The sequence below is a fragment of the Choloepus didactylus genome, chromosome 14, assembly GCF_015220235.1.
Source record: "Choloepus didactylus isolate mChoDid1 chromosome 14, mChoDid1.pri, whole genome shotgun sequence".
NCBI lineage: Eukaryota > Metazoa > Chordata > Mammalia > Pilosa > Megalonychidae > Choloepus > Choloepus didactylus.
Genome location: NC_051320.1, coordinates 78,126,632 through 78,198,720, shown reverse-complemented (window position 1 = coordinate 78,198,720; position 72,089 = coordinate 78,126,632). Strand labels below are relative to the sequence as shown.

The following is a 72,089-nucleotide window of genomic DNA, read 5'->3' as shown; positions in this document are numbered from 1 at the left end:
GACCCATATATATCCAGTTTTTTGCCATGTGTGATTCAGGGCACAGGAAGAATATGTGATTTTTGGACGGGTTCTGAATGAGTATGGGTGCCAAGACTTGGATGGTACATTCCAGCTGCTGTCCCTTAGCAAGGCACATCTTGGAGCTCTCTGCTTAGAAGCAGGGAGCTCGGGGCCCAGGGCTAATTTGGCCCTGTTTCCCAAATGTGAAATTCTCCTACAGAAAGGAGAATTTCCTACATTCTGATGTCCTCTTATTTCAGGTTCTTCCTGCATTGGCTCTTCATCCTTTCTCTCCCCAAGCATTTCCTTGTTTTGCCCTCTTGAGAGTGCAGAAGCATTTCAGAAGGCACATTAGAGACTCCATCTTAGTCACGCTCCTGGGAAAGGCACCAGTGGGCTCAGGTATCTCCTTTCGAAACAGCACTCTTTCTGAATTAAAGCACCAGGGACTGCCATCCTTACAAGCCTGGCTCTACTCACTTGCCAAGATGCATGAGTCAAAATTTGGCAGCCTCTAGATTTAATGTTCCCCAAAGCCAAATCTCTTTAAGAGACACAGTGAAAAATGGGAACTTGGGTAATTTATCCCAAGTGCTTTTCTGAATAACCCTGAGAAAAAGTTGTTTTTTGCTTGTTTTCACTATTGTTTATGCTTTTGCTTTCACTTTTTTTCTTTTTAGAAGACTGGCGAGAAATGCTTTCTTAATATCCCTGATTGATTCTCACAGCTTCCTCTTTTATTTGTGCATTTTGCTTATTCTAATAGTACTGCATGCGATCAGTTCTATAAAAGGTGGTCAAGTATTCAATTAACATTGATTTTTTGCAGTTTAGAATCATTCATTAATTTGACTTGAATGGGTGAATCTCTCTAAATATTAAGTTTCGTTTAAAGTGCCTCCCTCATGAAAGAGAGTTTCTTTTATTCAACAGACTATAATGTAAATGGTTTTCTCAAGTTTTTATTGAGGGTTGAAATTCAGAGGTTTTGCTACTAGACAGAATTTGAATTCTAGGTGTGTGGCCTTTTAAAATTTACTCAACTTATATTTTGACCCAATTTCCTTACTTTGAAATGAATATAATAGCATCTATTTTACATAATATGTATACTTTAATATTTAAATGAGCTAATTTATTTAAATGATTAATAGAATAACTAGCACAAGATAGAGTTTTTAAAATGGAAGCAATTATTATTATTAGGAGGTTACAACAAAGAAAATACATCACCTGTATAACTTTACTATTGTAGTAACTTACTATTAAATGAATTAATACACACTTTTATGAGATTTTTAGGTGGCAGGAGAAACCATTTTTTTTGTTCTGATTGGGGGAAAATGTGATTGCTCTGTTCCCATTTTGCTTGACAAAGTGTTGATTTTATGCCTAAGGGTTTGGCTAACAAAGGCCTGTCTCCTATGTAATAAGTCAAGTTTTATTGGAACACAGCCACACCCATTCATTTAGATCATGTATTTTCAGTGAGGCAATATCATCCCATAGAGGTGAAAATTGATTCTTAGGTGGGCGAAAAAATCTTAGATAGTCCAATGGTTTGTGATCTTTCAAAGGCCCACAGTATATAAACAGATAAATATTATTTCAGTGGTATTAGAATTTCATGTGCCCCTCTAAATAAGAAGATTGCCTGCCCATGTTCTTCAGCCACACATAAAAAGAGGAAACAGGTGTTGGAAAGAGTGTAAAATGCTAAGTGAAAGCCCAGCATTTAGTCCTCTGAAGCAGCCTGGGCAAAATGTGTGTGACTTGAGCCAGAGAAAAATTAGGTTAATGAGTTAGACTGTCAGGACATCTTGACTTTAAGATAATCATGAGGGAAAAATTATAACTCACCTCTCTGCTGGCTCATTCTGCCCTGGTCACACTGTCTTTTTTAATGCTTCTTGAAATTGTCAAGCTCAGCCTCACCTTACTCACTGTTCCCTTTGTACAGAATAAACTTGTCCTAGGTAGTTGCAGAGATTATGCTTTTACCTCACTCATGTCTCTTTCAAATACCGTCTATTCAAAGACATCTTTCCTGCTCATTTTTTTCTAATTCACCCATCAGTAAGTACTTGTGTATGCAGTTATGTGTATTCTATATGTATATGTAAACACATATATTTATATGTAGAAGTATGTATATGTGTATATATACATAGGTAAATATGTGTATGTGCTTTGAATAATATGCGTAATGTGTGTAAGGTACATGTATGAGTGCGTGTGTGCGTGTGCGTGCGTATGAATCAGGATTGGTTCTTACATAAATAGTAAGGATCTGGAGAAAAGTAAACACCTGCATATTAGGAATTGGTCACTTCAAAAATTCCTCTAACATCAACCTTAAACCAATGGTTAATAAAGTTCATTAATATTCTGTTATATTAAAGAAATGTATTTTGGATAAATAAGGTGGGAAAGTCATATATTTATTCACTAGAGACCTGAAGATAGACAAAGGCTAACTCGTTTAAAATCAGTGCATGACCACATTCTACTACAGGACACGTGTACATGTTATTTATTTCTCACCACAGTCCTGTGAGTTGATGTAATTACAGTTGGGTTAAAATAACTTGCCCATGGTCATGTAGCAAACAGAGAACATGAAGTTCTGACCTGTGACTACCTGATGCTGAGTCTCACGCTTTTATTTAGTCTCTATACTTTACAATGCCCAAAGAGCACATATGTTATGAACTCTGCAGTCAGAGATGACAACTAGAAAAACAGCATGACTAACGGCAGACTTGGTTTTTAAATGAGTAAAGAAAATTCTGGTCAAAGCTAAATCTGCAAACAATAAATAGGAAGTGACATACGTGCCACAATAATCCATTGCATTCCTTAATATACCTCCAAGATTCCCTCGCATGGTTTTTGCCATAGGCATTAGGACCTTCTCTTCTAAGGGTCCTAATTTTTTAACCCACTTGTCCTTAAACTCTGATGATGTTGTTGAATACTCTATTGACTATTTTGTCAGTCAGAGTTCATCAAGAGAAGCAAAACCAGCGGCACTCATGCACACTCTCCCCCCAGCTCCTCTCCCCTCTCCCTCTCTCACACACATCCCTGAATTAGTGTTCCATTGAGTACCTGACTACATTAGCTTGGCCAAGTTAACGCATCAAAAGAGCTGTCACAATTGTAATCTTCAGTTATTATTTTCGTTCTTCTCTAGCTCTTTCTTTCCTTTTGTTTTCCTTCTCCCCCTTTCCTCTTTTCTCTCTTCCTTCATTCTCTCCATGGGAGTCATTACTTCTAGTCACACATTTTTCTGGATCTCCCCATTTTCTGGCCCTCTGGGGTTGTGTGGGATCCTGTGTCCAGTTCTAACCAGTGACTTGTGAGTGGACGTGAAGGGCTCCCCTGCTGAGAGATCACCCAGCACTCCTTTCACCTTCTGGTGTGTGGATGGCAGCGGTTGAGATGACGGCTGCTCTGTCAGCTGGGTGCTGAGTGACACTGTGGATGAGACCTTCAATGGACATGTTGCTTGAGAGAGAAAGAAGCTTTTGTGATTTTATGCCAAAATTATTCAGTTTCAGCAGCACATGCCAGCGCACCCTCACTGATTCCCTCCCTTGTAATTTTTCTCTTTTGGTTCCTGATCTTTTCCTTGTTGATGAAGGGACAAAAAGTAACAAATAATTGCAAATCAGTATAAAGAAATCAAAATACACCTCAGATTACCTGGAATCCCTTTATTCATACCATATATGCATGTTGTAGAGTGAGGGCTGAGGTGAGTTCTGTGTATTTGTTTTGGTGCTGTTGTTTTGGTGGTGGTTTTTTGGCCTCGTTAATTCTTTCTCATGCTTCAAAACTCAAGCCCAGGATTATTTCTTCTAAAAATATTTACATTTGTTGTTCCTAGGATGACCCCACTTTCCAGTTTGCCTAGGAGAGTCCTGTTTATGCCTGTTTTACCAGAATAATAACTAATGTACCAGTTTGGACCATAAATTTTATGGTCATCCAAATCATAGTAGAACCTATTGATAATTAAACAAGGATTATGTACTAGGTTCTATAATCTATTTTAAATGTTTCTTTAAAAATATCATATATTATTCATATTTTACAAGTGAAATAACCAAAGCTAATCGAAAATAATTAACCCCCCAAGGTTTTGCAAGTCATGTAAATCATGAGCTGGAATTCAAATCCAGGTTTGAATCATGCTAACAGTTTCCATTGTCCCAAGCTGCTACACCAAGAATCTTACCTGAATTTCAGATTCTTTTCTGCTAGTACCCTGTGCTTGTCTTTAACATATATATGACAATAGTAAAATATTTTTTTTCACTTTTTTGTCTCCCTTCCTATACTATCATAGCATCTCTATAGTCCCTAAGCAAAACTCTGGCATACACACACACACACACACACACACACACACACATATTTATGTATATGTACATATATGTATATTTATATATGCTTATATATTTATAATCATTAAATACGCAGTGAATGGCCTATGCTGTTGGTTTCAGAACACACATATGATCATGTTTGATACTGATAAAATATCATAATGAAGCCATTCTGCAGAACTTCAAAAACAACCTGTTACACATTCTTGATTTTTAAAAGTCCTTTGCATCAAAGTTTTTTGAATCTTAGAACATGTTGTAGTGTGTCAGGGCTGCTGTAACAAAGTACCAAGACTAGTTTTCCTAAACACGAATATATTGTCTCACAATTTTGGAAGCTAGCAGTACAAAATCAAGGTGTTGGCAGAACCACACTTTCTCTGATGTCTGCAGGAGTCTGGTGGTGGCTTGCTGGCCATCCATAACTCAGTCTCTGCTTCCTTCATGTGACTATCTATGTTCTTCTCTCTCCTGCTACTGTGTCCAGATTTCCAGTCACAGTAGATTATGGCCCATTCTGATTCAATTTGGCCTTACCTTAAGTGACATCTTCCAAGATCTGATTTACAAATGGGTTCCTGTCCACAGGACTGGGAGTTAGGACTTGAGCATGTCTTTGTGAGGGATACTGTTCAATCCATAACAGAATATCTTGAAAGAAACCAATTCATCAGTCCATGAACAGCATCTTTTGTAGCTTGTGCCCCATGTAGGGACTTGTTCTAAACACTTGATGGACACACACTTGACTTGTTATGGTCAAGATGGGAAGATAAGTTCTTCCCATTGACCAGTATGTCGAATTAATTCATAATAGCTTCCAGAAGAAAACAAGACTTCAGAGAACGGAGACGTTCCAGTGAACCCAAGTTTAAGTGCAGCTTAGCTGCACAACAGAGTACAACAAATAGAAATGGAGTGGGGGAGTGTGGGTATTGTGATCAGACAGAACTTCCCCCAATTCCTTTTATTAATTCCTTTCATTTTTAAGTGGGTTTGTTTTTTTCCACTTTCTGTGCATCTAGTTTATGTCAGATAAGGTTCTAACTTAGGATCCCTGCCCTCATGGAGTTTGTCATAGTAATAGTATTTTGGTGATTGAAGACAAATATTAAAAATAAAAGAATAAGTGTATGAGTACATGTTGCGATAGGTATTATGTAATAGGCTGCTGAGATGCTGAATAATTTTCCAACCTATTTTAGATGGGAAGACTGTGACCTGAACAAGGAGAAGAACCCTACTCTGTCAAAAGATGGGGAGCAAAGAACATCAAGTAGGGAACATCTGGTATCTGAAAAGCCAGCCTTAACCTTGGTAGTTAGATAATTTCTCAGGCTATAACCAACTTAAGAGAGAAAAGTTTTTACAAATAATTAACTAAAATATTAAGATATTTTAACTACTCTCTATTAGTCACTGTGACACCACACACAAGAAATTGAACAAATAACCTGAGTTTCCCATGTCATTTATCTCAGCTGACAGTGATTTGTAAGACCCAACAGGTTCTCCATCACTGCTAATGAAATAGGTTATCTAAATTTTATGGGTGATTGGAGTTTTGGGATAATCAAAGATGGGAAAGACATGAAAGGTTTAAAATGAAAGTTGTATTATTATTTGGGACAATAAATAGAACAAAGTGGGGGAAGAAAAAGCATCATGAAAATAAATGACCATTAAGAATTTCAAAGCTATTGTGGTTTGTAGGAATAATGTTAGAAAATGGAAACAGACATACTTGCAAATTTGCTGTTTCTCAGAGTTCATTTCTTATTGTACTTTAATAATATATCCCCATGGAATATCATTATTATTTCTCAGTAAGACTGTTGCAAATCCATTGTGTAATTTTGCTGTGACATTTAAACTCTCTCGGCCCTAGTTTCATTATGTGTAAAATGAGAAAGTTGGATGAAATGATCTCTAATGTCATAAACAATTAGGTCTCTCATTCTTTTAGCTCCCAGAGAGATATGTTATGCTGCAGTTTAATTTGTGAAGTAATTTGGCAGTTAATTCTCTTTGATTGATAATGTCTTACCATTGTTAGGGGAGTTAGAATAAAGATGGTAATCTTAAGTCATGGTTGCAAAATCAAAAATCTTTATGATAAAAGGCAATGATTTCTTCTCCTCCCAGCTCTCCTCTCTCTTTATTTTTCTTCTTCTTTTCTCTTTTTTTCGTCATTGTCTTCATCACTAATTACAAAGTTCCAATCTTAAATGTTTCATTAAATAGACAAAACTGTGTGTGTGTGTGTGTGTGTGTGTGTGTGTGTGTTCAGGGTATCTCCGTGCCCTCTGAAAATATATAATCCAAAGCCCAATACAAGACATACTTCACTGTCTTAAATATATATATATAGGCAGGTCTATATATGACTCTTCAACATGACTCATGAAATACCTGACTGGTTTTCTAATTCCACTTTACTTACTATTCACACCTCAGCTCAGATGTAGCTTCCAACCAAAGCCTTTTACCATTCTCCTCTACCATCTTTGTTAGATGCTCCTTTAGAGAACTCCACCTGAAAATTTGTAGCAGGTCAGAGTGAGACCTAATGGTTTATTCGCTTGACCAGATTTAGGGTAGCTTCCTAAGGAAGGAGGTGTGTGTACTCTTACCAAAACATCCTGGCCTTCTCTCACATTGCAAAGGAATAACCATACGTTTATATTGGTTTGTTGATGCCATGAGCTTTTTGTGTAACATTCCAAGAAGTGCAAGTCCAGCTCTGAACCAACAAATTTCTTGTTGTGAACTGTAATAAAGAAAAATGATTTCAGGTGTATATGAAGTCTATTTCTTCCGTAGATGGAATTTCTTTTGTTGTTTCCTATTCTTGGGATGTTTAATTGCGTTTAAATTTTTTGTCCCTCCAATTTTATGAGTTCAAAACTCAGCAAAACTGACTGAAAAACAACTTCAGATAAACACCCTGGCACTTTGAAGTAGAGGATTATCCACCATACAACATAATTTTCCATGCAGCTTGGTTTGGGACTGTTTGGGGTCTGCAAACAGACTTTCTACTTGATTAAAGAGATGAGATAACTTCTAGTATTCTTACAACAGAGATGTCTTTTTAAGCTCCTAACATTTGGAATTTGGGAGGATGGGAATAGACTACGATCCTACAACAAGCAACAAGATTTTGAGAGTATCTTAGGGCTCATAATGGAACGTAAAATCCTAGTCAGTGGTGGGTGGGTGGAGGGAGCAACTGGGTTTATAGTTTATCTTTCTGTATTGATATTAGATTCATCCCATTGTACTAATTAATATCTTTGTCAGGATAATTAGGCCTTATAGAATTAAGCATATATATATATATATATATATATATATATATATATATATATATATATATATATATACTCTCTGCATCCTATTGTTTATCTTCTCTCCATGTTGGGAGCCCTGGACTCAGAGGTGTGGAAAGGATGAAAGACTCCCCACTCTTTTTCTTCAGACATTTGCATGTATGTGCACACTGCTCTTTTGAGTGCAGTCTAGATGTTTTCAGGAGTCTTTCTGTCCCTGGAATCTAGATAATATTACTCTGACAGCCAGTTCAAAGCTATCTATGAAGTTTGTGGGGGGAACTTTAGCTACTTGTTCGTCTGTCCTCTGGTTTCCATTTTACAAGTGCTAAAACAACCTCTCAAAGAAGCTCTTGAGTTTTCTAAGTATTAAGAGGGTTTTACAACACAACAACACAAATAAATTTTACTTGCACATTAAGTTTAAAAGTATCTTCTGCCAGCTCATCAGAGGAAGATTTTTCACAGGTGCTTCTCCACAGGTGGTTTCTATAATTCTCTCTTTTTAATGCCCTTCATTTCTCCTCCTTCTTTCTCCCATGTTGACCCCAGAAACTTCCAGACTCTCACTTTTATTCAAAGCCATTCAGCTTTCTTTAGGACTGACACATTCCACACCGGACCCAATTTCTTATATCCAAATCCATCAAGGTGTAAGTAAAAATAAATGGCTTTCCTTTTACCAGGATCCACCTGCTTTAGAAAATAATGACACTTGCCAATGTAATTTTTTTTCAGTTGGACTAAGTTCCTATTACTCACTTATAAAATACAGACAATCATACTTACCTTCCTGCATTCTCAATAAATCAGATGAGACTATGTTTGAGTAAATTTCTGGAGGGAGGGGATGGATGTAACTCTGAAATACTGCAAGGATCCTGCTATGATTGAATCACCTTAAAGATTTTCCCTTGACATTGAGTTCAGAGAATTTTAAATTGAGCCCTCAGATCTTAGACATAATTTCTAGGAACCTGAAACCTCCAAATCAAGAATGGGCAATTATTTGTGAGCCCTACTTCATGATATTTCCTCTTCAGCCACAAAGGATAGACAAGACTTCTGCTGTACTGACAATGTCTCCTGCATATTTGCGGATGGAAAGCTAGTGTTTCACATCTTCGTAGCAGTTTTAACTATTGGCTCCTAAAGTCCTGTGAGAGTGCCTTGCCTGAAAGATGCTGTAAAAATACTGGATCAGAATCCACATTCTTCTCCTCTGCCTGCTAAAGCCTGGAAAGCATGCGGTCACATCGGGTTACCTGCCCTCCAGAAGGTAAATAACAATCCGGATGTGCCCATATCCCTGCAGAATGTGTGCTTTCTAGTCGGCTAATTCATGCCCAGTGTAGCTGAAAGGATCCCGCTATAGAGAGCTTCCTCTGCTCCGAGGCCCTCAGGCTGAGACGCCAGCCTAACATTTTGTTTTCTTTGTGTAAGCAAAATGAAAGCTTGCTGACTTAGATCAGACTGTGACAACTCTATTTCTGAAAGGATCTATTCATTACTCACTGAGCCGGTGTTAATGTGGAAATTTCTCAGGAAGTAAAGCCAGAAAGAAGCATTGGTTCTTTTCCTATACAGATTTGGAACTGGCACTAGGTATGTGACTGTGGTGAAGTCATTGAACTCTTTGGAGTCCCAATGGCCTTACTCTCGTTTTTAAATAAGAGCAAAATTGTTCGCCTAAGGAGTGTGGTATAGCTGGAAACATGCTTTGTAATGTATTACAACTATAGAAATGTAGATTGTATATTTGCTTACCCGAATTTTAAAAATAATGATAACAAAAACAATAATAATAATGTTTGTATGAATTAAAATAGCAAATTTGAGAAAAACAAGGTGCTTGAGAAAGAACTAAGCTCTGAATTTTTAAAAAAAATCATAATTCTTAAAAGGTGTGCTTCTATTCAAAAGACAAACACATATATTGCTTTCATCACTTGATTCCTATTTTAATTCTCTTCCTCCCACATCCATCCTAATAAGTTTTTAAACTTAATGCATGAATTATATTAACAATTAGATACTATTTTTGCTTATCGAATGGACAAAAATTTTAACAAGCAAAAATGTCCAATTTTGTTCAAAATCAAGCATTCTTAAACATGGCTGGCTATTAGGAGTGGGAACTGATGCAATCTACCTGCAAGCAGATTTGGCCCTATGGATTAATGCCTTGTAAAATTTGTACTTTTTGATATGAATAATGATACTTCTAGTACATTATTCAAAGGCCAAAAGTGAAGATCCTCTTAAAGTTTAGCCAAGAGGAGAGTGATCACAGCAGTATTTAGAAAAATAAAGAGAGAGAAACTACCAAAATATTGAGAAATTTAATGTTGGATAAGTAATATATATAGTAGCATGCAAAATAACCAATAATGATGACTTGAGACAGAAATTTATGAGAGAGAAAAATAGGGTGAACTAGAAAATTTTCAGGTGGTCAAAGAGAAGCCTAGAAATTAGGAAACAGTGATTTGAGAATGATTCTATTTACTGTCATCTGTTAACATGAGAAAGTTTTTATGACATTACCTTGAGAAATGTGTATGTGGGGTAGGGAATAAAATTATTTCCTTTGGCTCAGAGTTAATTGCTTTTTCAGAAAAATAGTGTTAAATTGTGTTAATTAGATGCAATGAATTATATCATGTTAGTTAGATAGGCAAATTCCACAAGGCAATGAATCGTAATGGTTGTAAGATACATGGTTTCAGAAACCTCAGGAAATGGAGTACACGTCCCAGAGTGGAAATCCTTCACTGATTCTCTTCATGGAGGTGGGAGCCTGGGCACAGCTTCTTCACATTTGTTCCACAAAACCAGCAGACACTGGGCAGAGGAAGAAGTTGTTGACATTAAGTGAATTCCAGTTAACTCTTGAGATTGAAAACCCCCAAAATGGATGGTAATAGGAAACTGGAACATTATTTTTCTGGAGGAAGGTGTGGCACATCCCAGAAGAAATTGCAGTGCAAAGCCACCAAATGGGAAAGAAAATATGAGAAGACTGTGGACCATGATGGGTGAAGGAGAGTAAGGGACCAAGAGAGGGCCCGTGTAGACCTCGTCCAAGGATTTAGGCTGCAAGTTGCTATATTTTGTGGGGAGTGAGGTGATAAGATAGTTAGACCAGAGCCTCACCCTTTTATGTCCTTCCCCTTTTACCTCGTACTACTATTTGAACGCTTCAATAACCATCCTCAGAATCCTGTGTATATTTGGTTCAAGAATGGGTAAGTAAACAGTATCAAAGGAGACCACTTCCATAACTCCATGTGTTGGTTTCCTAGCTGCTAAACAAATACCTACAGTGGGTTGGCCTTAACAACAGGAATTTATTGGCTCACAGTTTCATGGGCTAGAAGGCTTGTTTCCTCCTGGGGTCAGTATGTTCTGACTGGCCAGGAGTCTATGGGGTTCCTTGGCTTTTCTGTCACATGGCAGTACACGTCAGTGTCTCCTTCCCCTTCCAAGTTCTAGTGACTTCCAGCTTCTGGCTGCCCCCTGTGGCTTCTCTCTCTAGGTCCACCTTCCTTTGCTTATAAGGATTTCAGTCATATTGGATTAAGACCTACCCTCGTTCAGTTTGGGTACACCTTAATGAATAACATTTTCAAAGGTCCTATTTGCAAATGGGTTCACACCCACAGGACTGGGGGTTGGGACCTGAGTATGCCCTTTGTGGTGAACAGGATTCAATCTCCAGCACCCCACAGTGGTCTTCAGATGGGTGTCACATCATTATTAGTCAAAATATTTATAAATTGTATTTCCCATTGGCAATGTGGGTAATTTTGTCATTGCTTATCCTCATTTCCTTTTCTTATTATACCTAAATTTTCCTTAATGCTTCCATATCAATTTTGTAAAAAGAAACAAATACACCTACAATGAAATGTCATTTAGGGCAATGTTCCTGGTCAAGGCTATAAAACAGGAAGTGTAGAATATCACTGTGCTGAGTGGTAATCAAGAGCAAAGCAGCCTACATGGTGAGCACAGCCAAGCCCTACAGGACGTCAGTGGTCTTAGTGGTGGCAGCATGGTTGAAATGGTTGTATGAACAAGATGTGTGTGTGAGAGTGAATTAGGATTTCTGGATGGAACATGCATTCCTCAAATTTAAAAAGTTTGATTTCTATAAAATCCGCTGTTCCCCACAAGGTACTGCCATGATATCCTTAAAATGCCTTTTCTCCTGGGCTAAATTTTGACTGTCATGCCCCATCTGGCAAGGGCTCATTTGGAGTTCTTGTGTGCTGGAGCTTTCTGCCTGCTACTGACACAGCAGGAAACAGGACTCTCCTTCAGAGGTGAGCTTTGTAGCATAAATCTGTAGGACCAAGAAGAAACGTCACCCACTCCCCATAGGCAGAAACTTCATTTTGCCCAAATCCTATGACTCCACCTTGTGTCACAAGGGTGCCCTGATATGGGACCTGACAAACTGGATGATTTATGTAGGTCACCTCCCAGGGAAAGGGGACCTCATCATCTAACCCAACCACCTGACTTCTGTTTGGATTAACCCTGCCTTCGTCATGCCTACTGGAGATGAATGGAGAGTGTGTTTGTGTTTATGTGTGAATGAGGGGGTTTACTTGGAATTATTTATTCAGGCACAGTACAGACCATCTCTTCTATCCTATATCCATGTAAGATGCATGCTGTTTAAATGGTCTCTGCTTTTTTTCCCAAGCCTCTGTTGGGGGTGTGAAGGTGGCAAGCTGGTGGGCTGCTTGTATGAAGAAAAGAGAAAATTCTTGAGTTGGTTTCCCTTTTCATTGGGAAGAGGGGTTTATCAGTCATGGTTCGTCAGAGAAACAGACAATTAGGATATTTGTACACACACACCCATATAAAGAGATTTATGTTAAGGAATTGGTACACATGATTGTGGGGACTGGCAAGTTCAGGGTGTCTGTAGGACAGGCTGGAAATGCAGGCAAGAATTGATGTTGCAGTCTTGAATCTGAAACCTGTAGGACAGACAATCGGGCTGAGATTTCTATGTTATAGTCTTGAGGCAGAATTCTTTTGTCTCTGGGAAACCTGTTTTTGCTCTTAAGGCCTCCAGCTGATTGGATGATGCTCACCCACCCTATGGACGGTCACCTCCTTCACTTAGAGTCAACTGATTGTACCTTTACACCACATATAAACTAGTGTTTGACCAAACAACTGGGCACTATAGTCTAGCCAAGTTGACGTATAACCATCACAGTGGGTGACCAGAATATGGCTGTCAATCCCATGTAAAATGAAAACCTACACCCTACTGGATTGCCCGTATCTAAAGTCATCTTGCAAAGACCAATACAATAGATTTTTTAATATATTTTTTCTTTTCCTTGAAATGGAACTTCTTTAAAATTCTGTTGTTCAAGCTTTGAATACTTGGTTTTCATCCTAATCATTTGGAAAATCACCATTTGTAATTGTCTTTAACTTTCTGAGCCTTTTATTTCCTACTAAGTGAATATATTAAAGACATCTATCTGACAGGATAGTTTTAAGGAATAAATGAAAGAATCTTGGTTAGCTGCTATAAAGCAGCTCACTATCATAGCTCATTTGAGTTCTCATCCCCCCCACCTTCACCCCGGGCAGTTTCCTACAGATTCCCAGATGGTCCTGAAGCCCAGTCTATAATTCTCAATGTTGCTTTATCAAAACCATGAAATATGGCATGTGTGGACCCCTTCCATGCTTTATCTTGTTTATTGATTTACTTCCTGTTAGATTTAAAGCTTCTTGAGGATCGGGATATTTCTCTGTTTTATTCCAGCACATAGCAGGCACGTGGTAAATGCATGTTGAATAAATGAATGAAAAGATGCATTCAGCTACAATGTGATGACTGAAATGTAAAGATGTAAGGAGAGAGCTACTCTGAGAACCCAGGGGAGGAATAATGAACTACATGTGGAGGAGTCAGAGCATGCTCTGTATCATTTCAGGGTCTGATTTATTCTAGGAAACAATCACCTTGCGATTACAAAGTAAGTGTCCTCCTTTCCCAAGAACTCATAGGAGAAACGTGGTAATGGGGGCATTGGTGAGGCATTTGGAGCACATGTGATCTTGCTGTCACACTGGGGTATTTTCAGTACGCAGGAAGCAATGGGAGCTCACCTTCTGGTCGGAAAAGGCTGACTCGATAGGAGAGGGACTGCAGTTCAGATAAGCAGGTGGAAAAAGCCTATGTATGGAGCTTAAAAGTGACTCAGAAACGATAAAGATAGGGGAAAAATAGAAAGCAGTAGTGAAGAGCATATGTTTTCACTGTTGTGGCTGTTAGAAAGAATGTTTTGAATTTTGTGATTGTACAGACACACAAACACATACATACATACCACAAAAATTGACATAGTAAAAAAGAAGAAAATTCCTTGAACAAGTCATTTTAAAAGGCCTACAAAATGCAATTTTCTTAGTGGAGATAGGCTAGGAAATCTTACTTTGGAATCCCTGCCTTGAAAGAGCATCATACTGGATGAAAAAAAAAGTCCCTGTTATACTATTGACTGGCCTTGAAGGCTTAGGTAAGTCACTTAGACTAAAGCCAAGGCCTAAGGCTTCTGAGAATAACTAAAGTGAGGTAGTGGATTTCAGTGTTATAGTCTAAACTGAGTACCATATAAAAGAAGCAGTCTTAGGGAGAATATAAGATGGCAGAACATTAGTTTTAATATTGCACTTATGAGAAGCTGACTCAGAAAAATAACTTCAGTTATACCAACTATTAGGTGCTTGAGCCAGAATTTGAGTACAGATGACACATGTACCAATCAGATATTAGTTAATAAAACAAGACTGTTCCTCTGGAAACCATTAATAAATGGAAATATATGGTATAAGTCACATTCCCATTGCATTATACCCAGGAACTGGGCAATGCCTGCATATTGTTTGTTGTACTCAGATTTGATTGCAGTGAGCTTCGCCAAGAAACCTTATATTGCGGTAATTTTTGTGCAAATAACCAAAGTCCTGTCACAGCAGACATTTTCTTTTTTCTTTCTCATACACTGAAATTTTAGGAGGAAAAAAATATGTAAGTGTAGAATAGTCATAAAGGCTGTCAGGAAATTACTTAAATCATTTACCTATTAAATGCAGATACAACCTTCACCCAAAGCCATTATCTCACACACTGAGGTTACTAATTAGAAAAACGAGCCACAAGTACTTGAAGATTCTAAACTAGGGAATGCCTAAAATTGGTCAGTATTCTGTAAGGCCAAAAAAAGGAATAGGAAGATTTGAGAAACCAAAAGTAAATTCTGGTAAACACACTGTAAATTGAAAATTTAAATGCACCAGACACTTCCCATAATCTTCATTATTTCAAATATTCTGTCTATCGTGTAGATATATGACTTTTTAATCTTTTTAATGTTGAGGATTTTTCTCCTAACAGTATACATGGTTGTTACTCAGGCTTTGGAAATGTTTTAAAAATGATTTTAGCAAAAAGGGATTTTTTATTTGTTGTAAAAGGCCCAATTAATTAGGTGACTTTGGTCAGAATAGAATTGGATATGAAAACAAATCCTACTACAATAGAGCCCTACAGTATATCCTAATTTAGAAGAAGATGATAGCATGATGCTATGTTTACCTATGATAGCAAACAACACTCAGAATCTTAGACTTGAAAAGCTCCCTAAGAGATGATCTAGGTTAAAAGTGAGACAATTGAATTCAATAATACATACGGCAGAGAAAGGAATTCTATCACGTGCAAGGCAATTAAACAATCAGGAAATTTATACAACAGAATTTTCATTGCTCAAATATAATATTGTTTCAAGATGACTGACACTGTTATTCACTTAGAATATCAGTCATCCAAGAGAACCTACCAGTACCAGTCACTGGGCCAGACTCATGTGACGTCTGCATTGGACTGGGTGTCCAAGATGGCTCCTTCAGTCACATGTCTGGCACCTCAGTGGGGCAGGCGAGATCAGCAAGGAGGAGCCTGTCGTGCGTCTCTCTCTCCACATGGCTCTCCAGGCTGCTAGCTTGAGCATGTTCACAGTGGGGCAGCCTCAGGGTAGTCAGCCTTCTTACGAGGTGGTAGCTTTCCCCAGAGCATGTGTGCCAAGAGTCACGTGTAAGTTACGAGATGCCATGGGTCCCAGCCTCAGAAATCACCCTGCATCACAGCCAGTATATTTTATTTGTAAAACATGAGTCAAGGGCTAGTCCAGATTCAAGGGGAAGAGATTGCACAGGGATGTAAATGCTAGCAGGGATGGTTCATCGGGGACCATCTTCAGAAACTAGCTACTCATGTATTTTATTTTATTAACCTCCTTTTTGCCCTTACTGAAACACCTCTCCTTACATTCCCTTACAGCCTTGCTCTCAGTCTGATTCAGAGGCTTTTCAAAAGTCTGTGGCGACAATACCTAATGTTATATGTATAATAATTGCTCCTGGTTTCCTTTTTATTCAGCAATTTGTTTGCTTGTTTATAAAGTAATTTATTTACTAATCCAACTAATCCTTGATGAGCACCTCTAAGAAAGATGAATATGCCAAGATCCCTGTTCCCACGTATAACATGGAGGATCAACATGTTAATAATTATAGTTATGGTAAGATGAAAACAGTTTTACTGTATGTAATGTCAGTGATATGAAAGAAGCAATTTGAATAAAAGGATCAGGAGCCTAGGTGGTTTCATATAGAGTGTAAAAGTTACATTTCAGGGGCGTGGAAGAGGACAAAAGTGAGTTAGCAAAATGTTTAAGAGCTATTAGTGGGACATGTGATATGCCCTGCTAATCCTAAAATTCTCAGTAAAGTTACTGGACTGGTGAAATACCAAGTATGGTCTCTGACAAACAGTGGTAAAGGGGCCAAGTTTGCATTTACACTGGCTTAGGGTTTGTGGTGGTTTGGAGCTATGTATCCTAGAAAAACATATTCTTATATTTAATTCATTGCTGTGGGTGTGAACCATTGTAAGTAGGACATTTTAATGAGGTTACTTCAGTTAAGGTGTGGCCCAACTGAATCAGGATGGGTCTTAATCCATTAATGGAGTCCTTTAAACAGAATGAAATTCAGAAAGATAGAGAAGAAGCCAAGGGATGTAAGAAGCTGAAAGTTAACGTAACTCAGAACAGTAGGGAGAGGCCAAGAGAGGCCGCCATGTGCATTGCTATCTGACAGAAGAGCCAAGGACCAAGGATCACTGGCAGCCAGCCCTAGAGTGTCACAGTTTTTGGAGAGAAAGCATCACCTTGATGATACCTTGAGTTGGACTTTTCCCAGTCTCAAAACCATGAGCCAATAAATTCCCATTAAGCCAACCCATTGCATGTTATCTGCTTCAGCAGCCAGGAACACTAAAACAGGATTCCACCAAGACAGAAAGCAAGGACCTAAGAACGCTGAGGAAGAAAGAATGAAGAAATGAGGAATTCATGAAGAGAATCTTCAGCTATCACAGAACCTAGAATTGGAGTTTAGATCAATTTTACCAAATTCTCAAGCATAGAGGAGCTTTCAGCCAATCACTGGAGAACATTGTAAAGAAAGATATTGTGAGCAAAGGGCAAAAGAAGAGAGTGCCTGAGGCTATTTCGTTACCTCAGGCGCATATCTGATCTGCCCATGTTAGTTGTATAAATAGTCCACCAAGCACTTCTGGCTTAGATTTACTTCCTCCCACCACAAAAACTGATATGTCTTATCATAAAACCAATAAATATGGTTATAGATGTTGCTTCCAAGTTCGTCTGTCTCAAGTTCTCCTGGGGCAATGGAGTCATGCTTTAAATCTTTTATCTGTTCTTGTGCAAGAACACCACTCTGGAAGTGTTTCAAGAGAGGGGAAGGGAATAAAAAGAAGAAAGAGGTCAGGAGAAATGCTGAAGAGAGCTAAAAACAAACAAAACACACACGTACAACCAAAAAAAACACAAATGCTCCCCTTTGCCTAAAAAAGTGGGACAGGCTGACATACCTAATTCTCCTACATTTGGATTTTCTTCTACTATATTTTGAGAGAGGAGAATGGGTAACCATTGTCTGGGCAGTAGAACATTATTCTTCTACCAGAGTCAATGAATTTATTGGCTTAAAATGAGAATTCCAGGAGGACCAAAATTATGCCATTTTTCTCTCTTAAAATTTTTCTCTTTCATGTTTGTGTGGAGTGGAGGGGGTGGAGTACAGGGCTCAGGTACAAAAAGTTAACTGTGCTTCTGGTATTTTTGTTCTGTACAAGGACCCTATTTTGTTTTGGTTTGGTTTGCTTTGGTTTTCCTACTTTGTCCCTAGTTCCTCGTCCCATTTCCTCCTAAGAAACAAGTACACAAACACACACATATATATCTTACATATCACATATATAATACTTTACGTATGTATATACTTTATATGCATATCTATAATATCTTTGGTTTTTGATGTATATATATTTTAATATATATAAATGGTATTGTGCTATATATTTTGCACTTCTTTTTCACTCAACACTGTATTCTTGAAATGTGTTACTATGGTAACTTTAAAATATGCATAGTATTCCATTTTAGTGATTCACTACATCCACCTGGTCTTCCTCCATGTCCTCACTGCAGAGTCCCCAAATGAACCTCCCTGTCCCACTGAAGTTGGCAACTAGATGCTCTTTGACTCTCTCTAGAATCAAGTCTAGATCTACCCTCCCCTCAGCTGGCACCTCTGCAAGTCTATGTGGATTAGTGGTGGTGTGATGCAGGCTGTCATCACTGCAGGGTATGAGACTACGGTCACCATGACATTTTCAAGCTGTAACTAGTGTGCACATTCATTTGCTATAAAATCTGCCTAGGGTGTAAAAAGAGATACTCTAATAGATCATGAACAAGGGGGAGTATGCCTTATACTAGGAAACTGAGCCCAAAAGCCTAAATATGTTTTTTAAATGTTGAGTTAAAATTAAAATCTGACAAATCTAAAAGAAAATGCACAATTACCCCATATCTTCCTATTCTACTGTAATTAAAAATCATTTGGGTGTTCCTAATTTATCACTGGGTCTGAAACATACCTGTCAATAAATGAGCAATACAGGACCTGCTGTTTGTGGAAATGTGACATCATTGCTCTCCTTGATAAAGGAAATGTAGAATATGGTTTATTAAATATAAAAGGCAATTGGCTATTGTTGCCAATGTCTTTGAGAAAAGATGGACCTGGAGCTGGGAAACTTCAGTTCAATTCTCATCTTTTCTGGAGTTTTGGGAAAGTTAAACAAGTTACCTATTTATGAATTTCTCACTGATTGTTAGTCTGAAAATATCTCTGTATTTTTGAATTGTCACACAATATTTGTTACTCCTTTCTAGAAACACACAGTCAGAAAAAGAGCTGTGACATTTTGAAAAAGCTTACATCAATAGAAAGTTGATCTTTACCATATTGTGGAAATAACTTTCGCAGCATTTAAATTTCAAAATAGCTTTGGTTCAATGCCACCTTCTTCTTGATATCTGAGCAGCTGATTGATGACTTTCAGGGTCAATGTTATTGGTATGTTTTCTGATTTATATGCCTTCTTTGGGCATATTGCAGTGTGGCTGTTAGAAACAGACAAGAATAGAACCCAAATTAGAATCCTTGAGTTGAGTTTTCCAGTGAATTAATGTGTTTCTGTTGGTTCATCCTGTCTAGGCAGAATAGCCAGATGTCTTGCTTCTCTCTATTTCCTTCCTAAGATTCTAAGTCCTTCACTTTAATTGAATATCCGTTCCTCATAGCAGAAGCTCCACTTAGATGCCAATCAAAGGGATTTGTGGGTGTGTGTGTGGGTGGGTATTTCCCATTTAGAGCCCAAGTCAAGCTTTAAATCTAATAGAAATGTGGTCACTTCTCCCACATAATGCTCATTATTCTCTTCCAGGTTCCTGAAACCACAGTTGCATGAGACCTGCCTATCTTTCTTACTTGAATCTAGTGTCAGATTTGCAGATAATTCCTGGCCTCCAGTTCTGATTCCTACACCTGGTTTATAGTTTGAGTTTGGCCTCTCTTTTTGTTTCTTTGGGTCTTAATGCCCTTCCAAAATTTACAATCTCCTGGGCCAGCCTCAGGCTGAGAGATAATGAGTCCCTTTTTTGTAGGATTGAAATGTGGTATTCAGGGGCAGATATCTCTGCCCAATCATCTTAATGAGTGCTTCTATTCCCATAGAAAGATGCTCCGAGGGAACATTTGTGACAAAATCCCTAATCATTTTGTTCAAACAGTTTAATTTTGTCTATTTTTTAAATCACTGCATTCTTACCTAATGGTTTCATTCCTTTTGTACACTTACACATTCTGCTAATTGTCATTCTTATGCATATTTAAATCACCTGGTACTTTCATAATTAGTCTTCAAAATATCTTTTTTCCATTCTATTCTTATTTGCTTTTCCCACTCCCTTCCATTTCATTGCTGAGTACTCTGTCATTTTATTTCCTTTTCTGAAGGTCATAAACACTTGTCATTTTCTGAATAGCTTTGTTTAGTTCACTGTTAGCCTTTGCCAAGAAATCCTCCATTAATTGACCCTTGCTTCTTGGTTTTAAACAAACACCTTTTTGGAATGAATTCATTATATAAAAGAGATGTCATTATCCTCAGAGTTTACAAATATATGAATTAGTATGTGATTACAAAGTACCAAATTTAAGAAAACCTGAAATGGAAGTTAAAGAAATTATATTGATCAGAAATAGATTTGCTTTGCTGTAAAGAAAATAAAAATCTTCTAATAATATGCCAACCTGTGTTTCTTTCTCTTTCTCACGTTCACACACATAGTATATTGTGCAATGATAGCTTGTGTGTACATATGTGTATGTTCCAGCATGCAGGGAATCAAGATATCTTAGAAGGAACATACATTTTGTGACTGTATTATCTGATATACATTAAACCAACTGCCAATTACTCTGTACCCTTAACTTCATAAGAAAGTACCCTTAGCTATATTTACTTTGGTTGCAAATAACAAAACCCTACTCAAATTAGCTTAGTAAACAGCAACAACTAGAACAAAACCAGGAACATGTATGTGCATGTGAATGTGTGTGTGTGTGCACCTGTATGCATGGGTGCCTGTGTATGTGTGTATAAAGAAAAGATGCAGACCCTGCCCATCCTGGGCCGTGTGGGCTGGGCAGCCATTTTGGGAAGAGCTTTGTTATGGTTTTGGACTAGCCACCTCTGCGGGATCTAGGAGCTGGGGCCGCACCTTCAGACGCCGTGTCTCGGCCTTAGCTGTAGGCCCGCTGTTGCCGGAAAAAATAACTGTGGACTTTTAAATGATTTGAATAATGATGGAAATGGATCCAAAATAATAAGACACTTCTCTACTGAGGCAGTAGAAGATTCTTCATTATCACCTTCCTGTAGCTCAATTCATTCTTCAGGAGGGGGCAGAAAAAGAGAAATACAGGAAACTGAAGAGAAGGAAACCACCCTTTGGAGCTGTCTTCCTCCTCAGTAACCCCTCACCCTCTGTCTTTCTACTTGTTTTAATTTTGCTCTGAATTTGTAAATAGTGAAGACCAAAGAAATAGAAGATATATTTGGAAGCTTTTACCAAGAAATTGCCTTGAAAGCTGCTATTCCGTGGAGGGGAAAGTATATCAAGTTCCTGTCTGATTTTTCTTTTTTTAATAAGATTTCTTACGTCCTTAGGCTTTGAAGAATAAGATATATAAATACATATCTACACACTTTTTTTAGCAGCTGTGTAATAATGAGATTTATATTTTAAGGGCTGTGTCATGTGGCTATTTTGCCACTGCAGTTGACTGCTCAGAAGATCTTTTCTAGTGCTTTAAAATTGTATTTTCGGTCCATCACCTTGATGACATCACTTGTCCACACGAGCCCACCTGTCTTTCTAGCTATGACCTTGTTATGAACTTTGTTTGCACTCGCTGTGCAAATGTCCATGTATTATCCATTTAAGCAACATCACAGTGCTATCACTCAAGAAAGTTGCATGAGGTGAACATAGACATAGCTCTTTCCCCTTCCCCCCCCTTTTTAAATGTGACAAATACCTTTTTATGTTCCCCTTCCCCTTTCCCCTTCCCCCTTCCCCCTTTTGGGAAAGTGTCAGGAACTAGATAGTTTAAAATGAGCAATTGAGGGGACTGAGAGAGTGATCCACACGGAGCCTGGCTTCTTTGTGCTTCATCACAAGGCGTGCTGCTGGCCAGGCTACTTAAGCACCCTTTTAACAAGAAAACCGCGTGGGAGATCCAGCTGGCAGACTCAAGGAGTTCGGGAAACAGGACCACAGAGGTTACACTCTGGGATCCTGGCCATGAGGTTGGATGCCTCACCTTGCTGAAAAGAGACACTGGACCTAAATGGCGCAGCATGACTTTGTTCCTGCTTGGCTAAATTTCTCAACACCACAGTCAGTTAAGTCACCTACAGCCACCTTTGAAAAACACGGAGAGCACCTACCCCGAGGAGAAGGTAGATTTGGAGTGAGCCGTCGCCGTCATAATTCTTCTGATGGCTTTTTTAACAATGGACCCCTACGAACTACAGGAGATTCCTGGCACCAGCCCTCCCTATTCCGTCACGATTCTGTGGACTCTGGTGTCTCTAAGGGAGCATATGCTGGAATCACAGGGAACCTGTCTGGTTGGCATGGTTCTTCCCGGGGTCATGATGGCATGAGCCAGCGTAGCGGGGGTGGCACAGGGAACCATCGCCACTGGAATGGCAGCTTCCACTCCCGGAAAGGCTCTACCTTTCAGGAAAAGCCATCTACAGAGATTAGGGAAGAAAAGAAAGAAGACAAGGTGGAAAAGTTGCAGTTTGAAGAAGAAGACTTTCCTTCTTTGAATCCAGAAGCTGGCAAACAGAATCAGCCATGCAGACCTATTGGGATGCCTTCTGGAGTGTGGGAAAACCCACCTAGTGCCAAGCAACCCTCCAAGATGCTGGTCATTAAAAAAGTTTCCAAAGAGGATCCTGCTGCTGCCTTCTCTGCTGCATTCACCTCACCAGGATCTCACCATTCAAATGGGAACAAATCATCAACCATAGTCCCAAGTGTCTATAAGAACCTGGTTCCTAAGCCTGCACCACCACCTTCAAAGCCCAGTGCATGGAAAGCTAACAGAATGGAACACAAATCAGGGTCCCTTTCCTCTAGCCGAGAGTCTACTTTTACCAGTCCGATCTCTGTTACCAAACCAGTGGTACTGGCTGGTGGCGCGGTTCTAAGCTCTCCCAAAGAGAGTCCCTCCAGCACCACCCCTCCAATTGAGATCACCTCCTCTCGTCTTACCAAGTTGACCCGCCGAACTACCGACAGGAAGAGTGAGTTCCTCAAGACTTTGAAGGATGACCAGAATGGAGACTTCTCAGAGAGCAGAGACTGTGACAAGCTGGAGGATTTGGAGAATAGCACACCTGAACCAAAGGAAAATGAAGAAGAAGAATGTCATCAGAATGGCCTCGCTCTTCCTGTTGTGGAGGAAGGGGAAGTCCTCTCTCACTCTCTGGAAGCAGAGCACAGGTTATTGAAAGCAATGGGATGGCAGGAATATCCTGAAAATGATGAGAATTGCCTTCCCCTCACAGAGGATGAGCTCAAAGAGTTCCAGATGAAGACAGAGCAGCTGAGAAGAAATGGCTTTGGGAAGAATGGGTTCTTACAGAGCCGTAGTTCCAGCCTATTTTCCCCTTGGAGGAGCACTTGTAAAGTGGAGTTTGAGGACTCAGACACGGAAACCAGTAGCAGTGAAACATCAGATGACGATGCCTGGAAGTAGGCATATAAATGCTCACAATTAAATCTGACCAAGTAAATTCAGCCTCTGTGTTTAGGGAGTATACAAAAGAAATCATTCTTTTCCTTTTCCTTTTCTTTTGTTGTTGTTGAATACTTCATGCACAAGGGAAATAATCATATCCCAAAGAGAGCGATTGGCTTGTTTAGCTTTTGTTGTTGTTGTTGTTCCCTGTTACCTGCTTAATAGAGAGAAGTTTGTGTGGTGGGAAAGATTTTAATAATATATATTTACACACAGACAGAATATATGGGGCGAGGCACAGATGGGAGCTGGCATTGCAGAGAGGAGGAGACAGTGGTCTGCAGCAACAGCTTCTACTATCAGCCCTTGGGGCACTCACCCCTATGCTCAAGCAATCATTGTCAATGACAAAGTGACTATTGAAGTTATAATTGTATTAAATTAATGCTAATAATTTGGATATTTTTATTTTATTTTTGGCTGCTCGGGTAACTAGCCCTTAACCAAGCATATGTGGTTTTTCTGTTTTTTTCCTTTTTGGGTACAGCTATAAAATATTTGGATATAGGAAATGTTGTGTTATTCTTGCAGCCTTGATATTCAGGGTGGATTGTAAAATATAAATTTTTGTGAGATTTCAAAGATTAAGATTATTTTGATAACATTATTTACAGATTTAAAAGATATGGTTATCACAAGTCTGTTATGAGGGGGAAACTACTGCATAAAATAACTTAGAATAAATATTTTGCATCAGTAAAAAAAAAAAAAAAAAAAAAAAAAAAAAAAAAAAAAAATAAAGAAAAGATGCAGACCTAAGGCAGTGGCTCGCTCTTTCTGTTGCTCTTCCTTCCATTCCAGCAATATGTTGTTTCTTGTAACTTGTCTTTTTACATTTACTTCATGTGGCTCTCTTTATATTAACTAGCTTTCTCTTTTCCATGTCCCCTGGAAATTGGCTGCCCTATATCCCCTGAATTCATATGACTTTCATGACAGTCGCACTCCTTATGGAGACTAAAACCAGAATGACTAGATTCTATACTCCTAGGACAGAATCCAATTAATTTAACTCAGCCTAAAGAAACGCCCAAGTAATGGCCTCTTGACCCAGTGCTCCCTAGCTATTAATGTCCTAGCCATTAATGTCTCGCTTTGTGGATGATCCTCAGACTACTGGCTAGATCAGGGGACGCTCATCAGCATACCCTTTTAAATAATATTGTATGCTGATTGACATTGCAGATGTTAATTTTTAATATTGAGGATGAACTGGATGGGGGCAATACAGGGTCTCTCCAGTGGCAGTTGATAAATATGTATCTCTGCTAGGCTAGCCTCCTGAGATAAAAATACTACATTTACTCCCTGGGACAGCTCTAAGCAGCCAAAACTCTTGCCCTTGCCCTATTGATTCTGGAGCAAGTGCTGAGAAGTGTTTTCTCTCTGCTGACTGGAAGAAGACTGAAGGAACTCGCTTATAAGACCCACGTGCTGCTGAGATGGACTCCAGTACTTTACGCCCCTCTGTTAGCCTGTATCAGCTACCAAGCGGTGGCTGGGATTACAGGGCTTCCCTCCGGCTAGTGACTTCCCGAGCCCCTTACTGTCCAAGAGGTGAAGTCCAGTTTAGGTCTTTGGCCATCACTGAGATACTTTGCTGAGACTGTGTGTCTGTCCTTGGTCTCCTTAACAATGGCCAGAGGGATGAGGTCACTTGCTACAGACATGGCTAAAGCAACGATGCTTCTGGACAGTTATGCTCTGTGAGCGAGGGAGGACTCAGTTTTCTGAAAGTTGGGACATGGATTAAGAAGATAACAAAAAACGTGTCTATCACACATACAAAGATAGCAAGCTCTATTTCATGTATTGAATAATGAACAGCTAGAAGAAATGTTAGGAAAGATAACAGCTTATAAAATGGTGAGTCCAAATGGTACATGAGCTCTCCTAAAATCAACCTTTCTGCCAGGAAATGCCAAAGAGTTGGCCCAGAAAGATTTAACTATCCACAGTACCCAAATCCTTTACTCACACAAAATTCATATCCAAGTATTTATTTCAGATCAGAGTGTTTTAACATTTGGTTGCAGGTGTTTTTCTCTAAAATACACTTATAAGCATCTACTATATTCTAGGCTCTGTGCTGGGGTTGGAATGGATGCTACAGTCAAAAGAATGAAGGTGAGATACCACTTTTGCCACATCCATAGAGCGAAAATTAAGAAACCAGTTACTAACATGCAGTGGCAGGGATTTGGGAAGACAAGAAGTGTCTGGCACGGCTGGTGGCAGTATAAATTTCAGCAATCAGATTGGTAATCAATCTGGCAAAATTTAGTGTCATTAAATATGCATGAGCCCTAGTGTCCAGTGATATCACTCCTGACTCTATATCCCAGAGAAATTGTTTCACAAGTCTCAGATGTTTAAAGAGAAATGGACAAATACATTCACCATGGCCAAATCCACTGCCCAGGAGCAGCCTGCATACAATGACAGTTTGATGTAGGGGTATAAAGGGATATAAAACTACTCATTCACTCAGGAGGATTAAGAATAATCCCTAAGCTTCTGGTGGGTTTGACTGAGGACTTGAGTATAACTTCATCATTGTCCTCCTCCTCCTTCTGCCCAGTTCTGCCATCTTCCCTTCACTTAGTTTAATCCTAAGAATACTCTCTAATAACTTTCCCATATGCTACTCTTCATCTCAGGTTCTATCTCCTCTGGAACCAGGCTGCAGTAGTATCCATCATTCATAAAAAAATAATAAAGTATAAGTTCTATTTTAAAAATGTGTCCAAATCCTTAGCTCACAATGCCTATGATATCATGTAAAATATCCCCTATTTCAAAAAGCCTATATAAAAATGTTGTGGACTTTTCCTCTATAGAACTACTTCAAAGATTCCTCCTAAAAATGTGTTATCTTTTAAAAATCAATTTGCTGCTGATATTTATGTAAAAATGAAAGGTAGGAGAAAAAAATGAGCATTTATTGAAATGTGTGCCAATTATACTCTGGGTACTGTACATATATTATCATGTGTAATCTTCACAACATTTGGATATGGTTGATATTTAACCCATTTATTTCTTATTTCATTATGTAAACATCTGTCAAAGGAGCTATACTTTGAAGCAAAAGAAGCTTAAGCTTCAGGCTTGCAACTTCCATGAATGTTTTGCAAGGCTCTTGAAGGCACCATAGCACTATGCTTGGTTATATACGTAAACTTTGCAAAAATGTGATTTTTAAAATTAGTTTTCCAAATGAAGGTCCCACAAATTATATAACTTTCATATCCAGCAAAACCTGGATCTGCTCCTGGTGAAGCTCTTGTTTTGGATTTCCGCATCTTGGCCCTATGCTCAGTCCAAATTAGGCACTGGCTATGACAGTCAGCATTCATTTCACTCCACTGATTTTTGTGTAATTTGTTTGAAGTTTTGGGTGAGAGCTTAATTTCTTTTATTAGGTTTGCATGGCTATTCCTCCAGGATTTTCATTATTTTTTTTCAGAACAGAAATACTGGGGCCCCTCATTATCAGGATTTCCAGGTTTTCAGCCTCAAAATTTTCTAACCTCATCAATGCACTAGAGCAAGTTGATAGAATGTGAAGAAAGTTGGCCAGCACACCAAAGAAATGCAGCCAAAAACTTCACTTTGACCTCAGGGTTGTGAGAGCAAGACTTGAAAGTGATTCTCTCTAAGCATCAGTCTTATCCCATATTAAAAAAAAAAAAAAAAGCAGTTTACAGCCAAATCTTTCATCCAATAGTTTGCTCTTGGAATCTTTCATTTCGACTCAACAATTACCCTATCCCTTATGACTAGAGTATGTGGTCATTTTCACTTAAAGGTGCAGCACTGATTGTAACAGTAATGGTGAAAGCTGACTTAAAATCACTAAATGAGATATATGGATGTATATATCACTAAAATTAAAGAAAATAATAATAATTCATGACATAGTCTCCTAAAGCAGTTATATATTTGGATCAGCCTTGCTTCTATTGAGCAAGATATGATGATGAATACAATGACGAATGAGGTTGAATTTATAATATAAAAAATAAAGGTTTTTTTTTTCCATTTAAAATTAAGTATTGTGCTTAGATTACCTAGGTTTTGAACACATGATATAAGATAGCTTGTCTTAAAACCTTTCTAATTGTTTGGTAAGTATTCATTTTCAAAGCATATGGATATAGTTTAAACAACTTATTTTAAAACTTAATCCTTTTATCCTTCTTCCTTTCCATTCTTCCTGCCTTCCCTGTTTCCTCCCTCCCTCCCTCTCTTCCTCCTCCCCTTCCTTCCTTCCTTCCTACCTGAGGGGATTGAATCATGTCCCCCACAAAGACATGTTCAAGTCTTAATCTGAAATCCTGAGGGTGTGAAGCCATTTTTAAATAGGACCTTTGAAGATGTTATTATTAAGGTGTTGACTCATTTGTGAATAGGATCTTCAGTGATATTATTTAGATGAAGCCAAAATGAATCAGGGTGGGCTTTAATCTGTATGACTAGAAGTCCTTAGAAGTCTTTAGATTCTTAGACTGGCACAGGGGAAATTCAAATGCAGTCAGACAGAAGAAGTCAAGAATTAGAAGCCACAGAGAAAAAAAAGAGCTACCATGAGATGGAAGCCAAGGACCCCCAAGGACAGTAGCAAGACAGAACCAGAACTCTACAGACTCTGTGAGAAAATGTAGCTTGTTGAGACCTTGAATTTGAACTTTCAATCTCCAAACCTGTGAGCCAAATAAATACCCATTGTTTAAGACAACCCATTGTGTGGTATTTGCTATAGCAGCCCTGGTAAACCAGGATTCATTCTTTCTTTCTCTTTTCTGTTCCTTTCTGTTTCTTCCCCTCCTCTCCCCTTTCTTCTCCTTTCCTTTCTTTTCCATTCTTGAGGGATTTTGCTAGGGAGACGCTATATTCTAATTCCTTAGCCATAGACATTGCTCAACTCCACAATCTCTCCAATTTTCATGAGCTGCCATGATTATCTCACACAGAGTTTGGGCCTATCCCCACCATTTGTTCCTGTGGCTAATACTTTTAATAGATGACGGTTTCCTAACCCGGCATCCACTGACCCTTGTTCTAAGAGTGGACATCTAGGACTCAGGAAACACCTCAAATTAAATCCAAAAAATACATATATCTGTGCATTTTTCTGAAGTGTCTGTGAATCAGTTAATGAACACATATAAAAGTAATTCAGGCTGATATAATACTTAAGAAATATGGATCCTGCCCTGATCGAGATGACCCAAGTGAGACATTTTAGGGCTCTGTCCCCCTACAGAAGGTTTGAACAACCAGCAAGAACTGGCAGGTATATCTTTCTGAAATCTCCAGAAAACAGTTAAAGGACTACAGTAACAGGGTGAGCACCAAATCAAGAAAAAGACAACTTAAAAGCAATAGGATCTTCTGGTGCCCTGGTTGACCTCACCCTAGCCCTCACTAGCATGGTTTGGAACTGGACAGTGCAACCCGTGTAGATCCCTTGTTCTGGTTCTGGGGGGAGCAGAGTAACCCTTGTGCTCATACTGGGAGTGTCTGGCCCAAATTGTCTGGTGGTTGCCTAAGGGACTCACTGTCCCAGAACTTTCCCTGTGTTTAGAAGGCAGCTCACAGAACTCTCCTACAAGAGTTCCATGGGAGAGCAGTCAAGCAGATGCCTGAGGAAAGGGATTGCTGTATGTAGGATATACAGTGCAGTGCCCGGGACTGTGAAGAAACTGGTTCCTAGGGAAGAAGGAACATTTGGAACCATGTAATGGGGCCAAAACAAGACACATGCACCAAAAGGTTCAGGGAGGCCCCTACCCTTTGGCCTGGAGCTATTGTCTAAATTCTTTGTATGAATACGCCCTGAAGGAGAGAAAATGCATAGGTCAATCTGAAATGATGGGGAAAAGTGTTTTCTTTTGTCTCCTCCTCCTCCTCCTCTTCCTTTACTTCTTCTTTCTCCTTCTTCTTCTCCTCCTCCTCCTCCTTCTTCTTCTTCCTCCTCCTCCTATTATTATTTAGTTGTTGCTGTTAGCTCATGGCATTCAAGGAGATCTCTGTCTTAACACCAGTGGGATGGAGGCCTAAGGAACAGATACCTCAGAATCCAAATTCCAGTGCCAACACATTAAAATATCAGAATGCCCAGGTTTTAACAAAAGATACAAAGCATACAAAGAAATAGGAAGTGATGGCCCAGGCAAAGGAGAAGATTAAAGCATGAGCTCATCAGTAAGAAGGACCTGAACTGGGACATAACAGACAAAGACTTTTTAAAAATAGTCCTAAATAGCTCAAAGAGCTAAAGAAAAACATGGATAAAAAACTAAAGAAAATCAGGAAAACAACAGATGAAGACAAAGAGAATATAAATAAAGAAATGGAAATTATGGAAAAGGACTGAAGACCACAGTAACAAAAACTAAAAATTCCATAGAGGGGTTCAGTAGCCATTGGAGCTGACAGAAGGTTGAATCAGAGAACTTGAAGATAAGCAAACTGAGGATATTCCATCCGAGGAGCAGAAAGAAGAAAGAATGAAGAAAAGTGAACATAGCCTGACAAGACTTCAATACCATCAAGTATAACAATATATGCATTGAGGGAGTCTCATAAGGAGAAGAAACAGAGAAAAGAGCAGAGGTAATAGTCAAAGAAATAATGGCTGAAAACTTACCATATGTTCCAGTTTGCTAATGCTGCTGTTATGCAAAATACCAGAGATGGGTTAGTTTTATAAAGGGGAATTATTAGGTTACAATGTTTACAGTCCTATGGCCATAAAAATGTCTAAACTAAGGCATCAACAAGAGGATACCTTAAGTGAAGGATGGCCAGTGGTGTCCAGAACACCTCTGTCAACTGTGAAGGCACATGGTTGACATCTTCTGGTCCTTTGCTCCTGAGTTGTGTTTCAAAATGGCTTTCTCCAAAATGTCTCTGGGCTCCTCATTTTGCTCCTTTCTCTCAGCTCCTGTGTGTCCTTGTTTCTTTCTCCCCAGGCATTTCTCTCTAAACTTCCTCTCTTACCTTCTCTGGGGCAAACTCTGGGCTTCACCTGTTAGCTTAGCATCTCCAGATGTCCTTCTGTGTGCATCTCCAAGCATCTCTAAGTATCTCTGTCTGCGTCAGCTCTTATGAGCTAATCAAGACCCACCCTGAATGGGCGGGGCCATACTTCTATGGAAATAATTTAATCCAAGTTTTCACCCACATTTGGATGAGTCACATTGCCATGGAAACACTCAATCAAAAGTTTCCACCCAGCAAGATTGGATTAAATGGTCCTGGCTCTTCTGGGGGACATAATATATCCAACTGGCACACCAAATTTAATGAAAGACATCAGTATATACATCCATGATGCTCAATGAACTCCAAACACAATAAATTCAAATAGACCCACGCCACAGCATATTATAGTCAATCTGTTGAATGCAAAGATAAGAGGGAATAAAAGAGAATTCTGAAAGCCACAATAGAGAAGCAGTGTGTTACACACAAGGGAGCCTCAATAAGATTAAGTGATTTCTCATCCAGAAACCATGAGGTAAGACAGCAGTGGGATGATATATTTAAAGTGCTAAAAGCAAAAAATTGCCAACCAAGAATTCTACATCTGGCAAAACTTTCATTCAAAAATGAGGGAGAGAACACCCACTGCTGCTGCCACCACCACTGCCGCCATGGCTTGTAGTTCTAAAATGGCACCACTAGACTTGGACCAGTATGTGGAGATAACACAGCTATACAAGTACCTGCCAGAGAATGATATAAAGTAGTTATGTGACTATATCTGTGACCTCCTCCTGGAAGAGTCAAATGTTCAGTCATTATCAATACCGGTAACAGTGGCGACATACATGGACAGTTTTATGATCTTTGTTAGCTCTTCAGAACCAGAGGTCAGGTTGACACAAACTTCATATTTATGGGTGACTCTGTAGACAGAGGTTACTATAGTTTGGAGACTTTCACTTGCCTTCTTGCACTAAAGGCTAAATGGCCTGATTGTGTTACACTCTTGCGAGGAAATTATGAGAGTAGTCAGATAACACGGGATTTTATGATGAGTGTCAAACCAAATATGGAAATGCTAATGCCTGGAGTTTTTGACATGTTCACTGTAGCAGCTTTAATAGATGAGCAGATCAAACACTGGATCAAATTCAAACAATTGAATGGAATAAGAAAATTCCTCATAAAAGAGAATATTATGACCTGGTTTGGCCAGATCCTGAAGATGGGCAATTCATCCCTGAGGAGCAGGTTGGCTTTTCAGAACAAAGGTCACAAATGAGTCTGTTCATATCAACAGCTTGACACTCATCTGCAGAGCACTCCAACTAGTGCACAAAGGCTATAAATTTATGTTTGATGAGAGGCTGGTAACAGTGTGGTCTCCTCCAACTACTGCTATTGTTGTGGAAATTATAATGGCAAATATGGCCAAATGTGGCAACATTGGTGGATCTTGGTATCTAGGGGGGTGGTTGGGGTATGCTGGATTTTCTGTATGGCATTCGCATTATTTTTGTAACTGTCCTGCAAGTTTGAAAGCATTTCAAATAAAAAGTTAAAAAAAAATTTAAGCAATATGAGATGTTCCGTTAATTCTCTTTCCAGAGACCATAATGCTTTGGTGTTACAGGGAATTATAAAATTGATTGCAATCTCTGTTTCCCACAGAAATGGCTAGCCTCAAAGGTTGTGCCCCAGTGAGGTGGGTAGAAACATGTTCTCTCAACAGGGAATACATTTCTCAATACTAATTCATCCCTTTAATCCAGTCTAAATCAGAGAGGCTCAACTTGTTTATTTGAGACTTCAGAAGGCATAAGTGTGTAGAAAAGAGCATGACAAAGGTTAGGAAAATACACAACAAGGACTCTCACTGGCAAATATATTTACTCTCTAGGCTGTATAGTCTTTATTATACTCACCACAGAAGCAGACATTATTTTTGGACAGGGTCACTATATGGCCTTATCTTATACTACAATCTCAATAATATTTTAATGACACGAAATCTAAAACCTTATTGAGACAAAACAAACTTCATGATGGAACAATGGAAAATGGATATTAAATGACAAAGCAAATATGCCAACACACTCCTCTTGGTCAAATTAGAGAAGAGTAGGTTCATTCAGTGAGATAAGTCTCTAGACAAAGTAAGTATTTGTGGGATATCTGTTCTCTCTGAGTTAATTTATAAATGTAACATAATCCCATTCAAAATTCCAATGGGATGTTTTAGCTAAATGGGATTCTAATTACTTTCAATTCAATAAAGGTAAGGTAACATGATACAAAATTATTTTGCCTGACATGAGAAGGCTCTAAAGTCACTGTTCCAGGTATCTTTAAAGTTCATCATTTTCAGGATTTACTGAATATTGTTTACAGGTTGCCCCTTTTGCACAAAGCTGTTCCTAATTTCTCCAAACGGAAGTGATCCTTCTTTCCTCCTTTGACCTCATAGAGCAATTTTATCAGTACTTTTCTTTTGGCAGGTACAACTTCCTACTTAAGTTGTATTTTTGTGCATTTACCTCTTTACTCAACTGCAAATTCCGTAAAAGCAGTGTCTCTATCTGGCTGACATGATACTAATTTAACTGTCATCACCCAGTCCAAGTGGGCTGCTGTCTCCTGATGGCACAGACTTTTCCTTTAAGACTGAGTTCTCCAGTTTGCTTCCTAAGCTCTAGCTCTGAGACAGGCCTGTTAGAACTTGTGCTTTCATCATGAGCATGAAAGTGTGCCAAAAGCCAGTCCCCACAGAATGTTTTTTAGTTGATTTCAGGAGCCAAAATGCAGAGGTGTGGTTTTCAGAACATTCCCCTAGCTCCCCTGCCTTGCAAAACTCTGCTGCCTTCCCGTTAAAGAGCTGGCCATGCCAAGCAGGCAGAACTTTCTTTTTTTCCCTCAGTCACAGTGAGGAGAACATGTTTGACTCTTCTGTTATGCTTTTTGTCTTGCAGAGAAAAAAGTCCACATGATATCAGTTTTCAGCAAGTCCCCTACTGCCATAAGGAAGCTGAGATTGTCAACTTGTTGCTTCTCCCAGAGGAAGCCAGAAACGTGTCTGAGTGAGATGTCCCAGGGTGTCCTCAGTGGACAGGGACACTCAGAGGGGTAGGAACAACATGTGCTTGTGCCTTAGTGACAACTCCCTCCTCCCTACGATGTCCTCATTTCTTCAGTCCTTTCTCCTGTGGCCTCTCAAATTTGCTTGGCAATTCTACAAGTTGGTACATCTAGGAGTTTCTGATAGAGAAAATAATGTTCCTAAAAACTGCTGATTGAGCCAGGGAAGAAACTCATCCGCATTTCACAAAGTTCAGTTATTCAACAATTCATGTAAAAAAATGTTACTTAGTATGCAGAAATAAATATAACAGAATTCATTAAATATGTTAACACAATTGAAATTGGAGCCGAAAAGTGTAATGGTAAATTAAGTTCTAACTAATTAATTAATACCTTCACTCATTTATTTAAGAACACTTTATTGAACAAATCCCATGTGTAGAGTTACAGGAACTCCTTATCTTATCAGTTGCAATATCCTTCTAAGGCAACCGCTGACCTAAAAATATTTAAAATATAATGCATTTGTATACAATCCCTAGTGATTTATAATTCAACATTATAACCAACTCTCTCCACACTATTTCAAAGTACAATCAGTACCACAATCTAAGTGAGAGTTTAACATTTTCTCTAGTATTTTGAGTTCTTTTCGTACATTAAGTTGAACGCATTTGTTATGTGTAACTGAAATATTTTAAAATGACAGTTTCTTAACAAATATATTCCATGTCTACCATTATGTTCAGTTAAGAATAGAACAATTTTTAGAGATAACTTAGGCCAATGGTTTTGAAATTATGTTTAGTACCTAAAACCCCCAGAAAAGGATAATCTCACATTAAATAACAATGGTTATAAATCGACTGTGGGGCATAGGGACGGACCTACTTACTGCCTTACCTTCCGGTCTACTCAAGATAGCTCATCTGTTCCTATATGAATCGCTAGGATTTAATATACCACATATTACATATATATATCACATATGTAGTACTTTACTTATATATGCTTTACATGTGTATAGCTGCAAGTCCCTGAGGGTTTCTAATGAGTTTCTTACCTGTAAATCTACAAAGAAGTAAAATAATGACTATCAAATCATACCAGTTGCAGCATGAGCCTAAACCATAGTTAATAGGGGGGAGGAATGGCATTAATTATCAACAATAGTATTACTAAAATTAACCAAAATTATTGTTTCTTTTTCTTTGTTTTTTGTTTTTACTTTGAGATTAATGCTGCACTGAGAACTGCATTGCAACGTTATCACATTCAGTCTCCAAATGAACCTGTGATGTAGGTACCTTGATTACCTCTATTTTACAGGTAAGTAGATAGATTAATTAAAGATTTTAAGTAATTGAAGACTTTCAGTAACATCCACAAAATCACAAATCTAGTAAATATGAAAGATGAACTTTGAATCTGTCTGATTTTATCTAAGTCCAAAACCAGTCATTTTATATTGTGTGTTGTAGGGACTTCTCCATTTACTGCAAATTTTCATTAGACTCCTCACTTTCCATAAAGGAGTTCAGCACACCCAACTGCTCTGTACACTGTTAAATAAAAATATATATACCGTAATTCAGAACATGATAGGGAATGTAAACTCCAGCTGTTACCACTTTAAGAAAAGCCAAAATGAGAGATTTTATATTCATGGACGATTTTTGAAGACCATAATGTCTATTCATTCCTTTAGATTTTCCACCATTTAATCAGTACTCAAGCAAAAGAAAGTTGTTTTAGGTTGTGTTAAACAAAGTTTTACACCTAAATACTTTGAAGAAAATATATCACTAAACATAATTGTGACATACTGTGTTGGGTTGGGTATTGTTTGATTTTGCTTAGTTCCACTATAAACATATTGAGTTTGAGGCCACGGTATAGAATACATGTGGAAATTTCCAATAGTTCTTTGTGTTATTTATTTGAAATTAAAGTAAGAAATTCAGAGCTATGGATAAGGATTTGATAGGCACTGGTGTGGAGAAGTTATCAGGGCAGAACTTTCAAGACAAAAAAAATAAATAAAGAAAAATAAAGAAAAATAAATCAAACCCGAACTGTATTTCCAAGACTCCTTTGCCTGAGATTTAAAAGGATGAAGTGAGGTATGAACCTCTTTCCTGATGCAGTTTCTGTTGACAAGCAAAAGCATGAGCTATGACTATTTAAAAATAGTTTATTTAGTTTAGACCATTTGGTTTACCATCAGATTAGTTTTCTAGAGATGGCACCCCAGGTTCAATGGGTGGCAGTGGCATCAGTAGTGGCGGCAGTGGCAAAGGCAGAAGCAGCCTCCTGACCTCTTACTATCCCTATGGTGATGTGCTCTTGGATTGAATAGTACAGTGGTGCCCTTTGTGATTTCTACTGCTGTTCACCAAACAATGTTGCAAGCAACTAATTCTCAGTATTCAATTCCATTTTGGTCGAAATATATAGATTGGTTTCCATTTTGGCACTGGACTCTTACTGACATAGTAGTCAACAGGACCACGTATTGCAAATGTGGGTCAAAAAGAATAAAGGTTGGCAAATATTCATTGATTTTTAAAAAGTAAGAGTTTCTTAGATTTTTTAACAATACAGCTTTAGTTGAAAGATGAGAACAGATATAATAGTGATGGCAATGATGATTGTGATGATGATAATACTTCTTTTGTGCTTACTCTGTGACACACATTCTTCTAATTATATTATGTTTTAACTCCTTTAATCTCACAACTACTCTGTGAAGTATGTATATTATATACCACTATATGTTGGGGACGATTAAGGTAGCATGTATAAAATCCACCCTCAGCGATGCCGGAGATATGCAACATGGCCGCTAGGACTGATGCAATAACGGCTTAAGTTGCCCTCAGCCTTCTTTACGGAAGTGATAGCCGTTCGCGCCTAAGATTCACGCCTAGAGTGCTAGCTTTACAATCTGCCTTCTACCCCAGCAACAGTAGCTACCAATCCTGTGCTAGCCTTACATCTGCCATCCGCCCTAGCAACAGCAGCCACCAATCCTAGACCGCCACCCGCCCTTGCTAGCCACTCCCCCTCTCTCCTAGAGTATATATGCTCTGCCCCTTCAATAAAATTTTGCAGCTTGATCAGAATCTTTGTCTTGCTGTCATTCCTCGTGTCTCTTGTCCCATACCATTCCTCCCTCACAGGACTTGGAGCCTTCCGTTGAACGTCCCGCTGGCCGGGACAAACTGGCGCCCAACGTGGGGCCCTGAATTCTGTGAGAGATGGAACGCCGCACTCAAGGAGAGAGGTACCTCACACTCACCGCACCCGGGATCGCCGCGGGGAAGCGCGCTCGTGAGACAGATCCGTTCACCAGTTGATCAGTGTTGGCGAAAGGAAAGAAGAAGAAGAAAAGAAAGCAACAAAAAGTAAGCCCCCACCCTCATCATGGGACAAGGAATTTCCCAACACGAATTATATGTTAGTCAAGTTAAGCAATCACTCAAGGCACGAGGAACACGAGTAAAGAAAAAAGATCTCACGTGCTTTTTTAATTTCCTGTTAAAAACCTGCCCTTGGTTCCCTCAAGAAGGTACTATAGACCACCAGTGCTGGCTAAGAGTCGGAGATTGTTTAAAAGATTATTTTCGAACCTTTGGTCCTGAAAAGGTCCCAGTTACTGCCTTTTCTTATTGGAACCTAATTAATGAAATTCTAAAAGTCCACTCTTCAGCTCCAGACGTCCAAAACCTCTGTAAATTAGGAGAGGAAGCTTTGAGAGAGCACTCTCGCCCCGCTTCAGCATGCGGCTCAGTAATCATTAACATGCCTGAATATCCCTTAAACGAAAATCCTAACAGGGATAGGCCAAATACCCCAACCAGTCAAGTCAGTTTGTCGCCCGATCAGCACGAAATCGACCCAAAGGCTAAAATTTCTCCCTCTTTGGAGGAACCGGAGGTTAAAATTTCTCCCTCTTTAGAAAATAACTCCCTTCCTCCGTTTCGGCCACCCCCTTACGCACCCGATTTTCTCAAACCATATTCTCATTTTTATCCAGTCACACCCTCATCTCAGTTTCGCGCTTTAGAAGAAGCCACAGAAAATCTCCGGCTACACGCTGATAATTTTAGAGAAACTTTTAAACAGGAGTGGCAGCATGCCGCCGATTTGCTCGCCGACCTCCGGTCGGCAACTCAAAGCATTGCAGCCCTTTCGCTTCCAGAAAACGCCCGCTCATCGTGCCTCCATTGTACTCGCCACGCCTATGCTTTTCCAGTTACGCGTAGTCAGACTCAAGATTCTCAAAATGGCGCCGCCGGCTCCCAAAATGGCGCCGCCGGCTCCCAAAATGGTGTCGCCGGCTCCAAAAATGGCGATTCTAGTAGCGATAGCGAGGAGAGTAATAAATCAGATTCCCCCGACTCTAGCGAAGGAGAGCAGGAGGAAGCTAGCTCCACCTCAACAGCTAAATATAAAAAACTTAGTCTAAAATATCTAGAGAAATTAAAAAAGGCAGTGAGTGATTATGGCGCTACCGCCCCCTTCACGCTCGCCCTGCTGGAAAGCCTCAGTGAAAAGGAACTTATTCCTAACGACTGGTTCCAGCTAGCCAGAGCTGCCTTGTCTGGCGGTGATTTCCTGTTATGGAAATCTGATTATGAGGAGCATTGTAAAAAATATACCACCCGTAATGCCCATAAGACCACTTCTAAAACTTGGACCTTAAATAAATTTTTAGGTCAAAGTCCCTACCATCAAAATGATAAGCAGGCTCAATTCCCCCCAGGTCTCTTAGCGCAAATACAAACGGCTGCGCTTAGAGCATGGAAAAAACTTCCGCAAAAGGGCGCCGCCACTGCCTCTCTCGCTAAATTAAGACAGGGACCTGATGAGCCATATACCGATTTCCTTAGCCGTCTGCAAAACATGGCTGAGCGTTTATTTGGGGCTAGCGAAAACGAAAGTGATTTTATCAAGCACCTGGCCTATGAGAATGCTAACGCTGCCTGCCAAGCAGCAATCTGTCCCTTTCGTAATACCAATCTTAATAATTACATAAAGCTCTGTTCTGGCATTGGGCCCACTCAAACCCTTGGAATAGCTATTGGCGCAGCTCTTCAAAATTTTGCAGCGCAGCACAAAAATTTCGCGGCACAAGCAAAGCCTCCAACATGCTATAATTGTAAGCAACCTGGCCATTTCTCAAGCTAGCTTGCAAACAGGAGAAGCTTCGAAGCATGTTATTTCTCATTTACTACATTGCTTCACTATTTTAGGCCAACCTAAAGTCATTAAAACAGACAATGGGCCTGGATATACTGGAAAAAATTTTCAAACCTTCTGTCAACAATTACAAATTAAGCATACTACGGGAATACCATATAACCCCCAGGGGCAAGGAATAGTAGAACGAGCACATCGCACCTTAAAAAATGCCCTGTGCCGCCTAGCCGAAAGTACTCTCAATCTCACAAAACAACGACCTCGAGACCTTTTACATCATGCTCTTTTTGTTCTTAACTTCCTAACTCTGGATGATGAAGGACAATCTGCAGCTGACAGACATTGGCATCCCAGAACACAAACGCAACAAGCCACTGTTATGTGGCATGACCCCTTAATGTCAGAATGGAATGGGCCTGAGCCCATGATTATTTGGGGACGGGGCTCTGCTTGTATATACGATCAACAGAGGGAAGGTCCTCGCTGGCTTCCAGAACGGCTGATAAAACATATTAATTCTTCACTGCCGAAACAAACCCCTGAGACACTTCCTTCCCCTCCTCTTAATGATAACCTTTCCAGGGTAGAAGCCTCTCCCTGAGAAAAATGTCTTTCTTTTCTCTTCCAGCGCATCAATAACTCCTGCTATAACCCATCCGGAGACAACCAGCCTGCACACAACTGGAAGTGAAGAGAAGTCCTGCTTACAGGTTTATTCCATCACTAATCACATGAATTACCACTTGAATTACTATTGGCTTTTCTTAATTGGTCTTCTGGCTTTGCTGTTTGCAGCCGGATTAGCAACCGTTGCCCCAAAAGATTGGAATCCGTTAGAAAGATTCCTGCTTGCTATAGCATATTTGTGCGTTGTAGGGTGTATTACTTTGCTAGCTTGTCTCCCTTAACGGGAAGAACCTATAGCCTCTATTCGTATGGCTTTGTTAAGCCTACTGCCATTTAAAGTTGCCACCTTACATTTTCTCTTGCAAAATATGCTTAGTGAGCCAAGTATCGCTATCTTTGATCCCAATCCCCACCAGCCTTGGAAATGGACCCTAGCACGATGGGAAGATTCCAAAATTGTGCAAACCCACGTTACCGCAGGACGCCCTTCCTTCATTGTTTACGCCTGTGACCTAATCCTGTTCCCGGAGGGCACACCTTGCCTTAACCAAGCCCAGTATTACATGTGCCCATCCTCAAACCCCGGGAAACAGTACTGCAATACTCCCAACCAATACTACTGTGCATACTGGGGGTGTGAAACATTAGCCACTACTTGGAAACCTTCCGCCCCTGATCATTACCTAACTTTAAAATGGGCCCCTCTTGGCTGCAAGCCCCATGACCATTCCATCAATCCTTATTACGATAAATATAATTGTCAAAAACTAAATCTCACTGTACAGCTCCCTACTGATCCTTCTTGGCTAATCGGTCGAACCTGGGGCTTCAGAATCTATTTGGAAGGAGTCGACCCAGGGAGTCTTATCATGATAAAAAAGGAAGCAGTACAGCAAAAACCATCCGCCATTGGGCCAAATGTGGTGCTCGCGCCCCCGCCCCCAGCTACCCCTCCTATCCCAAGCACGCCCAACAAAAATCTTTCCAAAATTTATTCCACTACTCCTCCTTTTACTAACATCCCAATATTGTCGTCCTCAAGCCCGTCCATATCGTTTGATAGCCCGCTTTGGCCACTACTCCAAGCCACCTTTCTCTCTCTAAACTCCTCCCAGCCTAATTTTACTCATAGTTGTTGGCTGTGTTTCTCTGCCAAGCCTCCTTATTATGATGCTATAGCTCTTAATGTTACATTTAATACTTCTAATGAAGACAATCCTTCCCAATGCCCTTGGAATGCAAGAAAAATCGGTCTCACTATGCAATCCGTTCTTCACTCTGGGCATTGTACTGGTAATATTTCTGCCTCCTTAAAAACAGTCTGTGCACAGTCGTCCTCTCTATCGCCTGGTAAATTCTATATCCCCCCAACAGGGGCAAAATGGCTGTGCTCTTTTACGGGGCTTACTCCTTGCGTATCAGCAAAAGCCCTAACTGAAACAGGGGAAATGTGCCTCTTAGTGGCTGTGTTACCCCATGTCCTCTTCCATACAGAGGAAGACCTTTATCACCACTTGGCCACGCAATCTCCAGCCACGCTGAGAAAGAAAAGAGAACTTGTTACGGTTGTTACTATTGCTTCTCTTTTAGGTATTACTGGCCTAGGCACCGGAATCGCCTCTGTCGTTCTCCAAAACCAAGGCTTCTCCCACCTAAGAGCTGCTATAGACGAAGATTTAGCCTGCATTGAAACCTCCATTACCCATCTTGAAAAATCCCTTACGTCCCTATCGGAGGTTGTTCTCCAAAACAGGAGAGGCTTAGATCTGCTTTTCCTTAAGCAAGGAGGGCTTTGTGCTGCGCTAGGTGAGGAATGTTGCTTTTACGCTGACCATTCTGGCATAGTTAAGGATTCCATGACCAAACTTAAGGAAGGAATTGAAAACCACAAACGTGAGTGAGAAACCCAAGGAGGTATCTCCTGGGGGCTTAATGGAATCCTCCCTTACCTCCTCCCTATACTAGGCCCCTTAGTAACCGTACTCCTTATAATATCCTTTGCACCCTGAGCCATAAAAAGAATAGTACAGCTAGTTAAGGACCAAATTGACTCTGCCCTAAGCAAGCCTATTCAAGTGCATTATCACCGGCTTCACCTCGCTGACCAGGGTTTGGATCCAGATCATCTGACTGCTACCCACCCTTACGGGTAAGAAACCCCCTCCTACAGGAGCAGCATATAACTCGAAAATATGCTTCTAGCGTATGCTATGATTGGTACCACTGGGCGAGGCAAAGCACTGCAAAGGAGGGCCAAAGCAATTAAAGGCCACTTTCGAGCTCCTTGAGAAATATGCCTCATTTGCATAGGGGTTTTGCTCTGCCAAAAACTCCCCTCCCCAGAAAAACAGAGCCACAAACAACTTGGGGAATGAGGCCCCTATTTCCCCCAGCAGGTTAATGCCAAAAGAATGCTCGATCAGCATTCTTCCTCCATCCTTTTGAAAAACAAAGGGAGGAGATGTTGGGGATGATTAAGGTAGCATGTATAAAATCCAACCTCAGTGATGCCGGAGATATGCAACATGGCCGCTGGGGCTGATGCAATAACGGCTTAAGTTGCCCTCAGCCTTCTTTACGGAAGTGATAGCCGTTCGCGCCTAAGATTCGCGCCTAGAGTGCTAGCTTTACAATCTGCCTTCTACCCCAGCAACAGTAGCTACCAATCCTGTGCTAGCCTTACATCTGCCATCCGCCCTAGCAACAGCAGCCACCAATCCTAGACCGCCACCCGCCCTTGCTAGCCACTCCCCCTCTCTCCTAGAGTATATATGCTCTGCCCCTTCAATAAAATTTTGCAGCTTGATCAGAATCTTTGTCTTGCTGTCATTCCTCGTGTCTCTTGTCCCATACCATTCCTCCCTCACAGGACTTGGAGCCTTCCGTTGAACGTCCCGCCAGCCGGGACAACTATATGGATGGAAAAACTGAAGAATCAATATTAAATGAAGTGCCCATTATCACACTGATAAAGAGCCGAGGCTATAATTTGAACACCAGTATTTTTGTATCAGAATTTGTGTTAATCATCATGGCATCCTGCTGCTTAAATTAAGATTAAGAGTTTAAAGAAATAAATGATGACAAAACAAAAGATGAGAATTGACACAAAAGTTTATGTATATTGTTCATGAAAGAAAGCAACAACTTAAGCTACCCTTTAATGGAGCCACAAAACCGGGGGATTTTATTTTGCTTTTGTATTTGTTTTTATGGTTGTCGTTTATGCAGCATAGGAGATATGTGTGCATATTTGAAGGTAGAATGGAACAAGGCAATATGATGAGAATGCTCAAAGCAATAGAAGAGAGGATACCACTGGGTACATGAGAAGAAAAAGAACAGCATGTGGGAATCAAGACTTACCAAGGCAGAGAAGTGGTAGCTTCTGTCAAAGAAGAGAGTGGGTGATTAATGTGATGACAAACGTAACAAATGAGGAGGGCAGACAAGCTAATTCACGCTTGGTGGAGTCGATACGTTTCAGTAAGGAACTGCCGAGAGTTTCTTTTTCTATGCTTGTGAAAAATCTTAAACATACAGTTCACCTTCTTGCCTTGGTAAGCCTAGTGCAGTGACTAAAAGTGGTCCTTTGTTGAGTGACTGTGGATATAGTGCAGTGACTTTGGGGAAGAGGTGGTCACAATTTTGCACTTAAAGCTCTGTACAGGCCTGTAGCTAATGAGTTTAAAGCCGGAAGAAATTGAATTGAAGGTGTACAGAACTCAGGCAGTGAATAGACTTATTTTCAAATATATTTGATTTTTGTATTGTCATCCTCCTTTGGTGGGAGAAATGGATTGCAGGAACCACCACTTGATCTAAAGTGTTTGCATAATGGACATTTCCAATTAGTCAGATTTCTGGTGATGGAAGTTTTACAGGTAAACACAGACATCGGAAATGGCTTGCCAACATTACCCAGTCAAGCTGTGATCAGATAGTGGTATACAGCCCTCAAGCCATACTTATTTCCAACTGTCTAAGCAAGAAGGTGTGGGTTAACAGAAAAAAAAAGCACTCTTTATTTGCTAAATTCTATCACATTATTTTCAAAAATTCATGTATGCAAATACTCAAAACATTCAAACTATTGAGCATTTACTAGGTGCCAGGTTCTGATCTTAGCAGTTGTGATATGCTGGTTGTTCTAAGCTTGAAACCTGGGTGTGGCTTTCTCAGAATAGTCACCACCTCTCTGATGTGGTGGTGATGGTGGTGGTTACATATAAAGGTGATAATTATGTAGAGAATGAGTCAAGAATTTCTGCATTAGACTCAGGCAAGACAGCTTCACAGGACCTATACATTTGCTTTCTCATTTCAACTGAAATGTCTCTTGTCAAAAACTTGAAGCTGAAGTAACAAGGTCTGACAAATAGGATTGCTTTGAAAATCATATTTCCTAAGAGTTCCAGTAGCTGGTTCTAATTATTTTCAAACAATCCCCTTTTGGAGCTTAAACCAAACATGCCAGAGCAGAAGGGAGACACGTTACTGATTTGAGGATGAAGATCTGTTGGAACTGGAGTACCACTAAATCAAAGCAAACCCATGATGGTTTATAGCGAAGATGTACATAAGGAAAGAGAGAATCCTGAACATACTTAAGGCATTATAAAGCATGAGTATTACAAAGCAATATTCTAGGCTGTGTACAGGCTGGGATTGCAAGGCCTTTATACAAATGCCATATGCTTCATCTCTGTGTTTCGCAACAACCCACACTTTACTACCACTACGGCTTTCATCAGTCAATGCTTGTGCTCATGTGTTCCGATTGGAAACCGCCAAGATGAAAGAAATTGAGCAAGGCCTGGGTGTCATTCCTGGTGGAGCTCAGATAGGCTCTGGTTTGCCATCACCCAGTCATAAAAAGTTGGGCAATCCCACAGTTAAACACTAAGGCATTGAATTACTTCCTTTCTCTTTTTCTCTAGTATTTTCCTAGTACTGATTTTTCTGCAGTCCAAGACAGTGGTCTTCAAACAATTTTGAAAAACAATATATCCCCTCGTATATTTTTAAGGTGATATATAATTTTTTAAAAAAAATTGTCAATTTAAATAACGATAAAAGATGCCAGTTTGGTATACTTAAATATTGACACTAAAAAAACTTTTTTTAACATATATCCAGCAACAACTATCATACCCACCAACATCTATTTAAATATATACATAGACAGACTGTTCTTTAACAGTCAGAAATGTTTATTTCTTTTACTTTTCCTATTTGAGTTCACTTGTCCATTCTTATTCCAGAATAGACATTTATCTAAATTTTATATATTTTAAGCTTCTTCAATGATCTTGTATTGATCTTTCTAGCTTAAAATAAATATATATTTTACAGTAATATATATATATAAATTAAAATTTCATCTTTTATTTCCTATAATCCTAAGGCCTTTTATGTGAAAATTTCTTCCATATTAAGTCACCATTATATAATTATTATTAATAGATCAAAAGCAACATAACTATAGTGGGTTTTCTTTGTTTTATTTAATGGACTATTATTGTAGTTTGCTAATGCTGCCAGGATGCGAAACACCAGAGATGGATTGGCTTCTATAAAAGGCGGTTTATTTGGTTACACAGTTACAATCTTAAGGCCAGAAAGCATCCCTTCACTGGGGGATGGCCAATGGTATCCAGAAAACCTCTGTTAGCTGGGAAGGCACGTGGCTGGCATCTGCTCCAAAGTTCTGGTTTCAAAATGCCTTTCTCCCAGGACGTTCCTCTCTAGGCTGCAGTTCCCCAAAAATGTCACTCTTAGTTGCTCTTGGGGTGTTTTTCCTGTCTTAGCTTTTCCGGAGCAAGAGTCTGCTTTTAACAGCCATCTTCAAACTGTCTCTCATCATGCCACACTTCCATGGAAATTATCTAATCAGAGTTATCACCTACAGTTGGGTGGGTCACATCTCCATGAAAGACCCAATCAAAGAATTACAATCTAATCAACACTAAATCTGCCCACACAGGACTGCATCAACGATAATGGTGTTTTGGAGGACATAATACATCCAAACTGGCACAACTATCTTTTTTTTTAATTTAATTTTATTGAGATTGTTCACATACCATACCATCATCCAAAGTGCACAATCAGTTGCCCATGGTACCATCACACAGCTGTGCATCCGTCACCACAGTTAATTTTTTTTCAATTTTTAGAATATTTTCATTACTCTAGAAAAGAAATAAAAACAAACAAAAAACCCTCAAATACTCCTATATCCCTAAACCCCCTCTCAATTATTGACCCATAGTATTGGTATAGTACATTTGTTACTGTTGATGAAAGAATGTTAAAATACTACTAACTGTAGTACATAGTTTACAATAGGTGTATTTTTCCCCTATATACCCCTCTATTATTAACTTCTAATTATAGTGTCATACATTTGTTCTAGTTCATGAAAGAGATTTCTAATATTTGTACAGTTAATCACAGACACTGTCCACCACAAGATTCACTGTTTTATACATTCCCATCTTTTAACCTCCAACTTTCCTTCTGGTGACATACATGGCTCAAAGTTTCCCCTTTCCACACATTCACACACCATCAGCACCGTTAGTTATTCTCACAATAACGTGCTACCATCACCTCTGTCCATTTCCACACACTTAAGTTCAACCTAGTTAGACATTCTGCTCATAATAAGCAACCATTCCCCATTCTTTAGCCTTGTTCTATATCCTGGTCAGCGATATTTCATGTCTATGATTTATATATTATAATTAATTCATATCAGTGAGACCATACAATATTTGTCCTTATGTATCTGACTTATTTCACTCATTATAGTGCTCTCAAGATTTCTTCATCAGTTGATTTTTTAAAGACGGTTTTGTTCACCCACCCTACATTCCATCCTAAGTAAACAATCAGTGGTTCCCTATATAATTACATATTTATGCATTTACCACCATCACCACTATCTATATAAGGACATCTCCATTTCTTCCACAAAGAAGGAGGAAGAGACAGAGAAGGTAGAGAGACAGAAGAAAAAGAAAAACAAAGAAAAAAATGACAGCTAAAAAGCAACAGAAGGAAAGATAAAATTAAACTAAAGTACAATAAAACAGTCAGACAACATTACCAATGACAAGAGTCTTGGCATAGGTCTATTTAGATCTACTCTGTTTGGGGTATGCTGCGCTTCTTGGATCTGTAATTTTATGTCTTTCATAATAGATGGGAAATTTTCGTTGATTGTTTCCTCTATTATTGCTTCTGCCCCTTTTCCCTTCTCTTCATCTGGGACACCCATGACACTTACATTCATGCACTTCATGTTGTGATTCAATTCCCAGAGATGTTGCTCATGTTTTTCCATTCTTTTCCCTACTGTTCTTTTGTGTGTAGGCTTTCAGGTGTCTTGTTCTCCAGTTCCTGAGTGTTTTCTTCTGCCTCTTGAGCTCTGCTGTTGCATGTCTCCATTGTGTCTTTCTTCTCTTGTGTTGTGCCTTTCATTTCCATAGATTCTGCCAGTAGTTTTTTCAAACTTTCTATTTCTACCTTATGTTTGCCCACTGTTTTCTTTATATCCTTCATCTCTTTTGACATATCTTCCCTAAACTTGTTGCATTGATTTAGCATTAGTTGTTTCAATTTCTGTATCTCCAGTTAAATGTAAGTTTGTTCCTTTGACTGGGCCATATCTTCGTTTTTCCTAGTGTGATTTGTAGTTTTCTGTTGTCTAGGCATCTGGTTTCCTTGGTTACCCCAATCAGATTTTCCCGGACCAGAAGAGGTTCAGCTCTCAGAAGGGGCCTCTATTCAGTGTCCAGTTTCCCTGAGGGTGTGTCTTAGAAGATGGGCAGGCTTTTCTGTGAGGCCTGTAGCCACTGTGCTTTTCCTAACCTGCCCAGCAGGTGGTGCCTGTCAAGTCTGTTGCACCCCACTGGTGTGGTTCCTTTATTTCTCAGCTTAGGTTGTTTCTGTTTTGACTGTTTGATAAATACTTTAAAGAGGCAAAATTTTTTTGGAGATACTTCTCTTAATTAGATTAGTGGGGATTTTTATTTTTAATTCAGCTATCAATGAATAAATACTACTTATTGTTAAATGAAATTGGCATTAATTCTTAGTATTCATTGTTATAGCTATTAGCACCAAAAAAAAAAAGATTGTATGAATAAGTAGAAATGGAAAAAGCTTTTTATTGTTATTTCATTTATTTCTTTGAGTATTTTTTATTGGTAGCCCAATATCATTTAGTGATCTCTTGCATAAAATTATTTACTGATAACAATATAGTTAGACCCCTTTCAATTTTGCTGAAAACAAAGAATTGGAAAATATCTGACTTGCAAAAGGCTTTGTAGCCTATTCATCAGAGTTATTCTTTTTCTTACCTTCTGTGAAAGCCAAAAATTTCCCCAAGACTTACTAAATAACTATTAATTATATCTATAACTTTTTTTCTCAAAGGGAATATTTTGAATGTTTGGAAAAAAAATTTCTTCCACATAGAGTTTTTTTTTTAAATAAAATATTTTATCTTCATGCATGCTTTCAACATTTGTTGTCAAAACTTTAAAACTTCGAAATTACCTGTTTAAATTTATGGAAAAAGTCATATCTAATTGGAGAAAAAGAAATCTTCATTGTCAAATTGGTCAATCATATCATTTAATATCTGTCAGAAGATACATTTTCAATTTAAATAAGTCTTGCATCCCTAAGACCTGTGCTTATGGATTCATAGGTAGATTAATAGATAGATAGACATGTAGACAGAGTCATAAAACTACTCCATGAGTTTGTGGTCTGGATGACAAAAGACCAAGTCACTAGTCACTTTGTTTTTTTAAACATTTTTTATTGTCAAACATAACATATATACAGAAAACGTGATAACTTTCAAAGTATGATTTAACAGGTAGTATAGAGCAAATTTCAAAGTATAGTGTGAGTTACAGTACCATAATTTCAGTTATTTCCTTCTCGCCCTTCTAATACACTAAAGATTAAAAAGAAAATACATATAATGATTCGGTAGTAATAATCCTTTTTTAAATTCTATCTTGTCTGTTGCCACTCTTCCCTTTCCTTTGATCACTGTTCTCTGGAAGTGACTCTTAGGCATAATTACAGGTAGGCTTAACCTCCCCTTTAGAGCAGTAAGCTTCATAAGAGCAAGATGCAAGATTGAGGGCTTGACTTATTAAGTAGGGGGTCCCTAATTTCACATAGCATATATGCTGTTCAAAATAAGCAATCATTGTCTCACATTATCCTCACTTAGTTGTACAATCATCACTCTCAATTTTAAACAATTATCATCCCAAAACACCCATAACTCTTACCCTCCCTCAAGCAACTATTTACCCCTAGTAATGGAGTGGTACTAAATTAACTATAGTCCATAGTATACAATAGGTAGTTTTCCCCAAATACCACTCAGTTATTAACTCTTTGTAGAAGTGTCATACCTTAGAAGTAGATCATGCAAGCACTTATTCATATTTGTACTGCTACTCTGTGAGGTACATGATTTTAAACAACCCCTTTCAATTGTGTTCGCCTTCAATATGGCACTGATACTTACAATTCCATTAACGATCTGTCTTCACCCCCGTCCATTCCCATACCTTTAAGTTCAACCTCATTAACAAGTCTATACGTGTTAGGTAATTATATCCCCTTCTGTAGCTTCTCTCTTTGTCTAGGTCCTGTATATCCCATATTTTAAGACATTAATTTTACATTATTCAGGGGGTTTACATAACAGATATCATACTACCTCTCTCCTTTTGTGTTTGACTTATTTCACTCAGCACTATGTCCTCTAGGTTCATCCATGGTGTCACATGTTTCAGGACCTCATTCCTTCTTACTGCTGCATAGTATTCCATTGTATGTATATACCACATTTTGCTTATGCACTTGTCTGTCAAAGGACATGTGGATTGTTTCCATCTTCTGGCAACTGTGAACAATGGCACTATGAACATCAGTGTGCAAATATCTGTTTGTGTCACTGCTTTCAGATCTTCTGGGTATATGTTGAGAAGTGCAATTGCTGGGTTGTAGGGTAACTGTTATCTAGTTTTCTGAGGAAACACCAAACTGTTTTCCAGAGTGGCTGTACCATTATACAGTCCCACCAGCAGTGGATAGGAGTTCCAATTTCTTCACATTCTCTCCAGCATTATTGTTTCCTGTTTGTTTAATGGTAGCCATTCTTATTGGTGAGATGAGATCACATTGTGGTGCATTTCCCTAATAGCTAATGAAGAGGAACATTTTTTATGTGCTTTTTAGCTATTTATAGTTCCTCTTTGAAAAATGTCTTTTCATATCTTTTGCTCATTTTATAATTGTACTTTTTACTTTTATCATTGAGTTGTAGGATTTTTCTATATACTGGATATCAGTCCCTTATCAGATACATAGTTTCTAAATATTTTCTCCCATTGAGTCAGCTACCTCTTCACCTTTTTGACAAAGTTCTTTGAAGCACAGAAGCATCTGATTTTGAGAAGTTCCCATTATCTATTTTTTCTTTTGGTTCCTGTACTTTGGGTGTAAGATCTAAGAAACTACCTCCTATTACTAGGTCTTGAAGATGTTTCCCTATACTATCTTCTAGAAATTTTATGTATTTACTCTTATATTTAGGTCTTTGATCCACTTTGATTTTTGTTTAGAGTGAGGTAGGGGTCCTCTTTCACTCTTTTAGATATATATATCCAGTTCTCCCAGCCCCTTTGTTGAAGACACTATTCTGTCCCAGTTCAGTGGATTTGGGGGCCTTGTCAAAAATCAATTGACCATAGATCTGGGGGTCTTTTTCCAAACTCTCAATTCAATTTCATTGATCAGTATGTCTATCTTTGTGCCAGTATAATTGCTGTTTTGACCACTGTGGCTTTATAGTAGGCTTTAAAGTCAGGAAGTATAAGTCCTCCCACTTTGTTCCTCTTTTTTTAGGATGTTTTGGCAATTTGAGACCCTTTTCCCTTCCAAATGAATTCGATAACTAATGTTTCCAAATCTGCAAAAAAGGTTGCTGGAATTTTTATTAGAATTGCATTGAATCCCTAGATCAATTTGGGTAGAATTGACATCTTAATGATGTTTAACTTTCCTATCTATGAATATGGAATATCTTGCCACCTATTTAGGTCCTCTCTGATTCCTTTTAGGAAAGTTTTGTAATTTCCTATATAGAGGTTTTACATCCTTGGTTAAGTTTATTCCTAGGTACTGATTATTTAAGTTGCTATTGTGAATGAATTTTTTTTCTTGATTGCCTGTTCAGGTCCTTACTAGTGTATAGAAACATTACTGATATTTGCATGTTAATTTTGTATCCCACCACTGCTAAATTTGTTCATTAGCTCAAGTAGCTTTGTCATTGATTTCTCAGGATTTTCAAAATATAGGATCATATCATCTGTGGATAATGAAAATTTTACTTCTTCCTTACCGATCTGGATGCCTTTTACTTTTTTTTTTTTTTTTTTCTGGCTAGAACTTCTAGCACGGTGTTGAATAACGGGTGACTGGGGATCCTTTTCTCATTTGTGATCTTACAGGGAAGGCTTTCAGTATCTCACCAGTGGTGTACTATGCTGGCTGTGGATTTTCATGTATGTCTTTTATCATTTTGAGGAAGTTTCCTTCTATTCCTACCTTTTGAAGTGTTTTTATCAAAAAAAGGATGCTGAATTTTGTGGAATGCTTTTTAACCATCTGTTGAAATGATTATTTGATTTTTCCCTTTCGATTAACTAATCTGTTGTATTACATTGATTTTCTTATGTTGAACCACCCTTACATGCCTGGAATGAACACCAATTGATCATGGTATATGACTTTTTAAATGTTCCTTTGAATTCTATTTGCAAGTATTTTGTTGAGAATTTTGCATCTATATTCATTAGGGAGATAGGCCTGTAGTTTTCTTTCTTGTAGTTTCTTTATTTGGCTTTGGTATTAGAGTGATGTTAGTTTCATAAAATGAGTTAGGTAGTGTTCCTTTTTCTTCAATTTTTTGAAAGCATTTCAGCAGGAATAGTGTTAGTTCCTTTTGGAATGTTTGGTAAGATTCCCCTGTAAAACCATCTGGCCCTGGGCTTTTCTTGTAGGAAGATTTTTTGATGACTGATTGGCTCTCTTTACTTTTGATTGGTTTGTTGAGATCTTTTTCTTCTTGAGTCAGTCTGGGTTATTCATGTGTTTCCAAGAAATTGTCCATTTCCTCTAAGTTGTCTAGTTTGTCGGTGTACAGTTGTTCATTGAATCCTTTTTTCCCCCAATTCTTTTATTGTAGAATATAACATATATACATAAAAGTGACAACTTTCCAAGTGCAATTTAACAAGTAGTTAGAGAGCAAGTTTTCAAAGAATATTATAGGCTACAATTCCACAGTTTCAGTTGTTTCCTTATTATTAAATATGTATACAAAATGGTAGTATTTTTCAAAGTATGATTTAACAAGTAGATATATAGGAAATTTCCAAAGTTATTACGAGTTACAGTACTATAGTTTCAGTTATTTCCTTATTGTGAAATACAACATATATAAAAAAGGTATAACTTTCAAATTACCATTTAACAAGTAGCTATAGAACACATTTCAAAGGATGCTATGGGTTACAGTTCCACCATTTCAGTTCTTCCCTTCTAGCTATTCTAATACCCTAGCAACTAGGAAAAAGAAAATTATATAAAGATTCAGTATTCATACTCCTTTGTTAAATTCCACTGTGTCTGTTGCTACCCCTTCCTCCAGTTCAATCACTTTCCCAATCTTCAGGGATGTCTAGGCAGTGACCACCCTAACCTGTTCATGTTGAAAAGGGGTGTCAACTTTATGAGCAAAGGGGACATATCTAGTTGATGTTCTTCAAGAGGGTATTACCTCTGGGTTTTGGGACCTAGCTGGCATGGGAGCACTCTGAAGGATGTAAGTTTCTGATGAATAAACATAGTGACTGAAACCTTTATAGAGCCTCAGATAGGGATCTGGGCACTCTTTAAGGTTTTCAGGACTGTTATTGACTTGGGCCTATCATATTGTGGTCATTTGGCATATCTAGGTGAGGCTTGCATAGGAATCACCTCTATGACAACCTCCTAACTTGATTTGAATTTTCTTAGCCACTAAAACTTATTTTGTTGCCTTTCTTTTCCCCCTTTTGGTCAAAAAGCATTCTCAATCCCTTGGTGCCAGGGTCAGGCTCATTCGTGGAATCCATGTCCACGTTGCCAGGAGGGCTCATTCATCTTGGGGGTTCTGTTCCACATCAGGGGGTGAGTGATGAATTTATTTGCAGAGTTAGGGTTAGAGAGAGAAAGTCCACATTTGAGCAACAAAAGAGGTTCTCTAGAGGTAAATCCTAGGCATAATTACAGGTTAGCTTAGACTCCTCTTTACAGCCATTAGTTTCACCCAAGCAAGCCTCAATATTGAGGGTTTGACTTATATATAAGAAGAGGGTTCCTAAGTTCACATAGCATATGTTATATCTATGATAATCCGTCCATTTCCATCACTTAGTTGTACAATCCTCACCACTTTCCATTTTAAACAATTCTCATGACCCAAAAAATCTTGTAGCTCTTGTCACCCCTTAATTATTTGTCCCTAGTATTTGTGTAATACTAGTATGGTATTCCTACTAATTATAGTCCCTAGTATGCAATATGTAAATTTTTACCATATACCCTTCTGTTGTCAACTCTCTGTGCTAGTGTCATACCTTAGAAGTATATCATGCAAGTTCCAATCTATATTTGAGGTACTGATTGGGAAACATGCCTTTCAACAACCCCTTCATTCCTATTCACCTTCAATACAGCTCTGATACTTATAATCTCTTTAACAAATGATCATCACCCCATCCATTACCATACCTTTAAATTTACCATCATTAACACATGTGAACATACTAGATTATCAATCACCTCACTAGTTACTATCACTAGATCCTCAATTTTCTTATATTATAAAGACACTGATGTTACATTGTTCAGGTAGTTCATAGAAGTGGTAACATATAGTATCTCTCCTTTTGTGTCTGAATTATTTCACTCAGAATTATTTCTACAAGGTTCATCCATGTTGCCATATGTTTCAGGACCTTGTTGCTTCTTTCTGCAGCATAGTATTCCATCACCACATTTTGCTTATCCATTCATCTGTTGAAGGACATTTGGATTGTTTCCATCTCTTGGTAATTTTGAACAATGCTGAAATGAACATTGGTGTAGAAATGTCTGTTCATCTCACTGCTTTCAAATGTTCTGAGTATATACAGAGAAATGGAATTGCTGATCATAGGGTAATTCAATATCTAGTTTTCTGAGAAACCACCAAACTGTCTTCCAGAATGGCTGTACCATTATACAGTCCTACCAGTAATGAATAAGAGTTCTAATTTCTCTACATCCTCTCCAGCATATGTAGTTTCCTGTTTGTTTGATGTCAGCCATTCTTATTGGTGTGAGATGATATCTCATTGTGGTCTTGATTTGCATTTCCATAATAGTTAGTGAAGATGAACAATTTTTCATGTGTTTTTTAGCCATTTGTATTTCCTCTTCAGAGAAATGTCTTTTCATATCTTTTGCCCATTTTATAATTGGGCTGTTTGTACTAATGTTGCTGAGTTGTAGGATTTCTTTATATATGCAAGATATTAGTTTCTTATCAGATACACGGTTTCCAAATATTTTTTTCCCATTGCGTTGGCTGCCTCTTCACCTTTTTGACAAATTTCCTTGAGGTACAGAAGCTTTTGATTTTGAGGCATTCCCATTTATCAATTTTTTCTCTCACTGCTTGTGCTTGAGTGTAAGGTCTAAGAAGCGACCTCCTAATACTAGGTATTGAAGATGTTTCCCTATATTATCTTCTAGGAGTTTTATGGTACTGTCTCTTATGTTGAGGTCTTTGATCCACTTTGAGTTAATTTTTGTATAAGGTGTGAGGTAGGGGTCCTCTTTCATTCTTTTTGTTATGGTTATCCAGTTCTTCCAGCCCAATTTGTTGAAGAGACTGTTCTGTCTCAGTTCAGTGGATCTGGGGGCCTTATCAAAAATCATACAACTATGTATCTGGGGGTCTGTTTCCGAACTCTTGATTCAATTCCATTGAACAATATGTCTATCTTTGTGCCAATACCATGCTGTTTTGACCACTGTAGCTTTATAGTAGGCTTCCAAGTCTGGAAGTATAAGCCTTCCCACTTCGTTCTTCTTTTTTAGGATGTTTTTTGCAATTTGAGGCATCTTTCCCTTCCAAATAAATTTGATAACTAATGTTTCCAAGTCTGCAAAGTAGGTTGTTGGAATCTGGATGGAGATTGCTTTGAATCTGTAGATGAGTTTGGGTAGATTTGACATCTTAACAATATTTAGTCTTCCTATCCATAAGAATGAAATATTTTTCCACCTATTTAGGCCCTTTTTTTAATTATTTTAGTAAAAAATCATAATTTTCTGTGTAGAGGTCTTTTACATCCTTGGTTAAGTTTGTTCCTAGGTACTTGATGTTTTTAGTTGCTATTGTGAATGGAATTTTTTTTTTTTTTTGATTGCCTCTTCATTTAGGTTGTTACTAGTGTATAGGAACATTATTGATTTATGTGCATTAATCTTATATCCTGCCACTCTGCTGAATTTGTTTATTAGTTCAAGTAGCTTTGTGGTCTCAGAATTTTTCAAATATAAGATTGTATCATCTGCAAATAATGACAGTTTAACTTCTTCATTTCCAATTTGGATACTTTTTATATCTTTATCTTGGTGAATTGCTCTGGCTAGAACTTCTAGCACAATAATAATAATAGAGGTTACAGTGGGCATCCTTGTCTCAATCCCGATCCTAGGGAGAAGGCTTTCAGCCTCTTACCATTGAGTACTATCCTGGCTGTAGGTTTTTCATATATGCCCTTTACAATATTGAGGAAGTTTCCTTCAATTCCTAACTTTTGAATTGTTTTTATCAAAAAGGGATGGTGAATTTTGTTGATTGCTTTTTCAGTGTCAATCAAGATATCATTTGATTTTTTTCCCTTTTGATTTGTTAATGTGTTGAATTACATTGATTGGTTTTTCTTATGTTGAACCACCCTTGCATGCCAGGAATGAACCCAACTTGGTTGTGGTGTATAATTCTTTTAATGTGTCTTTGGATTCAACTTGCAAGTATTTTGTTTAGGATTTTTGCATCTAATTTCATTAGGGAGATTGGCCTATCTTTTTTTGTAGTTTCTTTATCTGGTTTGGGTATCAAAGTGATATTAGCTTCATAAAATGAGTTAGGTAGTGTTCCTTTTTCTTCAGTTTGTTGAAAGAGTTTGAGAAGGAATGGTGTCAATTCTTTTGGGAAAGTTTGGTAAAATTTCCCTGTGAAGCCATCTGGCCCTGGATTTTTATTTGTAGGTAGATTTTTGATGACTATTTGGATCAGTTTGCTCATGATTGGTTTGCTGAGGTCTTTCACTTCTTTTTGGGGCAGTCTATGTTGTTCATGTATTTCTAGGAAATTATCCATTTCCTCTAAATTATATAGCTTGTTGGCATATAGTTGTTCATAGTATCCTCTTATGATTATTTTTATTTCTTCAGGATGTGTAATAATTATCCCCTTCTCATTTCTGATTCTGTTTATTTGGGTCTTCTCTCTTTTTGACTTTGTCAGCCTAGTTAAGGATCTGTCAATCTTGTTGATCTTCGCGAACAACCAACTTTTGGTTTTATTTATCCTCTCTATTGTTTTTTTTTTTCCTCCAGCTCATTTATTTTGGCTTTAATCTTTATTTCTTTTTGTCTACTTGCTTTAAAGTTAATGTGCAGATCATTCTCTAGCCTCTTCAGTTGTTCACCTAGATCTTTAGTTTTAGCTCTTGCTTTTTTATATATTCATTTAGAGCTATCAATTTCTCTCTCAGCACTGCCTTCACTGCATCCCACAGGTTTTGATATGTTGTCTTCTCGTTTTCATTCATCTCTAGATATTTACCAATTTCTCTTGCAATTTCTTCTTTTACCCACTGGTTGTTTAGGAATGTGTTATTTAACCTCCATATACTCATGAAAGACATTGTTCTTTGGTGGTTGTTGATTTCTAGTTGCATTCAATTGTGGTCAGAGAATGTGCTTTGAATAATTTCAATCTTTTTAAATTTATGAAGACTTGTTTTGTGCCCCAGCATGTGATCTATCTGGGAAAATGTTCCATGGACACTAGAGAAGAATGCGTATCCTGGTACTTTGGGATGTAATGATCTATATATGCCTGTTCAAGCTAATTCATCTATCATATTGTTTAGGTTCACAATTTCCTTATTGGTCCTCTGTCTAGTTCTGTCTAGAGAAGAGAATGATGTATTGAAGTCTCCCACTATTATTGCAGATGTGTCTATTGCTCCCCTCAGTTTAGCCAATGTTTGTCTCATGTAATTTGGAGCTCCTTGATTGGGTGCATAAACATTTATAATTGTTATTTCCTTCTTTATCTCTTATGACATCTTTACATTTAATGTCTATTTTGTCTGATATTATTGTAGCTACCCCAGCTTTCTTTTGATTGCAGTTTGTGTGGAATATTTTTTTTTCTATCCTTTAACTTTCAGTCTTTGTGTCACAGGGTCTAAGATGAGTCTCTTGTAAACAGCATATCAATGGGTCACATTTTTTAATCCATTCTACCAGTCTGTATCTTTTAATTGGAGAGTTTAATCCATTCACATTCAAAGTTATTACTGTGAAGGGCACTCTTGAACCAGACATCTTATCCTTTGGTTTTTAGTTGTTAGATCTATTTTTTTCCCACTCTCTTTTTTTTCCTTCAAGTTACCCTTACTAATAAGTTTTCAGTTCTGTGCTCTTCTCCAGACCTCTCTCTCCTTTCTTTTTTTCTCTGCTGGTAGAGCTCCCTTTAGTATTTCTTGCAGGGCAGGTCCCTTGTTAACAAATTCTCTCAGCGTTTGTTTGTGAAAATTTTAAACTCTCCCTCAATTTTGAAGGAGAGCTTTGCTGGATAAAAAATTATTGGCTGGCAATTTTTTCTCTTTCAAAAACTGAAATATGTCATACCACTGCCTTCTTGCCTCCATGGAGCCTGCTGAGTAGTCACGATTCAGTCTTATGTTGTTTCCCTTGTATGTGATGAATCGCTTCTCCCCTGCTGCTTTCAGAACTTTCTCCTTTCCCTCAGCATTTGATAATCAAATCAGTATATGTCTTGGAGTAGGTTTATTTGAATTTATTCTATTTGGAGTTTGTTGGGCATCTTTAATTTGCATATTTATGTCATTTAGAAAGGTGGGAAAGTTTTCCCCAACAATGTCTTTGAATCCTCTTCCTAGCCCTTTTCTCTTCCCCTTTGGGAACACCAATGATTCTTATATTTGTGTGCTTCATGTTGTCCATCATTACCCTGAGATCCATTTCTAATTTTTCAATTTTTTTCACCATTCATTCTTTTGTGCTTTCACTTTCCATCACCTTATCCTCAAGGTCACTAATTCATTCCTCTGCTTCTTCAAATCTGGTGTTACGTGTTTCAAGAAAAATTTTAATTTGAGCAACAGTATTTTTTATTTCCATAAGATCTACTATTTTTTAAATTTATTTTTTTGGCTTGTCCATGTCTTCTATATCCTTTAAGTACTTTGTGATTTTCTGCTGGCTTCAAGGAATTTGCTTGTCTTTATAGGCTTATTTTCGGAAGTTCAGATTAATTGAGCATTTATATTTAAATTTTTTTTTTTTTTTTTTTTTTTTTTTTTTTTTGCTGGAGTGCAGTTTCTCTATGCTACCAGCAGATAGAGCTCTCAAGTAGGTCTTCCCTGAACAACTTCTGTGCAGCAGGCAGAGTCCAAACCAGGTAGGGAACCAATCAGTACACTGGATCTCCTGTGCTCTGAGGAATCCCAATCATACATGGAATACTTTTTCCATCCTTTCAGTTTCAATCTATTTGTATCCTTGGGTATAAGATGAGTCTCTTATAAACAGCATATTGATGGATCATACATTTAATCCATTGTGCTATTCTGTATCTTTTAATTGGGGAATTTAGTCTGTTTGCATTCAAAGTTATTACTGTAAAGGCAGTACTTGAACCAACCATCTTATCCTTTCGTTTCTGTTTGTCAGACCTATTCTTCCCCTCTCTCTCTTTTTATCCTTTAAATTACCTTTACTAATACTCTTCAATTCTTTGCCTCTCTCTTCTGTCTTTTTTTTTCAGCCCACAGAAGTCCTTTTTGTATTTCTTGCAGGGCATATCTGTGTTAAGAAATTCTCTTAGCATTTGTTTGTGAAAATTTTAAAACCTCCCTTATTTTGAAGGAAAGGTTTGCTGCATAAAGAATTCCTGGCTGGCAATTTTTTTCTTTCAGAATCTTAATTATGCCATACCACTGCCTTCTTGCCGACACGGTGCCCACTGTGTAGTCAGTACTTTCTCTTATGTTGTTTTCCTTGTATGTGGTGAATCACTTCTCTCTTATTGCTTTCAGGACTTTCTCTTTCTCTTCAGCATTTGGACATTCTGATTAGGATGTCTTGGAATGCATCTATTGGGATTTATTCTGTTTGGAGTTTGTTGGGGTTCTTTGATTTACATATTTATATGTTTTATAAGGATTGGGAAGTTTTCCCCAACTATCTCCTCAAATACTCTTCCTAACCGTTTTCTCCTCTCTTCCCCATGTGATATACCAATGACTTATATCTGTGTGTTTGCATTCAACTGTCTTATCCTCTAGTTCACTTATTCTTTCTTCTGCCTCCTAAAATTTCCATAAGATCTGCTGTTTTTCTATTTAGTCTTCCAAATTCTTTTTTGCTCCCCTGGTGTCTTCTTGATGCCCTCTTATGTCTTTAGCCAGCCCACTGAAGTTGTTTTGGAGATTTGTATTTACTTCTTTGATTAGTTGTTCCAAGTTCTGTATCTCTTCTGACTTTTTAATTTGGTCATATGGTTTGCCACATCTTCTTGGATATTCTTATGCTTTGTGATTTTCTGTTTATTTCATGGCATTTGCTTACCTTAATAAGGTTGTTTGGAAAGATGCAAGTCTGTTTGGACATCTGTATAAAATCTGGCAGAACTGCTATTTGCCAGGGTATACTTGCCCTTTCTTCCCAGTAAATGGCACTCTTGGGTCACCTCTTCCCCTCAAGCCTACTTTTCCCTGACTGCAGCTGTGCACTGCTGGGTCCAAACAAGGTAGAAAGCCAATCAGCGCAGCAGTCCTCCGTGTGCACTGGAGACTGCCAGCCCCGGGGGTGGTGAGGTGGGTGGGTGTGGGGTGTTGTGCAGTTCAGCAGAGAATCACTTAAGGGCACAATGAGTCTGGTTATTCCCAGTTTCCCAAGTGCATCAATCTCAGGCTGTGGGACTGCAAGTTTCACCTTCCCCAGCCCTCAGCCAGCTCAGAGGTGCACTTTTAGTCTGCCCACAAGGTCCCTGCCTGCTGTTCATCCGCAGGCCTCTAGGGTGGGCAAGGGGCTCCTGGTGCTTCCATGCGGCACCCTCCCTTATCCCCACCTTTCTACCCATGCACACTGCAGGCTTCCATGGCGGAAGGGTATAGTCAGTGGCATGTCCCTGCTATGTCCTGCCTCAGAACTGAGGGGTTTAGGCACTGCACGCTGCACCAAGATTACTGTGCGAGGCCAGCCCAAGTCCGCTGGTTCCCGAGTTCCCTCCTGGGAGCTCCCAGCTGCAGGACTGAAAAGGGTGATCTTCCCAGCTGGTTGCACAGATGGGAGTGCAGAGCTCCTCCTTCTCCTGCTCTGGCCTGCACATAGCTGCCAGCCCTGGAGGCGGTCACAATTGAATAAACTGACTCCATTCTTTCAGTCATAATTTCTCTGCTTTTTCATCCAGGTCCTCCCTATGTATTGTAGAGGTCCTTCTCTGGCCGCTCGTACCCTGGAACTGCTGTCCTGGTCATTTACTGCCTTTTCTCTAGTTATTCCATGGGAGAGAAGTTGCTCTCTGCCTCTTCTGTCCCACCATCTTTCCAGAAGCCCCCCACCTGTCGCTTTTGATACCAGTGTTCTCTTGGTGTTTCTTTAGTAGGAATCTCATTCAAGAGTCATTCATTCTTTGAAAATATTCTGTGTAGGGAAAAGGTGAGATCAATAAATTAAGCTGTTATTAATTTGCAATTCCATGTGAATTCAAAATATCCCAATTTAGGCAAAAAAATCCCCATTTATACTGCCATGCTTCGTCCTTAACAGGAATATCTATAAGACTGGGAAAGCTAAAATGCAATTCTCTGAGTGTGGGGTGTCTTGAATAAAGGGGATTTCATAAACAATAATTTTAATTTTTCCTCTTTAATACCCTGGTGTGTTTACCCAGGTTGAAGAGTTTTAAGCAGAGGTGCATATGTATCTGTGAAGGAAGTGTGATGAGAGGTTCCAGGATCAACTCTGTACTTTCAAAAATAACTCTTGCCACACTGACATATTAGAGGATGGCAAGTGTGAGGACAGGAAGAACAATTTAGGAGGTGATGGCAGTATTCCATTCAGGATATGGTAGTAACTTGAATTAAAAGGAGTAAAGAAATAGGACACTACACAATCTGAAATATGCCAATTCAGAGAAGGAGCATCATAAGACAGAAGCCAAAAAATCTCTTCCCAAACTCAAAAATATGCCAGGCAATGGGTAGGCATTTCAGCCACCCAGAGAGTTATAAGTTCTTACTTTCTTGTCCCTTAGTTTTTCATATCCTACAACTTAGACAGCACACAACTAAAATACCCTAAGTTCTGTAGCTATTCTTCTAGCCAATTGCTGCAGGAACAATCTAAAATAATCATAATTCAGATTCTGAATATATTACTTCAAATCATCTATAAATCTAGATAGTTACTTGCACTATGAAAAATCAGACTTCCTGCTCTTGATGTTCACATCTTCATCTGTTTGAATAATACTATTTCATCTGTTCTCTCATGACAAAATAAAAGCCACAATACCTTTATAACACAGACAAGAATTTGTCCTGGTATTATGACTCTTGGATTATTAACCACAGAAATCACAGGGTTTCAGAGATGGAAGAGAATTCTTCATTTTCCAGATGGGGAAAATCATTGTAACTTGCACAAGAAAGGAGCTTATTAAATTCAGGTTTTGGGCTGGTGTCCTGCATGACTCAACTATCGCCTGCTTCCCATCTGCAGGGCACTCGCCACACTGAATCCATGTGCCATCAAGAAGATTCACTGTCACAAAAAAACATGGGAAGGAAAGGACATGAATTATCTACAGCAAGAGATTCATATTACTCCCTTAGACTAATAAATTTACAAACCCTTATAAGCTGGTGGTACAAGTGTGATCTTGCTAGGGTACCTGAGAACACCTTAAGAGGAAGGGGTATCCCTAACTCCATAGCCACTTGTGCCAATCATATCACGGCTGGTTCCTCTTTCTCTCCCTCCAATTACTTTATAAATATTCACTACTGTAGTTCTAGGCCCCCTTGCTCTGTGTGTGTGTGTGTGTGTGTGTGTGCGTGCGTGTTATTTTCATTTTCCAGCATAAACCTATGGCAGGCAGAATACTGGCTCCCAAAGACATCCGGATCTTAATCCTCAGAACCTTGGAATATGATAGGTTTCATGGCAAGGGGGAATTACAGTTGCAGAAAGAATTAAGGTTGCTAATCAGGTGACCTTGAGGTAGGGAGACTGTCCTGCATTATTTGGATACATCCAATGTAATCCCAAGGATCCTTGCAAGTGGAAAAGAGAGGAATAAAAAGGAGAAGCAGAGAGATGAAAGCCTGAGGAAGACTCAGCTTGACATTGACAGAAAAATAAGTCCATGAACCAAAGAATGTGGGTGGTCTCTAGAAGCTGATGAAGGCAAAGAAACAGACCCTCCGCTAGAGACTCCAGAAGGAATGCCTTCTTGCTGACACCTTGATTTTTATCCCAGTCTGACTTATTTTGGACATCTGGCCTCCAGAACTGTAAGATAATAATCATTTTGTTTAAAATGAAAGAAAACAGGACCTTAGATATCTTTAGGTATTGTTGGTTTATATATAGAGTGTGAGTGAGAGGAAAGTATCAACCTTGACTCCTGGCTTTTTTTGAATTATTCAAGTGGAGTGAAGGTAGTGCCTTTATCACAGCAGGTGAATTCTATAAGCTTCCAAGAGACAGCTGGTAAGCCACCACTTCTATTTTAGTTTCTCCATTTAGTCCTAGCCCAGAAGTCCACCATTTTTAGTCTGAATTTGAATAGTCCAAATTTCCAGAATCCATACCACCAGTGAGTATGTGTATCAAAAATATTTCCCTGACTTAGATTTATATTCTGCCTCTCCAATGAGATTTCAAAACCTTTACCTGTGCATCTTTTCCTTTGTTGGCATCCATCATAAAGATGACTTCAGAGCAAATGGCTGAGACAGTGATTTTGTTTTTACATAACTAGTAAAGTAGGCATTGACTACATAGACATTGGGAAACATTTTACATATAAAATATATTTAGCATGTACAATATAATCAGCATAAAAGGCAAGTAGACAAAGTCAGGTCAGATTTAGAAAGACATGGATGCAAGCAGTGGACCACAAATGATTTCACTGGGGATCAATTAAAGCAAGTATGAATGCACTTCTGAGAGTTTGAGCGGAATTCAACATGGTGGAGCAGAAGGAACAGAAATTTTATGGTTGAGCCAGCCTAGATTAAAGGGTTCTCCTATGCATTAATTGTGTGACTTTGGGGGAATGATTGAGTTCCACATGTCTGTTGGGAGAGATGGTCCTCCATGGGACGTGGGAACCCGAGTATCCCAAACTGCAAGGCCTAACCGTGCTCTGACCTTGAAATGTTCTTCTCACTAATTGTGGAGTGAATTCTGAGAAGTAGGTAAAAGCAACCACAGCACTGTACTATTACTCGCTCCCATCATCTGTGAAAGGAGTGTGCTGATTGTACCTCATAGTGTTGTCGTAATAATGTAGTTTCTAGTTCCAACTTTTCCACATAATTACTACAGAGGTGTCCTTCTGCAACATAAGCAAGAACATTCAAAGACAATTAAAAGTTTTCAAGCATTACCAGCTGGGATAACCCAGGCATTTGCTTTTACTACAAAGAAGACTACTGGTAGAATTCTGAGCCCTGGAGACTTGACTACTGAGTAGAGAAAGGAAGGATGATTTTGAAAAACATAGTTTTTTTTTGTTTTTTTTGTTTGTTTTTTTAAGAGCCCTTTTCAAAGGCAGAGCATCGTAGTGACTCATTTTCGAATTGTTCACATTTTACATCACTGTTGGATGCTGTGTGCATGCTGGGCTTTAGTGATCTAAGCTTAACAGTGCTTAATGAGAATAGGCCATTTAGCATTTATCCCTGATTAATGACATTTCAGCCTTAATTTACAGGAATAATCAAGTGAGAGTTTGGGTATCATTTTAAATGTCAAGGAAGGGAGAAGTTCATCTGGTTAAGGTTTGGCACAGTTACCCTGTGAGCCTCTTTGGACTTCCAGTGCAGCCTTCTGACTATATTGGAAAGGAAAGAGGGAATAACCAGGATTCCAGGAAATGGGAGGGTGGTGAAAGCAGGGAGTAACTAAGGACCCATCTGGGACAAACAGCTAGATCAGTCCAAACATAAATGATTGAATAAACTCTGGGACCCTTGCCTCCCAGATTGAAAACCTTTTATTTCTAATCTTTGACTTCATTTGAGGACTGCTTAAGCATTTATATACTATACCCTTAATCATTTTAGGTCTGAGAAGAATACAGTTTGCTTCAACAGGATCTCCTAAATTTGTGCTTTCAACACACCATTTGGCTCCCTCACTCTTTACTCCTCCCTCCACTCATTTACTTTAATTTCAGAGCTTAAACACATACGCCTTCTAGGTGGGTTATATGTTTACCTAATTTGTAAACTTCAACCTGAAACTACTTTCTATATGCTTAAAGAGTCAATTAGTCATATATATTTCTGATTATTAAAATTCCGTGAAATACCACATGCTATTCTTTATCCTCAAAGATGATTCTACCTGTGGGTAATCAGTAGGAAAATAATTGCCATATAATTGTTTTGCAAAAAGGGGATGATTTCTGTAGAGCTCTCCAAACCTTCTCATCTGGAGAACTGTGCTCAATAGAACATCCTAGGCAAGCTAGGGAGACTGTCCTATTTAAGAAAGATAATTCTTTTTTTCAGTAACATGATAAAATATTAACCTAGTTGTAAGTTAGGGATATTATGGTGAAGATTAATCCATTTATTCAACAAGGATTTATATAATGACTTCTATATTCGTAGCTCTGTTCCAGGCAATGATTAAACAAAAATTAATTACACAGTCCTGGTTCTGAAATAATGTTCTAGTCATCGAAGAGATAAAAATCAATACACATAATTATACTGCTATGTGCTGAGTAATGTTAGAGAGATACAAAGAATGGAAGGGTATGTGACCCTTAGGTAAAAGAAGGGAGTTAAGAAAAGTTTAACCAAGTTGGGCAATGAATAAGTTTATTTGTAAAGGATGAAAAACAATCAGCCAAGAGTAAGGTTCTCTTCCAAGCAGAGATACATAAATACCTGTCAGAAACACTATAGTGTTTGTATGGAGGCAGGAACAGACACAAGGAGAGTTAGGAGCACCTGGATGCTGTCAATGTGGAATATAAACCTGGAGAGTTGGGTAGAGGCTCTATTTTGGACAACACTGTATGCTACATTAAGGATATTAGCTTGTCTATGGTAGGTGGGGGAAGTCATCATGGGATTCTGCACAAAAGTGGCAACTTAAATTTCCATTTTAGTTCTAATGCAGTCTGTTGTGGGAAGCCAACTAAAGGCAAGGAGAACTTAGATGGATGCTTCTGAAGCCAATCCATAAAAAAATGATAACAGTCTTTTAGTCTTGGTACACACACCATGCATAATGTAAGCCTGGCATAGGGGTTCACCTTTATGTGAGAATTAATTTAAGAGAGTATATTGCAATGAAAAAAAAAAAACAGTTGAATTTGGATAATTACTTAACATCTAAGCTTCTGTTTCCCTATCTGTAATTCTGGAGTGATAATATATCTAACTTCATTCATTTATGAGGAGTAAAGAAAGCAAAGTATGAACAGCATCTGTTCAGTGGTCACTGGAATGAAGAGTAGGAAGACAAGGGAGAGCCAGAGAAATCTCAGGACCCCACCACCATTTCAAGAAGAGCAGCACATCTGTCAGTGCTTTTACGCATTGGACCTCCAGGTAAAAATTTTGTTGAACAAAGCTTCAGTCATTAACGCAAAGAGGGGAAAAAATGAAAGGAGTAGGGCAGAGAGAAAGGGACGAAGGAAGGGAGGGAGGAAGGAAGGAAGGAATAAATAATAAAAGGATGGGTGGATGAAAGAACAGAAAGATGAAAGAAAAGAAGGAGAGGAATGAGGAAGGTAGGAACAGAAGAATGAAGGCAAAACAAGCTTAAACCCCCAACCTTCTGCTATAGCTTCTACTGTCAGTAATCATTAAATAAAATTGCTTTTGTTAAATTTAGAGTAGCGGTTCTCATTTTGCCCCCCAAGAGACACTTGACAATGTCTGGAGACATCTTTGGTTGTCACAACTTGGGGGACACTACTATCTAGTGGGTAGAGATCAACGATGCTGATAAACATCCTACAAAACACAGGACAGTCCCCCACAACCAAGAATATGTGGCCAAAAATATCAATAGTGTCAAAGTTAAGAAACTCTGAACTCGAGTAATATCATCTTAGAGCGGAGAACAGCTGTTTACCCTCTTTTACTGCAACTGAAGAAACTAAGGCCAAAAGAATGTATTATAAAAGTATTTATATTTAGTAATAAATGTTTCACTTAAAAATGCATTTAGTCAAAATTAAAATTTATTCTGATTGAATTAATTTACACAATTTTTTTAAGTCAGTGCCACTTGATTTCTAATTTTCTAATCAGATTGACAACATGTTTAGCTCCTTCTCTTGACTTTATTAAAAAAAAAAAAGTGACACTCCCAAAGTCTGCTTTGTCTGTGAAACTGTATACTTCTGAGAACCCAGCCCACCAGCAGTGCCCCTAACAGCTTTCCCCATTAAAAATGAACTTCAGGGTCATCAAGAGAGAGGTGGGCAGAGGAAGAATTAAGAGGTTGACAGTTTTATTGCTTGTTATAGATTGCAACAAGAGGATGGAAAGATTAGCACAGGGGAACATTGCTTTGATTCTGCAATCATGGGAAACAACTTTTTAAGCCTAAAAATAAGTGGGAGGGTGGTAAACTTAAAAAAAAAATCAGGCCATGATTCAAGTAAAATAGCCGCTCTTGACATGTTCTGAGTAAGATGTCCTCTGAAGGAAGCAAAAACACTGCTACTGAGTAATCTGTAAGAGCAGAGGATACAGATAAGGAATATGATAGTCTGAATAATTTGGGGATTAAAAAATACCTCTTAGGTTGTCTGGCCATGTAAATGTAATGAAATACAGTACTTTGTTTACAGTAACGGAAATGTGTTGAAAATATGGTTAAATGTGGTGTATTTTTTTCCCAGGTAAAGGGTTGGGGTTGGTTTCTACCTCACTCCTCTTTTATTTTTGGCTCCTTTACTTTGCTCAAATTCTACACATTGCTGGAAAATATAGCACTGGGAAAAACCACTTATTTGAATTGAACTGCACCATGCTGTTGTCTTCTTTTCTTCCCCTTCCTGAATAATCCATAGACTCCTCATTTTATTCTACTTCTATGGGTTCAACTACCAACTTTAAGCTAATGATTCTTAAAATTGTATCTAGCCAGAATCTCTATTTCTAACTTCTTCCTAATCAATAAATCTAAAGCTTAGTTTTGTTTATTTACCTATGGACCCAACACTTCCTTCTCTATTTCCTCTTGGTGAGAGCCTTCCAATTCTACAGATAGAAATTTGTAAGTTATTTTTGATTGCCCCTGGTTTTTATAAAGCTGAGCTTAAACTTTCCATATAAAGAGTGATGAAATGATGACTTTAGGGTCTTGAGAATTTGGGTTCATCTAGTGTATATAATTGGGTCAGTATGTCCAACACTTGCCAAAGGAACAAAAAAGATAAACTGTACAGTGGACATTTTAATTATCACCAATCTTAGCAGGAACTTTCAGTGGTTTGATGAGGAAAATAATCAGACACTATGAGCAGGGGAAAGAGTGGGAGGGCAGAGGCAGTGTCAATTTCAGTAACTGTTTTATTTCCTCTACCTGGAAAACAGTGTTGTATATAGTATTCACTTATTAAGTATTTTTTGAATTAATGACTAAGCTGAAAGTCAGAGGTTTCAATATCTTTATCATGGTGTAGGACAGAAGTTGGCAAACCTTATTTCTACATAGCATCAATTCTTACTCCTCATCTTGCTTGACTTACCAAAAACATTTTAAAACAGTTGACCACTTCTTCCTCACTTAAGTACACTTTCCTTTGTGTCAGAACATCACACTGTCCTGATTTTCTTCCTTCAATTATTTTCAGTTTTCTTTGCTTTTCCCTTCTCATATCCCAAAACTAACATTGGATTTCCCCAAGAAATTTCTTTATACATCTTCACTTCTCTGTCTTTATGCACTTTCTTGGTGTCCTCATCAAATTTCATGTCTTTAAGTAGTATCCATTTCTTGATCGTTTGAAATGTATATTTCCACTGAAGACCCCTCTTTTATACTTGAGATTTATATATTCAGTTTCCTGCTCAATATCTCCGCTTGTTTATTGAATAGACTCACATACTAAACTGAACCCTTGATTTTCTCTCATACCAGTTTCCCACCAAAAAAATATCTTTCCACTCTTTCCCTAATTCTAATTTATAGCAAGTCCATCCTTCCACAAACCTTGAAATAATCCTTGACTTTTATCTTTCTCCAGAATCTCACAACCAATCCACCATTATTATCTCTCAAGTCTACATTCAAAATAAATCCATAACCTAACTACTTTGTACCACTTCTGATGCAACTTCTCTGGACCAAGCCATCATTCTCTGTAACCTAGATTACTGCAGTAGCTTCCTAAGAAGATTACCTGATTCTGTCCTTTACCCTATGCTGCCAGAGTCTAATCTCAACAGAATTGCTGGAATGATCCCTTTTAAACTAAAGTCACAGGACTTTAATGACTTTTCCCATAAACCTCCCAATGTTTCTCTTTATTACTTTCAGTAAAGCCAAATCCCTTTTAATGTTCTACAAGCCTTGTATGATCTGGGCTCTGTTAGCCATCTGACTTTGTTTCTTAATACTAGTCTTGCTCAATCTATTCCAACTACACTTCGCCTCCTTAATCTTCCTGGACAATGCAGTCACCCTCCAAACTCAGGACCTTTGCACTTGCTACTGCCCCTGCCAGCAATGCCTGCATACATGGCACCCCCCAGTCCATCTCTGCATGATTTACTTCTTTCTTTCCTCCAGATATTTGCTCAAATGACATTTTCTGATTTAGCCCTATCCTTATCACTCTATTTACAATTGCAACCCAGAACCTGGAAAAGTACATTACTTCCAGTATGTTCACTGTAAAAGTGAACATAGTAGTTCCTTAGTTAATATTTGTGAAATATGCAAAACAATGCATGTATGAATTGAAGGAATCCCTTGAATTGAAGAGAGGCTTGTACAAATACAACCTGATCTTCTTTCTCCAATATACCTCTTTTTTTCTCCCAATTCTTCAATAGTATTAAATCTTTTAAAAGTTTATCTCCAAAAGAGCCTTCCGAGAAGTTAAGAACAAACGATGTATGATACTGTGTTACTACTGCAGCTGTTCTGTAGAAGTCACTGCTAGCCAAAGAGATCTTTATTAAACCATATTCCCCAACATCTTGATCATATCAAGTACCTGTTTGCTAATTACAGGACTGGAAAATGGCAAATGGGCAAAATAATAGTTTCTAAATGTTAAAGGATCTTTTGAATTCAACAGTTCTAGGAGGGTGATTTACCTTCTAAAGTCATTGCCCATTGGGTGGTCAAGACCCGACATCTGCTTGACTACATGTGAGTAGAAGGACTTGGGAAATGTGTCTTGCACTGCACAGTTATCCCCTTCTCTTGGCAGTTGCTTGTCTCTGATGACCTCTCACTTTTACTATTGCTCATTTAGCACTGTAGGGTCAAAGAGGATCCAAGATAGAAGTTTCATACTATTCTTATGGAGACTTTAAAAACAAATAATTTCAGAGATTCTCTCAATGTGTAACTATGATGTCTGTACATTTTCCAGATATGGCTTCCATTAGTTTAAAATGTTGACCTAACTTAATAAGAAGTTAGGTATTCTGGCTCCACCAGCCAGATCTGTGACTTTGACCATAATATTTATCCTCTGTCAATCTCAAATTCTTTATCTACAAAATACAAAATATCAGCCACCTGAGTGCCTTCATGAGAAGTAAAATTTATGGCATGCCTCTACTGCATGACTTTTGCAAATATTTGTTAATCTCGCATGCACCCCCTTTCTCCTATCTTTACAAAGAAAGGCAAGAGATTCTTATTCTACAGCCAGATCTAAATCCTAAAAGTGAGCTTTGGTCCATGTAGGAAGAAAGGGTAAAGTCTGGAATTTCCTGTTCTCACCAAAATACTTTTAACACATTGAATTTATATACATGGTTTGCAAATGTGGGATTACAGAGTTCCTAGAGTAAACGATTCGCTTTCCCATTATATTAGTTTTTTAAGCCAAAGCTTCTTTATCATTTCACTACATGTTATATTTCATGTTTGTTCTTGTTTTCATAATACAAAGAATTAATTATCAAAGGACCAAATTAAAATTTTTATGTGCACATTTTAACAAAAGCTCATGTACGTGGAGTTCTTTACAGTTTATAAATTATATTCACATTTTGATCCATACAACAACTCTGAGAAGCAGATATTATAATTTCCATTAATAATTTTAGGAAATTATGCACAAAATGTATGAAGAGACTTATGCGGGATCCCAGCCATACAAATAGAAGAACTGAAGCTTGAACCAAAACCTTTTGATTCTAAAGAAATATCTCACTTTTATTTTACTACCCTTCCTTGCTTGTAACCATAATTATCTCCAATTACTACAAATGAACAGCATTCTAGAATTGAGAATTTTGTGAGAACTGGTTGTGAAGCCACTGTTCAACCAACCCTGTTTAACATCTTAATAATGAGAAATCAAAATGGAGTAACAAGGGCATCTTTTTAAAGTTCCAGAGCTTGTATTGGTCTTCTAGAGTTTATGCTTTGTTTTCATGAGAATTATCTTCCCCAAAGCATTAAAAAAAAACAAAATAAAACAAAACAAAAGCAAAAACAAAACCTTACTACAGCTTACTATAGATGATGATACTATAGATGATAGCCTTCTTTATATTCTTTTTATTCATGCTTCTCTATAAGGGGTTTGGGAATATGGTTGACATCTGGGTACAAATGTGCAAACATACTAAGTTAAGCATCCCAGTTGTATTTTTGCACACCAGATTCTATCACGTTTCTTATGTGTCCAAAATTATTTTCAATTAAAATTTCCCCTCCTTACCATTTTGTTTTCTATATCACAGGGAGGACCCTGTTACCAAACTGCCCCTGTGACCTCACCACTCCATCCTTTCAAACTATATGACCTCCAGTTTCTCTCCTAGACAATAGCCAGTATGGCCAATTGTGCCATTTTTTAGTCTTCTCTCCATCCATGAACAATTGCTTACCCAGAAACATATAAGTACTTTCTGAAACCAATAAGTAGCTCCCCAAATTCCCTACCTATGAATTTTTGAAAAATAATTTCTGAGTTAGAATGCCAGAATTATAAAATGTTAGAACAGAAATAATCTGTAGAGAGTATCTGGATCACCATCTTAAATTTAGGAAGATTCTTAGAGACAGCAATTATTTGCCCATGGTACCTAGTCCATTGGTGGCAGAATTGAGATGAGTTTATTTCCTTCTCATCGAGCACTGGCTCCATCTCAGCCCACTGGCATCTGTGTATTTAGTCAGCAATGGTCTAGTGGTGTAGTCCCAGGGAAGCTGTACCAAACAAAGAAAATAAAGTTGTCTCAGCCTATCACTTAATGATCTGTGTGAAACTGGGTACATTCTCTACAATTTTCCACACAGCAGGTAAGGTAGTCTCTTTCAAATACAAATCTAACTAAATGCCTTAGTTTGGTATCTGAAAATCAGACCCTGAGACAAGGGTTTATGTACCAGTAGATGTTAGGGAAGGAGATCCCAGGAAGCATAATGAGGGGGTGGGGAGGTGAAACTAGCAAAGGAGGAAAGTCTATGAGTGGTGCATTAATAGAAAATTGACCACTGTGGTCAGGGGTTCAACCCCTGAGCTAGTCTGAGAAGCCATAAAGGAACATAGCCAGAATTGTCCCGGTGAGCAGCGGGAAAGCAGGGGGATTTATCCAGCAATTCATATTACTCATCATTTGAGCTTGCTTGGGCACTTCAGGCCCACCTCACATGCTGATTGAGCATGTGCCTGCAACGGAGGACATCCTCAGGCAGACAGATGCCAATTCTTGAGGTG

General features: G+C 38.5%; 1 protein-coding gene and 1 pseudogene across 1 annotated transcript; both read left to right on the top strand.

Moving 5' to 3' along the window:
• The first annotated feature begins 20,893 nt into the window (after positions 1-20,893).
• On the top strand, positions 20,894-23,634 carry LOC119509027 (vasculin-like protein 1). Its single transcript, XM_037802824.1, has 2 exons — positions 20,894-21,383; positions 21,955-23,634. Exon 2 carries the CDS (start codon positions 22,124-22,126, stop codon positions 23,543-23,545), a length of 1,422 nt encoding a protein of 473 aa, XP_037658752.1. The 5' UTR covers positions 20,894-21,383; positions 21,955-22,123; the 3' UTR covers positions 23,546-23,634.
• A 7,635-nt stretch (positions 23,635-31,269) lies between these two features.
• Positions 31,270-33,664, top strand: LOC119508889 (annotated as a pseudogene).
• The last annotated feature ends 38,425 nt before the right edge of the window (positions 33,665-72,089 follow it).

What these genes read in the sequence shown, in the direction of transcription:
- LOC119509027 (XM_037802824.1), top strand. Translation starts at nt 22,124, where the DNA reads ATGGCGCAGCATGACTTTGTTCCTGCTTGGCTAAATTTCTCAACACCA.